This window comes from Eurosta solidaginis, chromosome 1 (assembly GCF_040869045.1).
Source record: "Eurosta solidaginis isolate ZX-2024a chromosome 1, ASM4086904v1, whole genome shotgun sequence".
In the NCBI taxonomy this organism is placed as follows: Eukaryota; Metazoa; Arthropoda; class Insecta; order Diptera; family Tephritidae; genus Eurosta; species Eurosta solidaginis.
Genome location: NC_090319.1, coordinates 225,370,629 through 225,442,717, shown reverse-complemented (window position 1 = coordinate 225,442,717; position 72,089 = coordinate 225,370,629). Strand labels below are relative to the sequence as shown.

Here is a 72,089-nt window from a genome sequence, read left to right as displayed (position 1 = left end):
ACGAATTGGTGGTACTTGTTGCGGTTTTGTTGATGGCAACTTTGAGACGGCACGATTCAATTCACCACAAGGACTTGATTTTCTTGATGACGATGTACTAATTGTGGGCGATACTGAAAATCATGCTATACGCCAAATAACATTGAGCACAAGACAAGTTGAAACATTAGCTGGCACAGGCCAACAGGGACATGAGCGTGTGGGTGGTAGACAGGGTCCTTTGCAAAGCATTTCATCGCCTTGGGATATCGCTGCTTCAGAACGCGCGATATGGATATGTCGTTTCATATCGATGAACGTATTGTGCCAGAAAAAGCTATAATTTTGGTAGCCATGGCTGGAACATATCAACTTTGGGGTTACTTTCCCGAGGGAATAATTTGGTAGAAATATCGTCAATTAGATCCACGTACTTGTGATGCCATTTGCGGAAATGGTATGGAGGAGAATTGTAATAATTCGTATCCACAAAATGCTGCGTTTGCACAGCCATATGGTTTGGTATTGATTGTACCAAAAAAAAAAAAATTTACTGTTTGGAGAAAGCTTTTAGGATCGGGTGCTAGAGTATTTGGTGTAGCGGGTCGTTCTGATGGTCTATCAGAACGAAATACATGTACATAATCTTAATTTTTAGAAAAAATTATAAAAATGTGCTGTTTGGAAAAATCTTTTAGGATCGGGTGCTAGAGTATTTGGTGTAGCGGATCGTTCTGATGGCCTATCAGAACGAAATACATGTACAATGTAACACCCGCCGAAATGCAGCGTACATATAATTGTGGTTTGAATATCATGAACGGAGGGTTTTTGTGTTCTGTGGCAGATTGGGGATCTGCGTTAGGATTGTGTTGGCCTCGTTGGGTTGATCGAGAGCTGGGTTATGGGGTTTGTTGGCCGCGTTCGGGGTGAACGAGAGCTGGGTTACGGGGTTTGTTATAACGGTTGGGACTTACAAGTTTCCCTCACCCTCACTGGAGGGTGGTAGTAGGACCAATTTCGTGATTGGTCTGGTGGTTTGTCCCCTTGCCGTATCCAGTTCGACGACTCGAACTCGGTTATCGGGGCCATAGTGAAGGTTGGCTATCCGACCTAGTCTCCATTCGTTGGGGGGCAGATTATCCTCCTTAATGACGACTAGGTCTCCCTGTTTAAGATTTGATTGTGGATGCTTCCACTTAACGCGCTTCTGCAATTCGGTGAGATACTCCGTTTTCCACCGTTTGCAGAAGGTTTAATGAAGCGCCTTAAGTTTTTCCCATCGATTGACGAGTGAAGCGCGATTCTCGCTGACGTTAATCTCGGGTGGCGCTAGTAGATGGCCCCCGACTAGGAAGTGCCCGGGGGTAAGTGGCTCCGGGTTGGACGGGTCATTTGAAGATGGGCTCAGGGGTCGGGAGTTGAGACAAGATTCAATTCGACAAAGTATGGTGCTGAATTCTTCAAGGGTAAATTTGTGATCCAACGCGATCTTCTTGAAGTGGTTCTTGAAGCTTTTGACCCCTGCCTCGCATAGTCCGCCGATGTGAGGAGCTCGTGGTGGTATGAAAAGCCATGTCAGGTTTTGGTGACAGTACTTGGATAGAGATTGGTTGCGAGCGTCCGCCAGGAAGGCTTTGAGTTCTGAGCGGAGAGCTCTGGAGGCTCCGACAAAGTTGGTTCCGTTGTCGGAGTAGATGTTCTTTGGACATCCTCGCCGAGCAACAAACCTATCGAACGCTGCCAGCAATGCGGCAGTACTGAGGTCACTAGTGGCTTCCAAGTGAATAGCCTTGGTTGCAAAGCAAACAAAGAGGCAGACGTAACCCTTTGACATGCGGCATCCTCTTCCGCTATAAGATTTGATGTCAAATGGTCCGGCAAAATCTACCCCCGCATTGGTGAAAGCCCGGGAAAAGGTGGCTCGTTCTGAGGGTAGATCTCCCATAAGTTGGGTTTGGGTCCGTTTGCGGAATATTGTGCACGTTTTGCAATTGTGTATGACCGATCGGATCATATTTTTGACCCTAGAGATCCAATATTGTGTGCGTAGGCGACGAAACATAAGTTGGTTCTCCCATGCAGGGTATCTTTATGGATGAACTGGACAAGAAGTCGTGTGAGCCGGCAGTCATACGGCAGAATGATCGGGTGCCGTTCACTGTAGGGAAGATCCTTGGCCCCTGAAAGACGACCGCTCACCCTCAATATGCCCTTTTCATCGACAAGGGGGGTAAGAGGCAGGATTTCACTCTTTGAACCGATGAGCTTGCCGGAATTTAAACTCGAAAGTTCCTCCGAATAATGCCTCCGTTGGTAAAAAGCTATTAAATGACTTGTCGTGGCCTGAAATTCATCGGGTGAAATGAAGTGCGATGCCGCTTTAAAGGAAGATTTTGTCTCAGGATTGGTTTTCGGATAAATCTTCGAGCGTAAGATATGACCCTCAAGGCCCTTGATAAATTGGAAAACCGTTCGAGGATGTCCTCTTTCTGTTTTATTTTTGAAGCTGTATGAACCTGCACCCGTTTCTCCTCTATGTTAGTCCGATAGTTCTTTTCTTGGATCTTATCTTATCTTCTTGTAACCAAGAAGGTCCCTGTCACCACAAAGAGTTGTTGACTAACTCCTTCGATGGTAGTCCTCGGCTGGCCAGGTCTGCAGGATTGGATGTGGATTCTACGTGATGCCAGGATTTGTTCCGTACCTTTTCTACTATTTTCGTTACTCGATGAGCGACAAAGGTTGACCAAGAGCAAGTGGGTTTTCTTATCCACGCCAAAACAATCGTGGAGTCTGTCCATAGGTGTAGATTGAAATTTTCTAATTTCACGCACTGGTTCGATGGTTTCGGCCAGCAACACTGCACCGCATAGCTCTAATCGGGGTAAGGAAATTGTTTTAACAGGTGCTGCTCTTGTTTTTGCTATTAATAAGTTAACGTAGACCTCATTCTTTATCTTTGCTCGTAAAAATACTGTCGCGGCGTACGCTTTTTCCGAGGCGTCGCAAAAGCCGTGTATTTCAACGTCGTTGGTTGGCGTAAAATACACCCAACGTGGGATACGAATTTCGTTAATGGAGGGGTATTCCTGCATGAAATTATGCCATCGGTCTAGGGTTCCTGCCGACACTGGCTCGTCCCAGTCAGTCCCTTCTAGCCAAATGTGTTGCATAATGATTTTTGGCAACAATGACGACTGGGGCGAGCCAACCTAGAGGATCGAAAAGTTTAGCGATTGCAGAAAGTATTGCCCTTTTCGTTAAAATATCCCGATTTTCAATTGGTTTTGCGGTGAAGTAAAAATAATCCGCATGCGCGTTCCATCTAATGCCTAGGGTCTTGACCGTACTCGTGTCCTCGAATTCCAAAAAGTCTTCATTGAGCAGATGAGGTTTGGGTATTCCTTTCAGTATTCTTGAGCAATTTGACGTCCATTTGCGGAGGGAAAACCCTGCGGACTGTAAAGTAGCCGTGATTTCATCGCGAGCTTCAAGTGTGGAATCGATGCTATGCCCCCCGGCAAGAACGTCATCGACGTACATACCTGTCCGTAAAATATCTGCGGCAATTGGTGATGAAGTTTCAACGTCGTCTGCTAGCTGGTGCAATGTCCTTATCGCCAGATAAGGCGCACAATTGACTCCAAAGGTGACTGTCTTTAATTCGTAGACGCTGATAAGGTCACTTGGATTGTTGCGAAAAACTATTCTTTGGAATTGTGTTTGGTTTGGCTTTACCCATATCTACCGGTACATCTTTTCGTTGTCGCTATTAAAAACATATTTAAAGAATCTCCATCGAAGGAGTAGAATCGTTAAGTCGGCCTGAAGTACTGGGCCTGTATAAAGAACGTCGTTTAGGCTTATGCCATTGGCTGTGGGACACGAAGCGTTGAATACCACACGAACTTTTGTCGTGGTGCTTTCTTCTTTTATAACCGCATGATGGGGTAAGAAGTAGCAATCGGTCACGTGGGATGGTATGATTTTTGGAACTTTTGACATATGTCCCAATGTCTCATATTCCGCTAGTACCCTATTGTACTATAGTATCCTATTGTCTGTAGGGCCGGTGTCTTGGCTAGGCGCGTCTCATTCCGGTAGAATTGGGAGCAGACGCCGTTTAGGGAAGGCCCTAGGGAGATGTTGTTAGGAAAATCCTGTTTAAATGGAAGGGCGACAATATATTTGCCATCGGAGTTTCTTTCTGTTGTAGTTCTGAAAATTGCCTCGCAATAGGCATTATCTTCGGTAAGTGCCCTTTTCTTAGGTACGTTTTCAAGTTCCCAGAAAGCGGTTAGTTGCCTGTCTAGGCTTATTTCATTGAAAAAGGATACCCGTGTATTGGTTGGGTGAGGTGCATCTGCACGAACGGTTAATATCCAACCGAAGACGGGTTCTTGGGCGAGAAGCGTATTTAGAACGTTCTTCCGTATACCGTTTAGTATGATCTGGGGATAAACGTCGCCTCCAAGTATGAGGTCGACTGGTTCATTAACGAAGAACCTCTTATCCGCCAGAATCAGATCAGGGAACGCTTGCCGAGTCGTTGCGCTAACTTGGCAAGTCGGAAGGTCCCCTGTTAGTTGAGGCAGGACTAGGACCACTGTATCAATGCTTACTAAGGGGTCTGTAAGCGAACTTAGCGTAATCGCACATGATTTCTTTACCTGTGCAGATGGTGTATTATTTATTCCTGACACCTGCACATGCAAACGTTTGGATGGAAGGTTTATTCGCTTTTTTAGTCTTTCTGTTATGAAAGAGCATTCGGACCCAGAGTCTATCAGCGCTCTGGCCGAAAATTTTACTCCATTATAGTGTATATTAACACGTGCTGTTCCTAATAACACCCCTTTAGTGGTGTTAGCATGACACGAAGAGACGTTATTAGCATTATCTTGTCTTTTTTCAGACTCCATCCTTGCCCTAGCCTGCTGTGAGGTTGAAGGTGTATTGTCGGTGGCGTTTTGAGTCCACCTTTGAGGAGTTGTCTTTGGTTGTGCTGTCGGAAGATGGAGCAAGGTGTTGTGCCTTGCGTGGCACGTGCTGCAATTAAATTGGCTAGTGCATCGTGTCACGGTGTGTCCACCCGACAGACAATTCAGACAGCAACTATTGGTTTTTGCAAATTCGATTTTTCCTGACGTGGACAACCTACGGAATTTTTGGAAATTTCGTAATTTGTGCTCCGTACTGTTGCACATCTTACATGCCGACTTTGGTACGCTGGCTTGGTAAACCCCAAGTTTAGTAGAATTTTCGAATTCTGACTTTTGGGTGTTTTTGTTGTTTTATTACCCCTAAGATCGGAAACCATCTCTAATGTCTGGTAGCGATTGGACAGGAATTTGTCCATATTCTCCCATTTCGGAATATCTGTTTTTCGTTCTACCGTCTGTTCCCAAAGAGCCAGTGTAGATTCAGGGAGTTTTGTGGAGCATAAGTAAGTTATAATTGCATCCCAATATGTGATGTCAATATTATGACATTGTAGCGCAGAAATGCAATTGTTTATCTCCCGTTGCAATTTTTTGATTGAGGTTCCACACTCCTGTTCGACTGCCGCCAGATTAAATAAAAGTTTTAGTTGTGTGTTGACGAGGATACGTTAATTTTCGTACCTGTCCTTAGATTTTTCCAGGCGGTTGCAAACCCCCTCGTTTGTTAACGAGCACCTGCCCACTATTTCTTTTGCCTCCCCTTGCGTTTTTTGTTTTAAAAAGTATAGTTTTTCAACACCTTTCAGATCGGTATTGTGGATGTAAATGTCCGTGAACATATCTCTAAAGGCTGGCCAGGAAAGGTAGTCGCCTTTAAATACATCGGTGTCACAAGGCGGCAGCCGCATTTTATGTCCACGGTGCGAAGATTCATCATCCTTTGCTTCATCTTTTGCTGGCTGTGGGGTGATATCTTCAACTTCAGCCGCCACAGCAGACATGCATTGCAGGTAGCATGCGAAGCAGCTTTTATTCTTCTTTCTTAGTGAGCTGAGCTCGTCTCTGGACAGCTCAGGATTGCTGAGAAGACTTTCATATGTGGACTTGGTCTTCTTCCATAGTGCCCTTACCTCCTATTGCAGTAGTGCAAGGGTGTGCTTGTCCGGGATTCGGCCGGGGTGGAGTTGAAACCTTGTTCAAACTCGTTTATGGAATCAGCAAATCTAATATAAGTCTCCATTGATTGTATTAATTTGAATATCTTGATTCTTTAAAGGGTTCGAGCTTGGAGGCAAAATACTTAGTGGCGTTGGTGTGTATCTAACCGTAGCAAAAATTATAAGTGTGTTTTGTTTTTTGAACGTAGCCCAGCTATCAATCCTGCTGTGATTGTGCTGTATAAGTAAAATCCTTAAAAACACACGGATTTAAATTCTGGTCTGATTGAATGTGTTAACACAGATAGCAATCTTATCTGAATTTAGTGATAAGCAAAAATTTTAATCAGATGTAAATCTTGACGTGAATGAATGTGTGGCCAGTGATATGAGCCGCTTATAGAGATCCTCACGAGGATTATGTAAGCCACAGATAGAAATCCTGACGAGGATTTAATGTGTATACAGTGATATGGAAATAAACACAGATAGAAATCCTGACGAGGATTTAGTGTGTATAAAGTGATATAAAATACAGATTGAAATCCTGAGAGGATTTATTATGTATGTAGTGATATGCAGCACAGATAGAAATCCTGAAAGGTTCTAGTGTGCACAAAGTGATATTATACACGGATAGAAGTCCTGAAAGGATTTAATGTGTCTACAGTGATGTGCAATGCAGAGAAGAGAATCGTCTGCAAATATTTAATTTGTCTTAACAGGTGTGTTGGACACAGATAGAAATATTTTCTAAAAAATTTGGCGTGTTAAAAAAAAAATTAAGAACGCAGATGGTAATCCCAATGTGGATATAGTGTGTTAAATTTGATCCACAGATAGAAATCCCAACGAGGATTTAATGTGTATACAAAAAGTGTGATGTGAACGCTGTTGAGTATCCTCGAGTAGCCAACCAGGATATCTTTCCCAACAAAAGAAATAAATTTTGTATATCCAACTTGACGTGGAAAACGTACAATTTAAAATATTTATTAAGAAAAAATGAGAAAAATACAAGCTATATAATATAGTGATATAGTTTATTTGTGTGATCAAGCCACTAGCCCCCAACGCAGTGCTAATTTTTTTGGCTTTTGGTATTATTTCAGCTCGCAAACTGATTACTAAAGTGAATTCCGTGATAGATAAGCAAAGGCTATCAACCAAGTGAAAATATGGTACCTGCAGCAAGTTTTGTCAACGTAGGGGTACAACACAGTGCAGTGATGAGTGCGAAAAAAAACTAAAAAAAAATCACTGACTGTCTGCCTTGAGCGGTGTCGAGTAACCCTTACCACTGGTGGGGGAATTACCCGATCGTCAAAAGGCGTTGTGTGCTTAGTAAACACGAAATCTAACAATTTCACTTGCTTTGCCTCTTTTTGTAACTATCAGGGAGTGCACTTTTTACGTAAAACACGTAAATTAAATTTAAAAAAAATTTGTGCAATACCAAGCAACCACGTACCTTGTGTTTTCGATGTGATGCGACTGGACTGTATGAGTGATAGTAATATTATGATGATGTGATAAATGGACTCTATGCGATAATAATGGCTGTGTGATGTTGATAGACTGTATGTGATGTTATGACCTGTAATGATTAATGGATGGTATGTGATGTAGATGAGTGGACTGTTTGATGTTGTGCGCTGACGTGATGTGATTTCGAGGTGACGGTGATCTTAGTGGACTGTATGATATGCTGATGATGTTATAATGCTAATGGACTGTATGTATGTGTATGATGACGAGTTGGTATACGCTGCTCGTTCGTTTTGATGGCCAACTTGTTTCACTGCTGGTTGATTTTAATGATTAAATATCCTAATTTTCTATGCAATCTCCAAATTCCTGGGTTTTCGTTTATTAAAAAAGGTATTGATTTTCGAAATTTTTCCTTTGTCGGCGCGTAAGGACCAATGTTTTGCGGGGCAGTGTGGACCCGGGGAAGTCGGGCGTGTGCGTTGCAAATAAAAGAGAATAAATACCGAATTAGTAAATCGTAACCACAAGTTTGTTTACAAAATATAATTTTATTGAAAATGTATAAAGGAATTAGCGACGAGCTACAATATGATTATGAAAGTGAAACACTCACAAACTTCCTGGTCGTCAGGAAAGTTAACTACTTCACAAGATAAATCGCTTTAGTATGCAGTCGTGCAATTGGAAGAAATTAATCGAACTACAAAATGCACTTAAAACATTCAAATTTATGCAAGGGATTAATTGCAAATAGCAAATTCAAAATTAAAATTTAAGTGACAATGGCAAGGAGTTAAATTATGCAAAATAAATTCACTTGGCAGTTAACAATTTCGAACACAATTTAAATTTTAAGATGTACACTCGAAAAAGTTAGGAAACTCACCTGGGGCTAGCTGCTGGCTCTTGAACGTTCCAAAATAGAAGAAAGAGTCAAGACCGCGAAAAGGTCCGCGGCACCTGCCGATAGCTAATGGTGATTTCTTTTCTACACCAAAATGTCGCCACTTTCAGCGGCAAACATTTCTAAGATTCTCACTTCGCCCTGTGAAATTATAGCCACTTAAAATATTCAGTGCCACCCTGCATGACTTGAAAAGAACAAAAATTGTAACCATTTTTACAAAACATACAGTTCGTGTGTTTGTTCGCTGTCAACTGTGATCGCAAATTGCTTTTGAGTGAGGCATGATGTGACACATATGTGCATATATAGCATTCGCTTCAGCTTCGTGTGATCCATAGCATTCGATTCAGCTTCGTGTGATTCATAAGCTAATTGACAGGGCTGTTTTCTGCACCATCAATGGCAGTGAGGGCAAGTAATGTTGCATTTTTCGCCATTTTTAGGGGTAGGTTGTTGAGAAAAGATAATGATGCCCTCTATTGAGGCTAAGCTGATTTTACAACAGAACACAACTTTTTGAAGGGTTGGCGTGAAGGCGACATTTTCGTGTAGAAAAGAAAACACCATAAGTTTCGTTAGTCGTTACCGGTATTAATAATAAAATAACTAATGCGCGCATTAGGGTGGTTCGAAATATTTAGGCAGGTGGCCTAAACAAACACCATTTATAAAGAAAAGCCTAAAGCCCCCATTACTGATACTTAGCATAAACTTGACTTGACTTGGCGTAAACTTGGAAACTTAGCCACGATTATACTCCACTTGGCGCATACAATCTGGCATCATAATCAGCGTTGAAATTTATTTTTAAATAAATGTCAATTTGTATGACAAAATGTCAAAATGAAAGGAAACAAACAAATGGCATCTCAAAATGTAAACGTCACTTAGAACTTACATAGAAAATCAAAATTCAACAGACTTCTAAGTCAAGTTAAGTCTTGAGTAATCAGAAACATGCAATGTTAATTTAACAGAACTGTAAGTGACAGTTAGCAATCCAAGTCAAGTCTATGCTAAGTATCAGTAATGGAGCCTTAAAAGAGCTTAAGTAGTTGAACTTCGGCAGAATTAAGTTTGTTCAACGTCTGCTTATAGAAAACCTTAGCGCGTCACCGTGTCATAAAGATATTCCGGTTTTTTATAGAGTAGCAAGTTAAACATAAAAATATAATTTCGTGCTTGCATAAAGTTAGACAGTCCATATTCAAGTATTGAATCTCTGAAAGTAGATATATGATCGAACTTCTTCAATCCATGAACATATCGGATAGCATCGTTAAATGCGACATCAAGTTGGTGCAGGAAACTCCAATCAAGTTTACTGTAGACGACTTCGAAGTAGGTTATAAGGAGAACGATCAGGCTGACGACAAGCTTCCTTTTCATGTCAGAAGGAATATAAAGGAAAGATAGCCTAAGGCAACGCAAGTTATAATAGATTTTTCCCACTACTACATTGACATGATCGTCACAAGTTAATTCAGAATTGAAAACAAAGCCAAGGTTTCTTACCTTGTCAACCAGCTGAAGCCTTGCAGATCCAATATAAAGGTGGGAAATATGGGAAAGATGGACTTTATCTTTATATGTAGGAAGTACAAAGGATGAAGGATTTCAAAGGGTTAAGGTACAGTTGGTTTGCAGTAGACCACTCAATAATCGAATGCAAGTCCTCATTGAGCTTTGCAGATAAGTCCTGTAACATATTTATATGGTTTGAGACGTGCAGTTGCACATCATCAGCGTAGGCGTGCAATTCAACATGAGCGCAAGTGTTGAATATGTCGTTAAGCAATATACTGAAGAGAAGCGGACCCAGAACAGGGCCCTGAGGTACTCCAGAGCTGGTGTGCTCCACTCTTGAATAACTGTTACCGACTTTTACTTTCTGCGCTCTGCAACTTAAATAACTATTAACAAGCATCACGGTACTATCACAGAATCCAAAATATTTTACTAGTTTATCACAAAGAAGACTATGGTTTACAGAGTCAAATGCTTTCGAGATATCCAAAAGACACAACAATGTCAGATGACCACGGTCAAATTCCTGGCGGACATCGTCTAGTACCTTAGTGATAACAGTTGTGCTAGAGCGACCAGCTCGAAAACCGGATTTAAACGGACTTAGAAGATTATAATTATTCAGCCGCAAAAGCAGTAATTTTTCGAGTCATAAGTAGATCAAACACCTTTGACAACCCTGACAGAAGGCTTATTGGTCTAAAGTCAGACGGCTCAGAGCCCGTGGTTTCTTCGCTAAGGGGGTGACAACTGCTACTTTCCACACGGAGGAGAAACACGAGGTAGTGAAACAGAGGTTCATCAGTTAGTGCGTTATACAACTAAGAACATTAAGAACCATTATTAAATTAATAAATTTCAATGGAATTCCATGGCCCCGATGGAATTGGATTTAATACTGTAAATACATTTTGCTACTTCCATTTTCCCCACCTAAATAAACTGAAAGTTCGCAACGGGCGAGGAACTGGAGGAATATAGATGACTGGCAAAGATTGATTGGAAGCAGTTGAACTAGATGCGACAAAAAACTCGTTGAGGAGGTTGTGATCTAGAGAACAGGGAGCTTCAGAACAAGGCCTTACACCCAACCTTTTCAAATTACACCATAACTGTTTGGAAGGCAGATCAGTATTAAGCTTACTACAGAAATATTTTTTTTTTTTAGCTATTAAAACAGACGACGAGGCTTTGTTGCGAGTCTGTTTATAGGCAATCCAATTAACATTAGTCGGTTACATCTTCCAAACTTTGTATGCGATATTGCGGCATTTTGTGGCTACTTTAACTACACTTGTGAACCACGGACAAGAACGTGGGCAAACCGTGAGCTTACGAAGCGGTACATGCTTATTCAAAAAAAATAAAGTATAGCTTCTGTTAAGAACTGTAATTTCAGAGGAGAATAAATGCCAGCAAGAGTCCCATGAAAAATTGTTCAAATCAGTAAATAATCTATCAAATTGAATGGCATTATTGTCACGGGGCATTATACTGTTGGGGTTTAAATGACGGCCTAGTTTGAGAAGTAGTGAATTTAATTTTATTTGGGCGCCATTGATCAACTCGTTCTACCACATCGTATCGGGTAGTCAGAAACTGGTTCATTTGGGACCATTTGGGGAGATCTTTCCTGGAGAATAGAGACTGTTCCCACAGGGTTACCGTGTTTACCGGGAGTTTAGAGGTGACCAGAGAGATGGGGATTGGATCCCAACTCTCTGTTGAAACTTGCTGGGTAGCGAGGATTTGGAGGCAATTATTTACGGATGATTGTAATTTCTGTATATCCTCGCTATTTTCAATGGGAATGGGTTTTAAATTCATAAGGGTTTTTATTTGCGATTTTCATATCGCGACCTTAGGGCTTCCCAAGCCAGCTCGAAATTGTCATCACTAAGCGAGAACTGTTTAACTATTTGTTCGGCTTTGCCTTGTGTTTTATACCGGAGGCATAGTTTCTGGGCTTTTGTGAGTTTTGGGTGGTTAATATAGACCGAAGTGAACATGTCACGAAATGGCGGCCATTGCTCATAACCCCCATAAAATACTGCTGTGTCACAAGGCGGGATTTTTAGGCCGAAACCTGTTCCGTCTCTGGGAAGTGATGCGGTTTAGGCGGCTATGGGAGTGTTTGCTTGTTGGAGCAATATAAGTTGGTCCCCTATCTGGGCTTTTGTCTCCTTATAGACAATCAAACATGACCGGTATTTATTAAACGCGACCGGTTTGAAGTCATCTGGGAGATTTTGATCTTCTGTCTCTAATACCGCGTAATGGGAGGTTTGGACCGGGTCGCAAAACCTATCAATATTAGTATCTTTAATTTTTAAGGACGATTCCGTGTTTTCGTTAATCGGGGTGGACCTGAATCGAGCACAGTAGTCTGTGAAAATATCCGTTTCCGAGATGAATTTACTTGCCGTGAACATTTGCTTATTTTTTTTTTTTTTTTGTTATTTGACGTGTTTGGCGCTGATCTTTGGAACTGCCGTGGGATTTTTCGTCGTCACTCATTGTAGGGCTTTTTGACTGACCTCTTTGAGAGACACCTAACATATAGTGAGCAAGTTAGGGAGGCGGCCTGAGAGTGAGGGGAGAGGCTGAGAGAGAGTGAGTTGACGACTTAAAGAAAACTTTGTGACCGCAATGCAAATTTCACAAGAGGGAGAGCAACAAAAATAAACTTTTATCACCGTAGCGCACTTTTGTTCGGTTGTATGTCCTTTGTAAGGATATGTAAGTATATATGTATATGTGAGAAAACAGAAAAAAAAAAACAAATTTTTCCTTCAATGGGATATATAATTCTTGTATATTTGAGGGTGGTTAAATATACGTGGAAAAATTATATCAGATATATATATACGTATTAAAAGTATCTAGAGGGAATTGTTATACTTTTGATATGGGAAATTAATAAATTTTTTTTTTGGTGTAACTTAGAGGAGTCTTATTTAAAACTTCGATTTTTTGGACTGTAAAGAGGCTTTGATGAGAGAAAGCTGAGTAGCTTATCGAAATTCTTATTGGAGATTGCGAATTTATAGCATTCAATTTAATGCGAGAAAAAAGTGCTATTACACGCACTAAACCACTCTTGCACCACTGTGCACGAGATTTTATTTCACCGTTTATGTCGTTTTCTTTCTTTTGTATACGCACGTATGGGGACTGAAAAATATTTTTTGCGTTTTTTCTTAATTTAAATGGGGATAATTAAGAAAACTGTAGAGGTTTTGCTGTGATAAACAGCAAGGGAAAGCACTGTATCGATTTAAGAGATATTAAATAATTTTAAAGCGGTATACAAATGTAATACCGAAAAAAACATTTGAGGGGTAAAATCGATATACGTGTCCACTGTATGTATCTAGCTCAGCTTTCTTATAATGCTTTGCACATAAACCGTACTGAGTTTTGCAATATGGGGTTATTGCTGTATATATATAAGTTACACGCATAGGTACCATAATACGGCACACCCTACGATCACGTTGCTAATCATGTGACTTATTTAGTTCAATAAGATAAAGTCGCTGACGCGGCACACGCGCTACCATCGATCAGGTCACCTTACATTAGTTATGCGAATCGCACGCTAAGCAATTCCTGTCTACACGCGCGAGCAGTTCTGGGTAAAGCATGGGAACTGCAATGTAAACATTTTAGTTAAGCTAAGAAGTTATTTAAGTAAGTTGCAACGTATGTTTAGTGCATTAGTTAATTAGCGTGCAAGTGGCACGAATAAAGAAGTTGTGGCGTTAATCTGAAATCGTTCCTTGTTTCATTTCACAAGTACCGGAGGACAGTGAGTTCCTCTGCACCTTTAATTTTTTTACATCTCCCACGAGACGGGAGATAACTGGCGCCCGAGCTTCGGAGTACGGGGTTCGCGTCGCGTGTGTTAAGTGAAAAGTGCACGAAAAAGAGAGAAAATTGAAAATTCTCCAATCTAACAGTGAAAAGTGCAAGAAATATAGAGAAAATTGAAAATTCCCCAATCTAACAGGGAAAAGAGAAAGAGAGAAAATTGAAAATTCTTCAATCTAACAGTGAAAAGTGCAAGAAAAATAGAGAAAATTGAAAATTCCCAATCTAACAGGGAAAAGTGAAAGAGAAAGAGAGAAAATTGAAAATTCTCCAATCTAAACGCGATAAGAATCCTCAAATGAGACATTGGATTGTGTAGATCACACGTATATTTTCTTAAAGTTCTTATCTTTTCAGCATACCTAATCATGAACGCCGACGAAATGAAGAAGTCGCTGACTGAAATGAATGGCGCCGTGAACGCCATCCTCGCTCAGTTGAGGAAATTCGAGGAACGCCTCAAAAGCGTAGAATCGACAAACGCTGACGAGTCCATACAAGGACTTACCCAAACCCTAGAAAGACTAGAAAGTAGGGTAGAAGAGGTTCGTCGGCAATCTGTCGATAGCGAGGCAACACCAGTAGAAGAGCCTCTTGTGACTCCTCAGACGGAGGAGAATCTCAAAGAAATAGCAAGGTTACCAGATTGCGTGAAAGAACTTCAAGTGTTTGATGGATCTCGGGAGCACTATACCTCCTGGATCCATAGTGTAGAACAAGTTTTAAGTGATTATAAGCCCGTTCGGCAAAAGCCAATATATATGGCAATTTTAAGGCACATAAGATGCAAGATTAGGGGAGCGGTAGATGCCGCCTTGGTGTCTCACAATATTCTAGATTCGGATTGGAAGAAAATCAAAGAGATTCTCTCCTTGCATTATGCGGACGTTAGGGATATCGAAACCCTTGATCAGCAACTTACCCTCAAGACCCAGGGGCGGCAAAAAATGTCCGAATTCTATGCCCACTCATGATAAATACGATAAGCACTGATAAATATGTGCACACAGAAACGGTGAAGGCATTGGACGAGGCACATAGACGAAGAGCCTTGGATGTCTTCATCAGGGGGCTAAACGGCGACTTGCCGACCTTGCTTCTTATGCAGAAGCCAAAATCCTTACCTGAGGCATATTCGTAATGCCTCACGTTCATGAACGTGGATCGGTGAAACGCTATTTACCGCCCCCCACAGGCATTAAACAGAAGTGGTCGAATGTTCGGCGATTCGCACCAGACTCCATCACAGCGATATTTTCCTCGCGGCAGCACAGACTACTCTGGCACACTGCAGAATCCAGTCCCGAAACATTCAAGGTACAATAATTCAACCCACTCCAATGGGAGATTTGTAGACCGACATCAAAATCAGAGGAGATTCAAATCCCCATACGCCAGGTCAGGGCAAACAAGGAATAGCCACCAATCTGCGCAAAGCTGGCGCAACAACAGTGACCCCCCCCCATGGCTTTAAGAGTGGATACCGGTGCATCCTCTCAAACCCGCCAGACAGGAAATTCCAGGTTCTCTAGGCACGACGGGCCAAGGAGAAGTCAGTTTCCAACAAAATTTTCAAACAAAGAAACAAACAAGAAACAAAAATTGTTTCATCTAGTGGCCGTAGACCAAGAGAGGGAAACAGTGGGAGCCTCGTGTCCGGCGTACCATATTTAGAGTAGGATGAGGATCCTTAAACCAGACATCCTTCTGCCTCTTAAGCGAAAGACTGCGCAACAGGTTAACTTCATTAATATAGACATCCCCCTTGACAACTATGTCACCGAACGTACGAAAAGCAAGCTATATGGGATACTAGAAAAGTACGAAACTTTATTCGGTCCAGTCGACCAAGTCGAATTTGTTTTGTATATATCGACGATATAATTATCTTCAGCAAGGACGAGGCCACCCATTTGGAGGACATCGAAACAACTCTTTTTAGAGCGGGACTCAAAGTTAACCTCAAAAAAACACAGTTTTTAAAAAGAAGCGTTGATTTTCTGGGTTATATTATAACCTCCGAAGGAATCCTGCCAGATCCTAAGAAAACAAATTCGATAAGAAATCTGTTGCCATCCTCAAATCTAAAATAGCTGAAAAGTTTTTTAGGTTTAACTTCTTACTATAGGAAATTTATTCGGGACTACGCCAAAATTGCGAACCCGCTCACTAACCTCACAAGGGGCGAACATGCACAAGTTAAGGCTACGCAGTCCAAAAAGGTGCCAATATCACTAAATAGGGACGCCATTAGGGCATTCGATGACCTTAAGGAAATGTTGACAACCTCGGAAGTCTTAACACTTCCCAACTTCGAAAAAACCTTTAACTTAACAACAGCCGTCTCAGACTACGCTATTGGCGCGGTATTGTCGCAGGACTATGATGGTAAAGACAAGCCAATTGCGTTTATATCAAGAAGCTTAACAACCACAGAGGAAGGGTACGCTACAAACGAAAAAGAGATGCTCGCCATCGTTTGGGCGTTAGACAATCTGCGAAATTACTTGTATGGTGCCAAGAAAATACGTATATTCACCGACCACCAACCACTAACTTTCTCCCTCAGCAATCGCAACTACAATGCTAAGCTGAAGCGATGGAAAGCCCGGATCGAAGAGTACAATTATGAACTCATCTACAAACCCGGAAAATCTAACGTCGTGGCTGATGCCCTTTCTCGTCTAAAAACCTAAGTAAACAACTGACGGATTCAATGCCGCCCACATCCGAGGAAGGTAGTCAGAATGCAACAATGGGATCAGATTCCGATACAGTCCATAGCGCAGAACAGGATAACACAGGCCTGATCCCCTTCGTGGAAGTACCACTAAATGTTTTCAGAAACCAAATTTTCTTGGGGGGCAGACTTCAAATCTACGAAGAACCGCACCCTGGACACTCACGCCACTACGTAGGGATAGAAAACATTAGTGAAAATGGATTAATCAGCATTTTGAAAGAAAAACTGAACCCAAATGTCATCAATGGTATCAAAATACCGGAAGATCAGTTAGGCCTACTACAGACCATTTTACCAACTATAAGGTACGAATAGCGCAAACCTTTGTGGAGGACTTAAGAAAGTCAGATAGTGTGTGTGAGGCAATAACAAAGGAGCACAGGAGCGCTCATCGTAATGCCACGGAGAATAGGAAACAACTTCTTGAGCGTTGCTATTTTCCCAAGATGAGCAGTCAAATTAGGAAATATGTACTGGCTTGTGAGACGTGTAAACTCAGTAAGTACGACAGGCACCCCCATAGGCCAGAATTACAGGCTACACCAATCTCATCGCGACCATGCGAGATCCTTCACTTAGATATATTCGAAATTCAGGGGGAAACATTTTTGAGTTGCATCGATAAATTTTCTAAATTCTCAAAGCTTTTCCACATCAGAAACAAAGGAACCCTGCACCATAGGCAAAAAATAGTGAAACTTCTGCACTATTTCACCACCCCTAGAATTTTAGTCACTGATAACGAACGCGGATTGATTAGCCCTGTTATACAAAGCTTGTTAGAATCTCTAGGAATTCAGCTTTACCGCACCCCAACTCAGAGGAGTGAGGTGAACGGCCAAATCGAGAGATTTCACTCTACGTTACTTGATATTTTTAGAAGCCTAAAGGTGGAAAATGAAGCCCTCAGGACCAAGGAACTTGGTATCATAGCTATAGATCGCTATAATAATTCAGTCCACTCGGTAACGAACAAAAGACCAACAGACATTTTTTTAATCGCTCAGAAGCCTCCAACTTTCAAGAACTCCTTGACCAGAGCAAAAAAATGAATATCCAAAGTAAAGCACTATTGAGGGAAAAGCAAATGGCTCAGATAAAAAGACACAATAAAAAAAGGATGCTACCGGAGCGTTATGACGAAAATGACGTCATATACGTGAAAGATAAGCAAATAAAGGGGAAGCAAAACCCTCTATACAAGAAAGAAATCGTTTCAAAAGACAATAAAGTTTCAGTCACCACACTTAGTGAGAAAAAAATTCATAAACTCCACATTAAAAATATAAAAATAAGGGGACAAACTACCCCCACACAATAAAACAAACAAACATACAAAAAACATGAAAAGAAACTATAAAAGATTTGGCACCAAGAGGGAGTTTATATAACAAGAGCGGGCTTGTAAGTGGGACAAATCGTGCCTTAGTAGGCTCGTAGTGCCATCGAATTTGACAAATGGCTACACTACTTCCAAACGGGATTCTGACGATCTCCCCATAGCTGGTTCGAAAAATGTTAACCTCTGGTCCAGGAGAAAAAAGGAAAATTTGAGCTTATGCGCCTAATCCGCTAAGCAAATATTTATTTAATTCTCTGCGCCTAATCCGTAGATGAAAAAGAAAAAAAGAAAAATTTGAGCTTATGCGCCTAATCCGCTAAGCAAATATTTATTTAATTCTCTGCGCCTAATCCGTAGATGAAAAAGAAAAAAAAGAAAAAGTTGAGCTTATGCGCCTAATTCGCTAAGCAAATATTTATTTAATTCTCTGCGCCTAATCCGTAGATGAAAAAGAAAAAAAAAGTAAAATTTGAGCTTATGCGCCTATACTTCTACGAATCCTGTTAAATAAGATGCTGCTGATACAACAACAATGCTAAAGCGTCAAAATCTACAAAGAAGCGCATACTTAAGGAAAAACCTGCTGCAATTGCTGTTAACCCTGATGAGTTAAATATTACTGCTAGTGGTGGGAATCCTAATTTGCTGCAATCAAGTACATCGTCGGGATTGGACATCCAACCTAGCTCGCCTAATGACAATAATAATAATAACAATAACAAGAATGCCAACAACAACAACAACAATGTCGGTAACAACAACAATAATGTTAATAACAATCATAGGCGTTCACGGAGGCGCGTGATTGGCTCTTGTGTTTCTACTGAACTTGGGGCAGCTGCTCGTTTCAGATGGTTTCATCTTTCTTCTTTTTTACCCTCGGTCAAACCTGAGGATATTATTAAGTATGTGTTTAAACATACTAATCTAAATAAGCATCAACTGCAGTGTTTCAAGCTTGCTAAGGAGTCGGAGTCGATTAGCCGTAAATATGTAAATTTTAAACTTGGTGTAGATGAATTGCACTTTGATAAAGTTATGAAGCCTGAGTTTTGGCCAGTCAATGTGACGATCAGCCACTTCCGTTTTTTTCAAAAGGACGCAAAACTACAACAGCGGACCTAGTTCATAGTGTCAATCACATGCCATGCAAATATATCAATATCTTTTTTCAAAATGTTTCTGGCCTTAGAAGCAAGACCGAAAATGTGCGCCTATTTAGTTCTTTATTGGAGTATGATGTATTTGTCATCATTGAGACTTGGCTGAATAGTAATTTTTGCTGAATTTTTTGATCCTAAGCTTTATCATGTTTTCCGTAAGGATAGAGATGCAACAAAGACTGGCCTAAATAGAGGAGGTGGCGTGCTGATTGCCGCCCGGGTCGGTCTCCAGGCCTCGCTTATTTCTTTAACTGTTAGTGACACGCTTCAACTTTGTGTGCGGATTCATGGCTCTCTGGGTCAACTGCTCATTTGTGCTTCATACATTCCGCCGTCCAGCCCAGAAAGTATTTATAAGGCTCATGTAAATAATATCTTAAATATTAAGCGAAGTTTAGGAGAAACGCAGCTATGTGTACTAGGGGATTTTAATTTAAGTAATGTTAGCTGGATCTCTCTTGAAAACAATCTCTATTTAACTCCTACTAATATTAACAGCTCTTATGAATCGTATCTTATTGATAATTTTGGAGGGGTTGGTTTATCTCAAATTAATAGTTTCCATAATTCTTTACATCGCACTCTTGATTTAGTTTTTGTAACTAATAATATTAGTTTTGTTATCTCGGAACCTGCGTCTTCAATTTCGCCACCAAACTTGCATCACCTGCCCTTAAAGCTTGAAATTCAGTTCTTTGAGTATTTCTGTATTCCTACATCAAATATGAAAACATCGCTCAATTTTCGAAGATGTGATTTTAATCGTTTAAATTCTGCTTTACGTGGAGTTGATTGGGATGCTATGCTTGGCGAAAGTGAAGTTGGAAAGTCTTTCAATGTATTTAAAAATTAAATTCATAAGATTTGCGAAAAAATCGCGCCGGTATATAAAAATAAAATTTATCAATCTCCCTGGCACAATAGTGAGCTCAAACATCTAAACAATTTGAGCAACAAGTTCTTTAAAAAATATAAGTTTACTAATCAGCGTCGATTTTATGATTTTCTTATTGTTTATAAGAAAAAATTTAACAATCTTAATAAGTCTTTATATGCTAAGTACGTCAGAAATTTTGAGGTAAAAATCAAGAGCAATCCGAAGAACTTTTGGAATTACATTAACTCCATGAAGAGCGTATCTAGCATACCGAAATCAGTAAGCTACAATAATATTACTGCCAACTCTGTTAATGAGGCTGCTAATCTCTTTGCTGACTTCTTCTCGGCGAACTTTATCACAGATAATGATTTAACTGTGGAAGATACAGATAACATACACAAGTTAATTAAGTCTCCCTCCGCTAATAATTTTGGGTCACTTACTCTCACTGAGGCAGACATAGTTGAGGGGATTAAAAAACTTAAAAATTCCTCCAGAACTGATGTTGACAATCTTTCAGTTATTCTATTGAAAAATTGTCCTTCGCTAGTACGACCGTTAATGATTATGTTCAATAAATCATTGGCATCGGGTATTTTTATTGATGACTGGAAACAAGCATCCGTCACTCCCATTTTTAAGTCTGGCAACAAAAGTAACTGTTCTAATTACAGGCCTATTTCCAAATTGTCTACAACTTCGAAGCTTTTCGAATGTGTTGTCAATGACAAGCTTTACTTTAGTATTAAACACCTGATTTGCGCCAATCAACATGGTTTTGTCCCGGCCAGATCCACATTAACGAACCTCGCTGTGTTTTCTGAGGATTGCTACGCGGCATTTAGGCGGGGTTTTCAGGTTGATACAATATACCTAGACTTCTCCAAGGCATTCGATAAAATTTCTCATAAAATTTTAATTGCGAAATTAGCTTGTTATGGGTTGTTCCACTCTACGTTCCTACAGTGGATTAAATCTTACCTGCACAACAGAAGTAATGTTGTAAATATTGACGGCGTTTATTCGAAACCATTTTGGGCCACCTCTGGAGTACCCCAGGGCAGTATTCTGGGCCCTTTACTATTTATCTTGTTCATTAATGACATTAGCTCTTGCTTCTCATCTACCAAAATTCTGCTTTATGCTGATGATCTCAAGATCTATTCTGAGATCAGTTGTTATAATGATGTCGTTGTTCTTCAATCTGAGATTAATAAGCTTTATATCTGGTGTGTTAAGAACCGTCTTTTCCTTAATATAAGTAAGTGCCACACTGTGACGTACGGTAAACTGCTGAGGCCACTTCATACCTCCTATCATATTGCAGAAACCTTTCTTCGTACGACTCTTGAAGTTAAAGACTTGGGGGTATACTTCGACTCAAAGTATAATTTTAACACTCACGCCAGCTTCACAATTTCTAAGGCGCTTTCAATGCTTGCTTTTGTCAGACGCCATTCCGCAAACTTCTCTGACCCCTACACACTCAAAGTTTTATATACGTCTTTTGTGCGGTCCAAACTTGAGTATGCGGCTTTCATTTGGCGGACCTACCACGCAGTTCACATCAACCGCCTGGAGCGGGTTCAAAAAATCTTTATGCGCTTCGCGCTTATTTCATTACGTTTCTCTGAACCGATCCCGTCTTATGAGTCTCGATGCCAACTAATATCCTTACTATCCCTAAACAGTCGCAGAATTCGTTTGGCCTCGTTGTTCATTTTCGATCTTTTCACGGGCAAAATAGACTGCGCGCTGCTTCTTGAAAGACTATGCTTAAATACTCCCTGTAGAAACCTCCGCCACTTTGAAATCTTTTTCATAGGGCTGAGTAGAACTGTTTATAACTCAAAAGCGCCTATTAATAGAGCCCTATCAGAAATTAATAAAAATGATTTCTCCGACTCAAAATACGCTTTTCAACTTAAACTAAAAAATTACTTAATATGTAATAATATAAATTCTTTTTGCTAGTGTTCTCCATAGCTTATTATAAGCTGGTCTCTGTAATTTAGTCATAAGTGTCTGTAATAAACATTTGTTACTAGACTAAATAAATAAATAAATAATCCGCTAAGCAAATGCATATTTAATTCTCTGCGCCTAATCCGATGAAAAAAAAAAAAAACAAACTTAAGCTTATGCACCTAATCCGCTAAGCAAAAATAAAACAAACATTTTTTTTAACAAAAACTAATAAGCAAATAAAATTAAAATATTAATACAAAGAAAAGAAGAAAAATGAAAAAATTGTTAACAATGTAAAAGAAAAAAAAAAGGAAATCAAAATTTTTCACCTTTTTAATTTTCCTAATTTTTGTTCTTTTTTTATTTTTGAAACCCTTTGTAATAACAGTATAAAGTAAAATTTTTAAATTTTATTTTAATCTTCCCCACTAATCATAATTTGTAAACCACTGACACATTAACAAATAAACATCGCTAGAAAGGCGAAAATCCTAAACTAAAACAGTAACGCTAGTTTAATGATAACCAATCTAATTTTAAGAATTCCGCTTACTAATAATACCTTCCTGCTATCAATAATATTTTTCCTCTTTATTAAATAGACAACCGTAACTTTAACTTACTTAGAACATAACAACTACTAACTACATAAAATTAGAACTAACATCTTGCGTTGAAGATTCCCACTGCTGGCATCAGCCATCAGCGCACTACACATATTTAACTACAAGGCCCCAATAATAACCATCCAGAGCGGAGATGGGTGGATCATAGGGGGCTCATTCAAACTCATACACGTCATCGACCTACAAAAAGATACCACGATGGTGACTCAAATGGATAAATTAGCAAGTCATCTAATCAAACGAACCGACGAGCAGCTCTTAGCCCAGCACTACATCAACCAAACACTCGAACGACTCGGAGAGTTGATGGGAAGCACAAGCAAGACTAGAGTCACATTAACTGGATTGGGTCGGCATGGAAATGGCTGGCAGGATCGCCTGACGCAACAGATTGGAATAACGTCCTCCACAGCCAAAACCAGATAATAGCGAACAACAACCATCAATATAAGGTCAATAGAAAGCTATTCACAACCACCGAAGAAGTATTGAAACGAATTGAAGAAGTGGTGAACCGTACCAACTACGTAGTAAAGGAAACAGAAGGAATCGAATTCGAGCAAAGTGCACTTCGCAACATCGTCCTCGTTCGCGAAGAGGTCAATGAATTTGTGCGAGCATGTCAATTGGCAAAGCGAGGAATTGTTAATACCAACTTGTTAGACATAGACGAGGTGAACCAAATCCTATCCGAAACAGAAACCCTCCCATACCAGAATGTAATTGAGGCAATCGAATATGGCCAACCATCGGTCCTCACAAACGGGACACTTCTACTCTACGTCCTATCGATGCCGAAAGTGACGACCAGTAACTACAATCTTCTGATTACCGGCGCTGGAATCTACGCTGGTAAACAAGTGGACCTACCGTTCGACAGAATGCTGGTCAATCAAGAGGAGACATACGGGTTGACGAAGGATTGCATGGTTACCGGCTCATCCACAGTATGCAGCTCCAGTCCTTGATTGCTCTGGAAGAAAACAGCTGCCTGCCACGACTCTTAAAAGGTGGGGCTGCTAGTTGTCAATTTATTAGACGAAACGGATCCCTTATAGAGATGGTAAACGAAAACACCATTTTCTTTTCAAACTACCAACAATGCCACAAATACTATTAATGGCACATACGTAATTCAATTCAACAACGAAACAATCAAGAGTGGCGATCAGCAATTTTCCAGCAATGAAGCTGTTACCGCACACGCCCTCCCAGCCGTACTTTCTAACATAAAAAATCATACCATGAAAGTCAACTTTGAGTACATCCACGACATCACAATGGAGAATGTTAAGTATCTAGGCTATGTCAGTGAAAAAATCAATTTTTCTATCGTTACAGAGGCTATTTCGATTTGCGCCATAGCCCTTATTCCCGGAACGCTGTGGAGATGTTCCACAAAGAAACTAGACCTTCCACCGGTTCAAATTCCTACGCATTGGACGGGAAACATTAGCATAATTAGGATCCCCAAAGGCAAATCTGCACCTGAATTTTATCGCTCAGATCCTAGCCTGCCAAACACAAGCGTCAGTACTAAATCATCACCAGAAGGTCGCAATCACTCCTTACAAAATTTCTCCCCCTCACGCTTTTCGATATTTGATCTACGAGACGCAGATCTTTAAAGGGGGAGGAGTTAAACGCATAGGTACCATAATACAGCACACCCTACGATCACGTTGCTAAGCATGTGACTTATTTAGTTCAATAAGATAAAGTCGCTGACGCGGCACACGCGCAACCATCGACCAGGTCACCTTACATTAGTTATGGGAATCGCACGCTAAGCAATTCCTGTCTACACGCGCGAGCAGTTCTGGGTAAATCATGGGAACTGCATTGTAAACATTTTAGTTAAGCTAAGAAGTTATTTAAGTAAGTTGCAACGTATGTTTCGTGCATTAGTTAATTAGCGTGCAAGTGGCATGAATAAAGAAGTTGTGACGTTAATCTGAAATCGTTCCTTGTTTCATTTCACAAGTATCGGAGGACAGTGAGTTCCTCCGCACCTTTAATTTTTTTACATCTCCCACGAGACGGGAGATAACTTATATACTTATATATATATATATATATATATTTAAAACAATGTGCTGGGGTGGATTCAGTAACTGACAGCTTTTAAATACAGTTTACATAAAAAATGCGTACAATTTACCCAAAATGGACATTTCAAAACTCCCACTTACAATATCTAGGCCCAGACGGAAACTTTATTTGCCTTTCCCATAAAGGGTAATTCTATACGACAGCATGATACACACAGCATTAATACACATCCAAAAATATCGGTAGGAGTGTCGAAAGACGCGTTTTGGACTCAGATTTGCGAATTAAAACACGAAAATAAAAAATTGTACGTCTGTGACGTGTAATAAGAGCGTCATGCTGTCGTGAAACAATCGCCATACTCAGTAAAACTCAGGCCGCACTCAAGGTAATCTCGGCGTCCGAAATAAATTCCTGGAATGTGACACAATCTCAAGACGCAGGGCTAAGTTTATGGTCTTACCGTGATCAATCCCTCAAGCCAAGAACACTGCTAGGGTTCATCGAGGAAGTCGGCTTGGATGAGGTGCTGTGAAGGAGATGAGGGGATAATAGAACAACGGCCGCAGTGCAATTCTCAATAAATTATCTACATACCGTTCATGATGTCGAGAGAATTACCCAATAAAGATGTATGTGAATAAACATTTATAGAATAGAATTGCATTAATTTATTTCGCATAACTTGAAAATCGTACACAAACTATTTAATAAATATGTATGTATGTATAATGTCTGCATATTTTTCACCACGATCTTCGCCCCATTAATTTTCTACGCGCAGTTTTTCACATCACCATTTTCATCAACCGATACAGCATTGGATAATATAGCGTGTATCATTGCTGATTCTCCAAATATAAGTCTATCCGCTTTCGATAAAGATGTTTGAATGTCAACATCGAATACTTACGTGAACATTCAAATCTTCAAAAGATCTGCTTTGATGCAAAGGGTTTGATAACTTCAAAACCACAACAAACTGCTTCACCAGCTTTTGAACTTGCTGGTACAAGCTGTAATAATTTCTCGACGCGTTCATTATTGTATAGTACTTGACGGCCACCCATAACTTTTGCCAAGAAAATCGACTGTATACGTTTGATCATAAAGACTAAATAGGCGTGGGTCATTAACTAGGCAAACCCTATCTACCAAATTGAATACTGGTTTAACTTCGTTTTCGTTAAATTCTAATGGTGTCATTGGCCCAAACGATTGATAAGCTTTTTTTTTATCATAATACTCACTGGTAGAACGGTCAGATAGAATACTCAAACAGATGCCAACTACCTTATAAATACTTCCCATCATTTCTTCAATCTTATGTGAAACCTCATCCTCGGTGGGCGATTTTTCTCGTAACACTTAAGAGTATTTACCAAGCTTGCTTCTTAATATGGCATTCATGATCATGCTCCCCTCAAAACTATAGTCCCTGGAAGGTATTTCTTTAGCCTTAAACCAAGTTTGGTTCTTAAATTAACTTACACATTCCATTGGCCGCCATCGCATAAATAAAATATAAATGAATCTAAGAGCCTCCTGCGATTTACAACCAGATTGACTGAATTTTGTGTGTGTAAGTGCAGTCCGGTGGCTTCGTGACACACGTATTTGTTGTCGGCTACACTTCTTCTCGGCGAACTTTATCACAGATAATGATTTAACTGTGGAAGATACAGATAACATACACAAGTTAATTAAGTCTCCCTCCGCTAATAATTTTGGGTCACTTACTCTCACTGAGGCAGACATAGTTGAGGGGATTAAAAAACTTAAAAATTCCTCCAGAACTGATGTTGACAATCTTTCAGTTATTCTATTGAAAAATTGTCCTTCGCTAGTACGACCGTTAATGATTATGTTCAATAAATCATTGGCATCGGGTATTTTTATTGATGACTGGAAACAAGCATCCGTCACTCCCATTTTTAAGTCTGGCAACAAAAGTAACTGTTCTAATTACAGGCCTATTTCCAAATTGTCTACAACTTCGAAGCTTTTCGAATGTGTTGTCAATGACAAGCTTTACTTTAGTATTAAACACCTGATTTGCGCCAATCAACATGGTTTTGTCCCGGCCAGATCCACATTAACGAACCTCGCTGTGTTTTCTGAGGATTGCTACGCGGCATTTAGGCGGGGTTTTCAGGTTGATACAATATACCTAGACTTCTCCAAGGCATTCGATAAAATTTCTCATAAAATTTTAATTGCGAAATTAGCTTGTTATGGGTTGTTCCACTCTACGTTCCTACAGTGGATTAAATCATACCTGCACAACAGAAGTAATGTTGTAAATATTGACGGCGTTTATTCGAAACCATTTTGGGCCACCTCTGGAGTACCCCAGGGCAGTATTCTGGGCCCTTTACTATTTATCTTGTTCATTAATGACATTAGCTCTTGCTTCTCATCTACCAAATTTCTGCTTTATGCTGATGATCTCAAGATCTATTCTGAGATCAGTTGTTATAATGATGTCGTTGTTCTTCAATCTGAGAGTAATAAGCTTTATATCTGGTGTGTTAAGAACCGTCTTTTCCTTAATATAAGTAAGTGCCACACTGTGACGTACGGTAAACTGCTGAGGCCACTTCATACCTCCTATCATATTGCAGAAACCTTTCTTCGTACGACTCTTGAAGTTAAAGACTTGGGGGTATACTTCGACTCAAAGTATAATTTTAACACTCACGTCAGCTTCACAATTTCTAAGGCGCTTTCAATGCTTGCTTTTGTCAGACGCCATTCCGCAAACTTCTCTGACCCCTACACACTCAAAGTTTTATATACGTCTTTTGTGCGGTCCAAACTTGAGTATGCGGCTTTCATTTGGCGGACCTACCACGCAGTTCACATCAACCGCCTGGAGCGGGTTCAAAAAATCTTTATGCGCTTCGCGCTTATTTCATTACGTTTCTCTGAACCGATCCCGTCTTATGAGTCTCGATGCCAACTAATATCCTTACTATCCCTAAACAGTCGCAGAATTCGTTTGGCCTCGTTGTTCATTTTCGATCTTTTCACGGGCAAAATAGACTGCGCGCTGCTTCTTGAAAGACTATGCTTAAATACTCCCTGTAGAAACTTCCGCCACTTTGAAATCTTTTTCATAGGGCTGAGTAGAACTGTTTATAACTCAAAACGCCTATTAACAGAGCCCTATCAGAAATTAATAAAAATGATTTCTCCGACTCAAAATACGCTTTTCAACTTAAACTAAAAAATTACTTAATATGTAATAATATAAATTCTTTTTGCTAGTGTTCTCCATAGCTTATTATAAGCTGGTCTCTGTAATTTAGTCATAAGTGTCTGTAATAAACATTTGTTACTAGACTAAATAAATAAATAAATAATCCGCTAAGCAAATGCATATTTAATTCTCTGGGCCTAATCCGATGAAAAAAAAAAAAAAACAAACTTAAGCTTATGCGCGTAATCCGCTAAGCAAAAATAAAACAAACATTTTTTTTAACAAAAACTAATAAGCAAATAAAATTAAAATATTAATGCAAAGAAAAGAAGAAAAATGAAAAAATTGTTAACAATGTAAAAGAAAAAAAAAAGGAAATCAAAATTTTTCACCTTTTAATTTTCCTAATTTTTGTTCTTTTTTTATTTTTGAAACCCTTTGTAATAACAGTATAAAGTAAAATTTTTAAATTTTATTTTAATCTTCCCCACTAATCATAATTTGTAAACCACTGACACATTAACAAATAAACATCGCTAGAAAGGCGAAAATCCTAAACTAAAACAGTAACGCTAGTTTAATGATAACCAATCTAATTTTAAGAATTCCGCTTACTAATAATACCTTCCTGCTATCAATAATATTTTTCCTCTTTATTAAATAGACAACCGTAACTTTAACTTACTTAGAACATAACAACTACTAACTACATAAAATTAGAACTAACATCTTGCGTTGAAGATTCCCACTGCTGGCATCAGCCATCAGCGCACTACACATATTTAACTACAAGGCCCCAATAATAACCATCCAGAGCGGAGATGGGTGGATCATAGGGGGCTCATTCAAACTCATACACGTCATCGACCTACAAAAAGATACCACGATGGTGACTCAAATGGATAAATTAGCAAGTCATCTAATCAAACGAACCGACGAGCAGCTCTTAGCCCAGCACTACATCAACCAAACACTCGAACGACTCGGAGAGTTGATGGGAAGCACAAGCAAGACTAGAGTCACATTAACTGGATTGGGTCGGCATGGAAATGGCTGGCAGGATCGCCTGACGCAACAGATTGGAATAACGTCCTCCACAGCCAAAACCAGATAATAGCGAACAACAACCATCAATATAAGGTCAATAGAAAGCTATTCACAACCACCGAAGAAGTATTGAAACGAATTGAAGAAGTGGTGAACCGTACCAACTACGTAGTAAAGGAAACAGAAGGAATCGAATTCGAGCAAAGTGCACTTCGCAACATCGTCCTCGTTCGCGAAGAGGTCAATGAATTTGTGCGAGCATGTCAATTGGCAAAGCGAGGAATTGTTAATACCAACTTGTTAGACATAGACGAGGTGAACCAAATCCTATCCGAAACAGAAACCCTCCCATACCAGAATGTAATTGAGGCAATCGAATATGGCCAACCATCGGTCCTCACAAACGGGACACTTCTACTCTACGTCCTATCGATGCCGAAAGTGACGACCAGTAAATACAATCTTCTGATTACCGGCGCTGGAATCTACGCTGGTAAACAAGTGGACCTACCGTTCGACAGAATGCTGGTCAATCAAGAGGAGACATACGGGTTGACGAAGGATTGCATGGTTACCGGCTCATCCACAGTATGCAGCTCCAGTCCTTGATTGCTCTGGAAGAAAACAGCTGCCTGCCACGACTCTTAAAAGGTGGGGCTGCTAGTTGTCAATTTATTAGACGAAACGGATCCCTTATAGAGATGGTAAACGAAAACACCATTTTCTTTTCACACTACCAGGGCATAATAAGGAGCAACAATGCCACAAATACTATTAATGGCACATACGTAATTCAATTCAACAACGAAACAATCAAGAGTGGCGATCAGCAATTTTCCAGCAATGAAGCTGTTACCGCACACGCCCTCCCAGCCGTACTTTCTAACATAAAAAATCATACCATGAAAGTCAACTTTGAGTACATCCACGACATCACAATGGAGAATGTTAAGTATCTAGGCTATGTCAGTGAAAAAATTAATTTTTCTATCGTTACAGAGGCTATTTCGATTTGCGCCATAGCCCTTATTCCCGGAACGCTGTGGAGATGTTCCACAAAGAAACTAGACCTTCCACCGGTTCAAATTCCTACGCATTGGACGGGAAACATTAGCATAAATAGGATCCCCAAAGGCAAATCTGCACCTGAATTTTATCGCTCAGATCCTAGCCTGCCAAACACAAGCGTCAGTACTAAATCATCACCAGAAGGTCGCAATCACTCCTTACAAAATTTCTCCCCCTCACGCTTTTCGATATTTGATCTACGAGACGCAGATCTTTAAAGGGGGAGGAGTTAAACGCATAGGTACCATAATACAGCACACCCTACGATCACGTTGCTAAGCATGTGACTTATTTAGTTCAATAAGATAAAGTCGCTGACGCGGCACACGCGCAACCATCGACCAGGTCACCTTACATTAGTTATGGGAATCGCACGCTAAGCAATTCCTGTCTACACGCGCGAGCAGTTCTGGGTAAAGCATGGGAACTGCATTGTAAACATTTTAGTTAAGCTAAGAAGTTATTTAAGTAAGTTGCAACGTATGTTTCGTGCATTAGTTAATTAGCGTGCAAGTGGCATGAATAAAGAAGTTGTGACGTTAATCTGAAATCGTTCCTTGTTTCATTTCACAAGTATCGGAGGACAGTGAGTTCCTCCGCACCTTTAATTTTTTTACATCTCCCACGAGACGGGAGATAACTTATATACTTATATATATATATATATATATATTTAAAACAATGTGCTGGGGTGGATTCAGTAACTGACAGCTTTTAAATACAGTTTACATAAAAAATGCGTACAATTTACCCAAAATGGACATTTCAAAACTCCCACTTACAATATCTAGGCCCAGACGGAAACTTTATTTGCCTTTCCCATAAAGGGTAATTCTATACGACAGCATGATACACACAGCATTAATACACATCCAAAAATATCGGTAGGAGTGTCGAAAGACGCGTTTTGGACTCAGATTTGCGAATTAAAACACGAAAATAAAAAATTGTACGTCTGTGACGTGTAATAAGAGCGTCATGCTGTCGTGAAACAATCGCCATACTCAGTAAAACTCAGGCCACACTCAAGGTAATCTCGGCGTTCGAAATAAATTCCTGGAATGTGACACAATCTCAAGACGCAGGGCTAAGTTTATGGTCTTACCGTGATCAATCCCTCAAGCCAAGAACACTGCTAGGGTTCATCGAGGAAGTCGGCTTGGATGAGGTGCTGTGAAGGAGATGAGGGGATAATAGAACAACGGCCGCAGTGCAATTCTCAATAAATTATCTACATACCGTTCATGATGTCAAGAGAATTACCCAATAAAGATGTATGTGAATAAACATTTATAGAATAGAATTGCATTAATTTATTTCGCATAACTTGAAAATCGTACACAAACTATTTAATAAATATGTATGTATGTATAATGTCTGCATATTTTTCACCACGATCTTCGCCCCATTAATTTTCTACGCGCAGTTTTTCACATCACCATTTTCATCAACCGATACAGCATTGGATAATATAGCGTGTATCATTGCTGATTCTCCAAATATAAGTCTATCCGCTTTCGATAAAGATGTTTGAATGTCAACATCGAATACTTACGTGAACATTCAAATCTTCAAAAGATCAGCTTTGATGCAAAGGGTTTGATAACTTCAAAACCACAACAAACTGCTTCACCAGCTTTTGAACTTGCTGGTACAAGCTGTAATAATTTCTCGACGCGTTCATTATTGTATAGTACTTGACGGCCACCCATAACTTTTGCCAAGAAAATCGACTGTATACGTTTGATCATAAAGACTAAATAGGCGTGGGTCATTAACTAGGCAAACCCTATCTACCAAATTGAATACTGGTTTAACTTCGTTTTCGTTAAATTCTAATGGTGTCATTGGCCCAAACGATTGATAAGCTTTTTTTTTTATCATAATACTCACTGGTAGAACGGTCAGATAGAATACTCAAACAGATGCCAACTATCTTATAAATACTTCCCATCATTTCTTCAATCTTATGTGAAACCTCATCCTCGGTGGGCGATTTTTCTCGTAACACTTAAGAGTATTTACCAAGCTTGCTTCTTAATATGGCATTCATGATCATGCTCCCCTCAAAACTATAGTCCCTGGAAGGTATTTCTTTAGCCTTAAACCAAGTTTGGTTCTTAAATTAACTTACACATTCCATTGGCCGCATAAATAAAATATAAATGAATCTAAGAGCCTCCTGCGATTTACAACCAGATTGACTGAATTTTGTGTGTGTAAGTGCAGTCCGGTGGCTTCGTGACACACGTATTTGTTGTCGGCTACACGTTGATGAAAATCAAAAATTTTTTATTTTTTCATTTGACGCAAGCTTATTTGATAGTCGCGGGGTGTGATTGACAAAACAGCAGTGTTGTATTTAGTTTGTGTTGACATTCAAAATGAACAAGTGCGCGGAAGAACAACAACAACAACAAAATTTATTGAAAATTATCAATGTTTAACAGCTTTATCGAATGTAAAGCTTTTATTATTATTTAATAAAATTTTTATTAATTTTTTTATTATTTAGTAAAACTGCTGTAGTTGCATGTAAAAAAAGTCATCATCCGATGACGACATATTCACGACCGAACGCTACGGTTTCGCAATGCAAATGTTGATTGATGGATTTTTATTTGATAGTCGCGGGGCAAGCGTCAAATACCCGACACGCACACATACAAAAATTCAGTCAATCTGATTGTAAATCGCAGGAGTCTCTAAATGCCCATCTACCGCCTTCCCACGTCTTTGGTGGTAATTTTGTATCCCAAACCGATTGTCGATGCACTCAGGGTTTTTGATTTAATGGCATGGTGATGGTTTTTCATTGACAAATAAGATGCATATCAATTTTAATGTTTCTAATATTAAATAAACTTTAGTATAAATTCATGTTTGTTGACTACAAAGTTGAAATGCTTGACACAACAATTGACGTTTCTATTACATTCGCCTAATACCAATACACAGATTTTGACAATTTGAACAGACATATTTTGTTGCTGTACAGATGAGCCAACCATATAGTTGAACCATGATTGGCAATAAAAAATATTGTAGGACAATATAAGAAGTGCGGTTCTATGATGAATCTGTAAACTTTCAACTTATATTTCTTAATAATAAGTTTACATAATCTCTTCCAAAATCCAATTTGTTTGCCTATTTTGGCAACAATATAATCAGTATGATCCGTAAACCTCAGTTTATTGTCAATCAGGATCCCTAAATACTTAAATATTTTAACTTCCTCAATGCTCGTATTCATTATTAGGTTATTCTTTATTGGTAGATAAAACCATGAACTTAATTTTGTTACCGTTAATATTGAGTTTATTAATGCAAAACCATCTATACAATGAGTCCAAATCTTCTTGCATTTTGCTCCTTGCTATTGAAGTGTCCGTTTCATTTACTTCAAGTTCGCGCATCATCTGCAAACAACCTGATTTTACTATAGGTCAGTGCTGATGACATATAGTTTATGTAAATGTTGAACAGGATTAGTGCTAATACCGACATTTGTGGTAAGAATATGTCCACTTGTGCCTCGGATGAGACTACTGACTCGATGGGTGTTCTTTGTTTCCAGTCTGATAAGAAGCTTCTAAATCAATGCAATTCATTTTCCTTAATACCAATTTTTTTTTGTTTATCGAGCATTATATACATATTGTAACGAATTTCGGTGCAATTCCTCTTATTTGCAACCTTCTGCTAACGTTCGAATCACTAAACTGTTGAATAATAAACTCCACTATTCATTAATGCAAGATGACCTTTATTAGACTACTTTCAAAATAACACTTATATTGCTCGCCAGATAGCGTCTTAAATCAAACTGATTTTCGTGCCTCTACCGTTGCTGCCTTTTATACTGTCTGGTTTCCTCGTTGCACGTTTCTAGGCTTTTCTATTCTAGAATCTAATAGTTAGTTATCAGCTATAAAATTACTATAACTACGTTAATAGCTTCTCATATGCGCCTGTATATGTGAGTGATACTTGCACAACTTATTGCCTTCTTTTGTGAGCATCTCAGATAAGATATATGCATGTGTTTGTGCATCTCTTCTCCGCTGTTCGTATGGATATATGGGTAGTTATAATGATTGATTTAATGATGTGCATACAAGTCACTGCTTAGCATTGGCTAAGAGATGATAGTATCCCTTAGTGTTGCTAATATTCGTCTCACTGCCTCCACCTAAGTCTGATCTACCCGATCAGACAAATCTCACGATCTAAACGCTGCCAGCATTTCCAAATGAACCACTTTCATTTTGGTTCGTGGTTTGCCAATGGTTTTTATGCGGTACACGACATCGTTGATCCGTTTTACAACTTTGTATGGGCCTTCCCAATTACACTGCAATTTCGGGGACAAACCTTTTTTTCGTTGTGGGTTGTATAATAGCACCAAATCTCCTTCCTAAAACCCTTCCGGATTAATAGCTTTATCGTATCTGGCTTTCATCTGGTCACTCATAATCTTTGCTCGTTGCCTTACCAGATTGTGTACCTCTCTCAGCTCTTCTTCCAAGACACCAGTGGATTTCTTGACATTTCTCTCCGCATCCGCATCTATCCCATACTTCAAATCAACTGGCAGTCGAAAGTAGAGTTGGCAAATATCCATGTACCTGTGATTTTGTCACAGCTACTGAAATATCACAGTACACTTCAGTGACAGCTTACAAGGAATATTCGTGACTGATTGCCTGTGACAGCATTAGTTTCCCATTACCAATCACAGACTGAAACATAGCTATCATAACAGGAACAAATCGCTTCTATGCTATGAACCAATCCAATGAGCAAGTTACTTAAGCTGCGACTAAATAACAGTAGATGTCCCAAAAACTTACGCAGATTTTATTATTAGCAAAACAATCCACAGGGAAAAATAAATAAAAATAAATAAATGCAAGGCGCGATAACCTCCGAAAAGATCTAAGGCCGAGTTTCTCTTCCAATTTGCGTCGTGCTCCTCTTGATTTTCCCTACAAATTGGTCGGACGGGACCCACATGTTTTATGTCGACTCCGAACGGCATCTGCAAGGCAGATGAGTTTTCACTGAGAGCTTTCATAGCAGAAATACACCCGGAGCACCTGTCAAACACTGCCGAGTAGAGACCCCCCTTATAATAATTTTCTTCTAATTGAAAAACCTTATTTCTAAAACGGTCGATATTTTTGGACGCGTATTAGCAGTGTCATGCTGTCGTACAGAATCACCAAAACTGGTTCCTGCTGGCGTGGTATGTGTTTTTTTTCAGTCACAGTCACGGTTAAAAGTCGCTTTGACTGAGAGGTTACAATAACAGATAATATTGTTCCTCAAAAATCACGGGATCGGCCAACATTAGTCGAAAGTCATTGCTTAAAATTATCTTTGCGGGAGTTTGGCCCGTTGTCTCATGTACTGCCGATCGGTAAGCCATCAAGAATACTAAGATGTGTGTATCCCATTCCTTATGGTACTTGTCTACTACTTTCCTTAAATGCTCTTCCTATGTTCTATTTAAACGTTCCACCATACCATCGGACTGAGGATGCAATGCAGTTGCCCGTGTTTTTCGAATGCCCAACTTATTACACATTTCTTGGACCACATCTGATTCAAAATTCCTGCCTTGGTCAGAATGTGACTCCATTGGTACACCATACCTTGCAACCCAATCGTTTGTAACCACTTCTGCTACAGTTTCCGCTTCTTGGTTTGGGATTGGGTATACCTCTGGTCATTTAATGAAATAATCCATAACCACCAGTACGTATTTGTTTCCGCGGTTGCTAGTAGGAAATGGACCTGCGACATCCATGGCGATCCTTTCAAATGGTGCACCTGAAATATACTGCTTCATCTGGCCATGACTTCGTGTTTTGGGCCCTTTCGCTCTGTTGCCAACCTCGCAATAGGCAATCCACTCGGTGACCGACTGACGGCAACCAACCCAATAGAATCTCTGCTTAATTTTCTCGAGCGTCTTCGTGATTCCAAGATGACCTCCACTTGGACCATTATGCAGCTCGCTGAGCACGTCAGGAATCCTCTTTCTGAGAACAACTATCAGTTTCTTCTTGCATTGACCATCCCCACTCTCCCATAATCGATGAAGGCAACCGGTCAATTCTAAACTGTTCCACTGTGCCCAATATGACTTCGCAATAGGACTTTCTGCTGACATCTCCTCTATGTTTGGTCTTTCGTTTCGTTGGAGACCTTGCATAACATGTGACAGATCTGTATCTTCTAGCTGACACTTTCTTATTTGTTCCTTGTCCCATTCATCTGTACACGTTATAGTCATTATCCGGACATCTATAATGTCTTTTTTAGCCTCGGCCTTTGAACAGTGCTTGCATTCGAAACTACATGGTCTTCGTAACATTGCACCAGCATTTCCATGGGTACTACCTTCTCGATGCTCAATGGAAAAGTCATAGCTTTGTAGTCGCTCGATCCACCGTGCCATTTGTCCTTCCGTATTACGGAACTGCAGAAGCCATTTCAACGTTGCGTGATCTGTCCTGACGCGGAATCGCTGTCCGTAGAGGTATTTTTGAAAATTTTTAATGCACTCTACCAATGCCAACAGCTCCTCCGTGTAACGCAATAGTTCCTCTCTGGTTTTCCAATCGAACGGCTGTAATATGGAACTACCTTCTCCTGCCCATCAACCAACTGTGATAAAACGCCTCCTATAGCATATCCACTCGCATCTGTATCTAGAATAAATGTTGCTCCTGGAATCGGATATGCTAACATTGGGGCACAAACGCTCCTTCAATGTTTCGAAAGCCACTTCTTGCCCCTTCTTTCATTCAAAAGCTTTATTTTTTCTTGTAAGCTCATGGAGGCTATGGGCTACGCTGGAAAAGTTTGGTACAAACCGGCAGTAATATGTGCACAGCCCAAGGGAACTTCCTAATTCATGCAAGTTCTGTGGTCATGGCCAATCCTTTACTGCCTCTATCTTTTCATTCGCTGTACAGATACCTTCTATCGTTACCTTGTGACCAAAATAATTTACTTCCTTTTTAAATAGAGAACACTTTTGGACTTAGTTTCAGACCAGCGCCAGCTATTCTCTGGGAAACTTCCTCCAAGTTCTTAAGATGTTCATTAAAGTTCTTGCCCAATACGACGATGTCGTCCAGGTACACCAAGCATGATTTCCAATGTAGTCCTTTCAGTACCTGGTCCATGAGTCTCTTAAAAGTAGTTGGTGCTTTACAAAGTCCAAAAGGCATCACTGTAAATTGCCTTCACCTCAACTTGCCAGTAGCCGCTTTTCAATTCGAGTGTGGAAAACCATTTCGTACCAGATAGCGAGTCCAGAGTATCGTCAATTCTTGGCAATGGGTAGCTATCCTTTTTCGTGACGTCGTTCAACTTGGTGTAGTCCACGCAAAACCTCATTTTCCCATCCTTCTTCTTCACAAGTACCACCGGTGAGCTCCATGGACTAGCTGATGGTTCGATGACACCGCTGTCTCTCATTTCTTGTACGATTTGACTCACAACTTCCCGCTTCGCCAATGGAACACTACGAGGAGCTTGACGTATCGGCCTCACTTCTCCAGTGTCAATTTGATGTTTCACAACATTGGTGCGGCCTGGTTTGGAACCATCATGGTCAAATATGTTTGCGTACTTTAGGAGCAGTTGCTTTGCCTTACTCTGATAATCTTGATCTAGCCCCTCCGTCCATGCCGTGATGTCATTTGAAAGAGCAGTCTTGCTAGTTGAAACGTGTTCCTGGAGCTGTTTACAGTTAATAACTACTTCAGCCTCCTGGCATTTCCCCAAAATAGCTCCTTTGGTCAGTTTGAGTGGTGACTTGAACTCATTGAGTACTCTTACCGGAATACGTCCATCTTGTTTTGTTATAGGCAGGGTTTTTCCTACAAGTATGTTCATTGCTAATTTGTTTGCTGCTTCGACAACCCACAATGTGTTTGTCCCACAATCTCGATAAACCTTTGCCCAGATGACTGCTTCGGATTTTGGTGGTATTTGCTGACTCTCTTCCACCAGCACTCATTTATTGCTGTAGCCTCTGTAGCCGAAATTAAGTGGCACATCCATGTTCTTATATCGCATCATCTTGCTTTGCATATCGATCTTGATGCCTTGGTCGATTAAGAAGTCCACTCCAATTATGATTTCATCAACAATCTCTGCCACTATAAAATTGTATACTACCGTGACCTTCCCAATTGCGACTTCACATAATACTTCTCCTATAACCGTGGTGTCTTCTCCAGTGGCTGTACGCAATCTCGCTCCATGCAATGTTCTTATCTTCTTGTTGACTAAATCCACTCGAATGATGGAACGATATGCACCCGTATTTACAGTCAGTAAACGTTCCTTTCCATCCACATGTCCTCCGACAGTAAGATTGTTTGACCTTCTTCCAATTTGTGGGATAGAGATTATGGGGCATTCAATTGCGGGAGCCAGCTGTTGCCCCTTTCGGCTGACTCGCTTTAGTTGAACGATTGAGTAGTTTTGGAGATTTGATCATCTCCTTCAGCTCTGCGCTTACGGTCACCCACATTGTTGGAGCTATTAGAACCGGTGCTACAATGACGTGCAATGTGACCTGGGTTGCCGCACTTGAAACATTTCATAACTCCAGCATTTTTCTGTTGTGACCCCTTCAGTGCTTCCAAAATTGTGTCTACCCAGTCTGGCCTTTCCACTTTCACGCGATGAGCTTTGTACGCTGGCTTTCTCAAAGGTGAGGCTGTTTCCTGAGTCAGTGCATGCGATACCATTTCAGCAAATGTTAGTTTTGGATTCGCATATGTAGCTCGTTTCGTTTCCCCATCTCGTATGCCATTTATGAAGCTCTGGATTTTTACCTTCTCGGTGTATGCCACGGGTGCGTCCGCATTTGCTAGATGGGCCAGTCTTTCGACATCCGACGAAAACTCCTGCAAAGTTTCATTCGCTTTTTGGTAGCGATTTTGCAACTCAACTTGATATATCTGTTTCATATGCTCGCTTCCGTAACGTCTCGCGACAGCGGCCATCAATGCTTCATAACTGTTCCTTTCTTACTCTGGAATAGTCTCTAAGATTTCAGCTGCAGGCCCTTTCAATGCCACTAGGAGTGCAGCAACTTTATCTTCAGCGTTCGAGTCGTTCACTGCTGATGTCTTCTCAAATTGAAGCTTAAACACCTGGAAAGGGACAGATCCGTCAAAAGATGGAGTTTTTACCCTCGGATTGCTTGCTGAAACAGCTGGGCGATTTAGTTGCAACTCCTGTATACGACCTCTCAAAGCATCCACCTCGGCCTCGATTTTTTCTTCAAACTGCGTTTTTTTCTCTTCCATAAGCGTTTCGAGTTTTGATGATATACGCGCCTCTTGCGCTTCGAGTTTTACTGTTATGCGTGTCTCTTGTTCTTTCAGTTGTGCTTCCATCTTCGATGTAATCTGTGTCGACATTTCTGAAATACGCGTTCCTTGTGCTTCAATCTTCGATGTTATTTCTGACGACATTTCTGCAATACGTGTCTCCTGTGATTCCATCTTGGATGTCATATATGTCTTCTGTTCTTCCATCTTGGATGTTATACGGTTCTCCTGGGATGCTAGTTGAGATGCTATATATGTCTTCTGTTCTTCCAGTTGATATGACATTTGCGACGACATTGATGTTACTGTCAATGTTTGTGCAGATATTGCAGCCAATATCATGTTCAAGTCTGTGCTCGTAACTGTCCGCGATGTTCATTTTTCTCTTCAATTGTCTCCTCGCCATCAAGAGGCATACTCTTCCACGATAATTCCCTCAAATTCCATTGCTTTTCGTAGTCGCGCCTGTTGCTGCCTTTTATACTGTCTGGTTTCCACGTTGAACATTTCTAGGCTTTTCTATTCTAGAATTTACTAGTTAGTTATCAGCTATAAAATTACCAGCTATAACTACGTTTATAGCTTCTCATATGCGCGCGTATATGTGAGTGATACTTGCACAAATTATTGCCTTCTTTTGTGAGCATCTCAGATAAGATATATGCATGTGTTTGTGCGTCTCTTCTCCGCTGCTCGTATGGACATAGAGGTAGACATAATGATTGATTTAATGATGTGCGTAAAAGTCAGTGCTTAGCATCGGCTTAGAGATGATAGTATCCCTTATTGTTGCTAATATTCGTCACAATATCAATTGCTTCGAACGCTCTTTTCAGGTCAATGAAAACTGCTACTATATGTTTGTTTAAACTCAGTTCTTCTTTCCAGCTAAATATGACGTAATTTAACGCCGTCTCGCAAGAGTGCCTTTCTCGGGAACCGAATTTCTCAGGATGACCTCAAAATATTTATGCTCTATTTCTATAACTGCATTAACCTGTTGCCCTCTATTTTCTTTCTTAGAGCGTTTAATTTTAATACATTTCATTTAGCTTACCCCAGTGTCTCATTTTGCGCAAGGATCCGGCTAACTATTTCACTATTGTTATGCTCTGCACTAATATTAGCTACCCTCAACTCTAGGAAAATACACTTTTGGCTCAGCTATATTATGTACATTTTTATCCAATTTTTCTGTTAGTGTATCTCTAACTTTGTCCTTGTCGCCTGCTGTATTAGCGCTTATAATTATCGTGCCATTATTTTTGTTTTGTACCCTTTCTATAATTAAATGGGATGGATATATTTTATTTAGAAACATTTGCACCGACAAAACCTTTATTCTGATTAGCAGCCTTCTTAACCTCTTTTACAATTACCTCTTTTTGTTTATTAAACGCCTCATTACAGATATTAGCAACCTTTTTAACCTCATTAATAATTTCATCCTTTTGCTTGGTGAGCGCCTCATTCGGTATACTAACTTTACATAGTTTATCCTTACTTTCCAAGCACAAACTTTCTATATTTTTCATTAGCTCTAGTTTTTCTGAGTTCACCTTATAGATATTTTACTATTTTTTCTCTTTCGTTATGAGTTATGGAAGCGCTTATTTCCCTTTTATGCTCACTCAACATTTTTCAATTTCGCTTTTTTGCTCTTTCAAATTTATTCTATTTACCTCTGAAATAGCCAAGATTTCTCTTAGAGCCTCATCAACATTGGAAACCTAAGTAATGCAATCATCACAAATAAATCTTAAACATTTACAACCTGACAGAAAATTAAGGCCATTATCATCCATAGATGCACATGCAATGCTTTTATGGTAAACCTTGCCACACACACCCTCACATCTTACATCTGTTTCCCCTCTTATTTTTTTGCGACGTCAGCACTGGGCGACACTTCCCTATGCGTCTTTTTTGGCAAGCTGATCAAATTTGAAGTGCTGTGCCGGATTGCGCAGTGCTGGTCACGCTAGATGAGAATTGCCCCATAAGCGTACATCCAAAGAATGTTTTGCAGTGAAGTGCAGTGTTGCGTAGTGCAGCCTAATCTGGCCTTACCTTAAATAATAAACAATCCTCGTGTTCCAATGAAACGTGTACCAGATATGAATAGAAATTTAACATGCAAATGCAACAACAATGTGATCCATATTGTTCACATTCAGCTCAATTCTGAATATTCCCATGGGAGTTCATCTCCCACAAATTTGTTTTGGGAAGAAGAATTCGAATTTCGAATCAGCTGTTTCGGGTAAATTTGACATTTCGTTTACAAGTTTTTATTTACCGCGACAAAGAGTTAATTTAACAAAAATTATAAAATCGTAAATTTACCTACAAATAAATTATTACAATTCGCGTCTGGTCGACTGCGCGTACCCGCAATAACGTAATGCACTTTTAATATATATTTTCTACGGCTTCTATCTTTTCTAGACCCAAAACTCGTAAAACTTTAAACATTTTTTTGTGCGTGGCATTTTCCAAATAAAACTGTGTTACGGAATATATTCCTTTTTTGCTAAATGCAGTGCTATTTCGCGGGGTGATCAGTTGTGGAAGTGGTTTTTGTTGTTGTTTTAGCAGTGCTTCGCCCCATCAAAGTCCAAGGGGCAAGAGAATAGTATTTTGGCAGGCTTGGTGACTATATCGGGAAAGCGTAGCATGTAATCGGCCGGCCAATTGCTTTGCAAGTTGTAATGGGCGTTTACTCCAAGTGCTTCCGGAAAGAGATTTGAGGATTTTATTACGGCTCTGGATTTTAGGAACAATTTCAGTTGCATGCTTCATATGTCATAGATCATGGTGGGCATTGAAATCGCCGGAAGTTCTATACGACAGCATGACACTGCTAATACGCGTCCAAAAATATCGAAAGAGGTGTCAAAAGACGCGTATTAATCTCGACAACAATAATTCGAAGCCGGAAAATAAAAATTTTACCTCTGTCCGAAGTTGTTTGCGGTTGAAGTTGGCGATTTTCTTGTGGTTGTTGTAATGTTGTGTACCCACAAAAAAAGGTAAAAGTCTAGTTGGGGGGTCGACTGCTAATACGCGTCACAAAATATCGGGAGAAGTGCCAAAGGACGCGTATTAATCTCGAGAACAATAATCCGAAGGCGGAAAAGAAAAATTGTATCTCTGTCCGGAGATATTTGCAGTTGAATTTGGCGATTTTCATGAGGTTGTTGTTGTGTTAGTACCCACAAAAAAAATTTGCATCACCGTGGCGGTAGCCACGGTTATACCACACACCCGGACTTGGCATGGCGTAACCCAGGTTTATTTATTATAAGCGCGGCCGAAGACCACCAACGGAGAAAGGTGTTCTGCGCAAAAATACTATGGTACCTCCCTCCGGTTTCGGAGGTATCCGCGGGCCTTTTTTCGGTTTTTCGTTAATATCTTTTGAACGATTTAAAATTTTTATTTTCCGCCGTCGGATTATTAATACTGATGTCAAGACGCGTTTGACACCTTTCTCGTTATTTTTGGTAGCGTATTAGCAGTCGACCCCTCAACTAGACTATTACCAAAAAAAATTGTGAACATAAGTGTTTTGCGCGGATATAGTTTTGGGCTCCAAACCGGTGTTGGAGCCACCCAGGGTAATTTTTTATAAGCGTGGCTGAAGGCCACCAACCCAGAAAGGTGTTCGGCGCAAAAATACGGTAATTCTTTACTTTAGCTCACAACTGCTAAACCTCGTTCTAAAATATCAGGAGAGGTGTCAAAAGACGTGCTTTGGACCCAGGATCACGAATCCGAAAGCGGAAATTCAAAATTTTATTTCTTTTCGGAGATATTTTCAAACAAAATTTAAAATTTTCATGTGGCTGTTGTTGTTTTGATGATTTTGTCGTACCCACAAGAAAAACTGTGGGTAAAAGTGTTTTTCGCGGATATAGTTTTGGTCTCCACACTGGTGTTGGACCCACCCAAGTTAATTTTTTATAAGCGCGGCCGAAGGCCGCCAATGCAGAAAGGTGTTCTGCGAAAAAATACTACGGATCCCACCACCGGCTTCGGAGCGCTCCGGGCCATTTTTCGGTTTTTTGGAAATAACTTTTGACAGAAATAAAATCCAAAACGCGTCTTTTGACACCTCTCCCGATATTTTTGGTAGGGTTTTAGTAGTTGTGAGCTAAAGTAAAGAATTACCAAAAGTACTATGGATACCACCCCCGGTTTCGGAGGGACCCGCGAGCCATTTTTCGGTTTCTCGTTAATATCTTTTGAAGGAGTTGAAATTTTTATTTTCTGGCTTCGGTTTTATTCATACTGATGTCCAGACGCTTCGTTTGACACCTCTCTCGATATTTTTGGACGCGTATTAGCTGATCCGTACTGAGCTGATCCGGATTTAAACAGAATCCACGAAGAATGAGCCGTAAACAAAACAGTAGAAACACTGGAAGAGAATAGCTTAAACTGCAGACATGTCAACTTTTATATTGACAGCCAAGCAGCAATTAAGGCAATAATCTCGCATAGCATAGCATCTAAATGCGCGTTAGAGTTTAAGCAGTCCCTGGAGGGAATCGGGACAGGGAGAAGCATACATCTATATTGGGGCTGTAAAGTGTCGAAGATTGTAGGTCCTACAACCTGGTCAATAGTATTCATTCTCTAATACCACAAAAATATTTATTTTCATTTTTTAATTAGGAGACGCTGGATACCCATTTAAACCGTGGTTGATGACACCTCATAAGTCGCCAGCGGAAGGCTTAAATCAAATGAAATTCAATGAAGCGCATTCAAAATGTCGAAACATTATTTAACGTACGAATGGTGTGCTGAAAAACCGCTGGAGGTGTATCCTAGGTGCACGAGAGCTTCACTATTCGCCGAAGAAATATGAGCAAATAGTGAACGTTTGCTGTGCTTTACATAATGTATGCATACATTATAAGTCGAATCATGATGTGTCTGAGTGTGAGGTTTTAAATCCTTCGGACGCGGATCCAATTTCAACAATTTCATCGCAATACACGACTGTGGCGCAAGCAACAAGAGCAAACATAGGAAATAATCTATAACTATTTAATTCAACAATGATGTGGTAGAGTGTTTTAACTTAACAATAACATACTCACTGATAAATAACGATTCTTTTTTTATATTATAGAGTTTCGGCACCTGGATCGATAGTAGTGGAGATCAAACATTTATCAAAATTGATGAATCGCCCATTACAACGCGCATGTTGCCGAAAGTCAATATAGTGGCGAAAAAGAATACCATATGTTTGTTTAATGGTGTGTTCAGTTTATACTTATATTTAAGAATTCATGAGCTTAACACCGGCTTATAATAATTGAATTTCAATTATTATGTTTTCTAAAAGAAACTGAAAAGAATGAAACATTTACTGGCATATTGCTATGGAAATATAAGAAAACCATATGTTAGTATTAAAATCGGCAGAAAAATAAAATGATATTAATATTTCACTTTCCTTCAAATAGTACTCATTCCCACAATACCACTAACATTTCACATCATCATCAATTTGGCGATCAACAACACCAACAGCAATGGCGACGGCGACGGCAACGTGGACGTGAACAGGCTAACAGTCCAGGCGAACCGCATTGCTGGACCATCTTCAGACTGCGGCTCATGCGGCCAGGCTTCAGTCACCACTGAGGATCAAGTTGTCTCCACTTTTAAACCATCGAAAAAGGCTAATAATGGCACTAATTAAAATTCAGCTCAAATAACATCTATAGTATGTCGCCTGATTACACAAGAATCAAAACACCAAGTGTAGCGGTCGACGTGGATTCGGTACGAGATGTACTACTACCACAATCGCAAAATTAAAACCATTATATAAAATTAGATACTGAATTGTCAATCTTTTATTTTTTTTTTTTAATTTATGGATATATAGAGCACAAAACAAATTCGATCATATATATATATTTCAGTAATTTTTACTAAATAATATTAAAATATAATAAGCAAATAATTCACAGCGACAAAATTTTTTAAAAATAGGGGTGTATAAAATATTTCAAAATTCTTTTCAAAAAATCCCCATTTCAAAATTTGGGAATTTGATCGAAGAACATCCTAATTTAGAATTTGTTTCAAAAAGCCTGTCAATATAAATTCAATATATTTTGACATAAGATTAGGCGTTTTTGAAATGAATTCGTCCTGTCTGAGAATGTCAAAATATATTGAATTTATACTCGGGCGATTTTCGAAACAAATTCTAAATTAGGGTGTTCTTTGATAAAATTCTGAGACAGGGTTTGAACCAAATTTTGAGGTGGGCCGTTTTTGAAAAGAATTTTGAAATAGGGTGAGATATACGTACATATACATTCTATTATATTAGCAAAAATAAAAAGAACACAACAAATAATTCACAGCATAATTAAATTGCTCAGTCATGGAAAAGTGTGATGTAGAAAATCAAAGCAATACTTCAGTTCTGATTTCTAAATCACTTTCCATTTTTTCATTCTTAAGACTAGATAAGACAAAAAGAGCTTCTGGAAAATATTTTAGCTAAGTATAGTGATGTTTAAAACGACGTTTTAAGGTGATAGAGAGCCCATGAATGAAAAAAATCAAAAGAATTCCGTCGACACAAGTCACATTTTCAGTGGTAACAGCTCTTCCAAAACTGCATTGTGCCGCCACATTTCTTCAATTTCCTGCATATTAAGGCTCTCCATCGCCTGAAAATATCGTTTTTCAACTTCGTTGTACTGTTTACAGCTAGCGAAATATTTTCCAGAAGCTTTTTTGAACTCCAGCTCCGCTTCGAGAGCATCTGCAGCAGATCTAGTAGGCTTCCTCTTCCTTTATGCCGCATTTGAGGGCTCCGGTAGGTCACGAGTTGCCCGTGGAGGGGTGGTTGGTGGGCTGGATGGCAACTCTATGTTGTCGTCAGTCAGGACTTCCAAATACTCAATTGGAAATTCGGACTCGTCTTCAGCAATTTTTTTTGTCGAGGGGAGCCCTATTTTTTTCGCCTCGACTCCTTCCACATCGTCCTTCAGGGATATGAGGCTATATATAGCTTCCTCTATATCCGAGAAGGCTTGCTGAGTGTTTGAAACACCACCTGTTGCTTTGCTCGCTTTAGCATTTGCCGCTGCTTTCTGTCGCACATATTTTTTTTTGTCAATCCAAACCTAAAAAGAAGATAAAGCATTTTATTTATAAAGAAATTGTTAAATACATTTTTTATACTCTAATATTAACCTTTTTCCAATCGCTTGTTGTTTTCATTGGTGGCCCTGCGGCATTCAATTCAATTTCTTCCTGTTTCCAGAAGCGTGCTACTTCTTCCTCCCCGCCTTTGTTGCAATTTCGGGCTATGTCCGGCCTACCCTCCATTAAAGTAACGAGTTCTTTTAGTTGTTGTTTATTTGTGGATTTCTTCGACCTTGAACACACAAAAAGGCTTTTTATTTAAGTAAATTGAAAAATTAAACGACAACGCTTTACAAGACGGTGCACCAACTGATTTTTATGAAAAATCGTCGAAGGTGGTATCAAAACAAGCGTATCGACCTCTGTTTTAAGAATCCGAAAGCGGAAATCAAAAATTTTATTTCTGTCGAAAGTTATTTACAAAAAAAACGTAAAATGACCACGAGAGGGTCCAAAATATGGGGCCCGATGCATAGTTTGTTTTGCACAGAACACCTTTCTGCGTTGGCGGCCTTCGGCCGCGATTTAAAAAAACACAGGCAAAAAACAACAACCACATGAACCATTTCAACCGATTTTTTGCTTATATCTTTTGACAGAAATAAAAATTTATATTTTCGCATTCGGATTCTACAAACGGAGGTCGAGGCGCGTCTTTTGATACCACCTTTGATAATTTTTGATAAAAATTAGGTGGTGCACCGTCTTGAAAAACGTTACCAATTAAACAAAAAACTTACATTTTTTATTTTCGTTAATTTGCTGCTTATTCGATGCTCTTCCGAGTGATGTTTCAAATCCTCTTATTTAAAATTACTACTAGAGAGGTAAATGATTTTTAATTTGTTAATAAAATAATGTTCTTCTCCCTTCAAAATCTTTAGGGAATTAACTCCCAAAACGAACAAATCAATTCAAATTTTTTATTGCGTTCGTGATGCCTACTTTTCTCCCAAAACACTTTTCCCCTTTTTCGAAGTTCGTTTGTGATAGGGGGAATGGGAAATGGGAAAAAATTCCAAAGAAATTTGTGTTCGTGATTGCGGGGGTGGGAAAAGGGAAAAATCTCACAAAAAATAAATGTTCAGAATTGGGCTGATTAGCTGTGTTTTTTGTACACCTATATATGTTTACGCTTAAACTTTATATGGACTGCTAAGCGACAAACTTTATTTGTACCTCTAAATTTCAATACGCATTATACACAGATGTATCTGGAATATGTTTCTATGTTTCACCCTCTACATTAATTCTATGTATTCTGTGCGTGTCCACGATTCATCGCAACTGATTCAGCTATATGTTATACACAGACATTCAACAGAGGGGTTTGTCTCCGCTTTTCGGCACACCCTGAGCTGTAGCTAGTTATTTAACCACTGCCGCTAGATGGGTCTCCTAAGAATTATATAAGCGAGGATAGGCGTTTTTTTACGCGCAAACAAAACGTATACGCGTGTAAAAAGAACATGGCTATTGTTGTTGCATTTGCATGTTAAATCTCTATACGTATCTGGTTCAAGTTTCATTGGAACACGAGGAATGTGCATTGCGGATCAATCTGTTTACTAATCTGTGGCCCTGTATTAGTAATATATATATAATAAGAGGATAAATACAATAAGAGCCGTAACTCGTTATTTTTTTGGCATTTACTCGATATAAACTGTGAGGTAGTCGCTACTTTTTTTTTGGGCGAGATGTTTATGAATGTCTTCTATATATTTTCATGGGGTATTTGTGTTTATTTTTCCGACTGTATTTAATTAATTATTTAATTCCCTTTCCAAAAACACGTTTGCATAAAGTGACAACACCGCATGGATATATGGAAGGCAATTCAAAAATGTCCCTCATAAAACAAAAGTAGCGACTACCTCACAGTTTACATCGAATAAATGCCTAAAAAATAATGAGTGACGGCTCTTATTATATTTGTCCTCTTTGGTAATATCCACAAATTTGTGAGTAATATCAAAGAGGATAAATGCAACAAGAGCCGTCACTCGTTATTTTTTAGGCATTTACTCGATGTATACTGAGAGGTAGTCGCTACTTTTTTTTTGGGCGAGATGTTTATAAATGTCTTCTATACATTTTCGTGGGGTATTTGTATTTATTTTTCCTACTGTATTTAATTAACCTATTTAATTCTCTTTCCAAAAATCACAGTTGCACAAGGTGCCTACATGGCATGCATAAATGCGAGACAATTAAAAATGTTCCTCTCAGAAAACATTCGGCATCAATTTTTTTAATTTCCAGCGAAATACTCGCTACAAAATAACGAGTGACGGCTCTTATTGTATTTATCCTCTTTGGTAATATTAGCGTTTCTCGTTTGTGCCCTCTCGGTCACAGCGGTTTTTACTCGTGACTGTGACTGAAAAAAAAACAAAAACAAAAACAACAAAGGAAAATGAATTTATATTTTTCCCTACGGATGGTGTTGCGAATAAGTAGAAGTTGTCCCAGAAAAAATCTAAGGAATAGCCTCTACTAACTCACTCACTAGTAGCATATATATACATACATAACATTACTATTACTGCGACCATCGATTTAACAAGGGATATATTCTCTTAGCGAGGGTGTTTCTACAGCCTCCTCTTTATCATTTTCTGGGACACGTATTGCTATTCAGTCACAGCTTAAATAATACGCTCATTGTATTGGTTCATAGCATAGCAGCGATTTGTTCCTGTGATCATAGCTTTATTTTAGGGGTTGGATTTTATATAACGTGCCACGATTTTCAAACTTTTGTTGCTTTGTAGGGGAAGAGGGGGTCCTAAAATTCACCAAAATGGAATCCGCAGCTCTAGGAAACTCTTAGGTTATGAAATATAAGCGTTTAAATTTCCAAATTTAGTAACATTGCAACTTAAGTCATGCGCCTAAAATTCGGGTCCAATATGTCGATAGTGGTATCAAAAGACGCGTATTTTCATCAAGATTCAGAATCCTAAAGCAGAAAATATATTTTTTCTCTCGTTTAAAAGTAATTCGCGGAAAACCCTTCGGTACTATTGTCGCTTTTTTCGTTGCAATTAAACAAACGAAAACATATGAAGGTGGTGAATAATGTTGCCAGCTCCTAAACAATATCTTGGTTATCTTGGTGGAACATTATAAGGTGGTGGCACGTCGACATTAATTCAAATAAACATAACTACCAATGTATCTTGTTTTTGTAATTCTCTGAATAATTTTAGTCTAATATTATTTGGGGTGTTGACATTGCTCGGGTTTATAATCAGATTCAGTTGTATGCTTAAAATTGCTTGCAAATAATTGATTCATTCACTGTTTTGACCATTGGAATGTCATTGAAAATTAACTTTTCTTTTCTTCTCTGCTCTTCTCTTCTCTTCTCTTGTCTTGTCTTGTCCTGTATTATCCCTACTTGTCTGGTCTTGCTTGACTTGTCTTGTCTTATTTTGACTTGTCTTGTCTTCACTTTCGCCTGCTGTGCTTTTGTTCAACAACTACGTATACATTTTGTTTTTAAATTCGTATGATAAAAAAACATGAAAAAAATCGCGCAATTTTTTATTAAAAATTTTCGACTGCGGCGCTTTTGTTCAACAAATACAAAAACGTTTTGTTCTTCATTTCGTATGATAAAACATGAAAATTTTTTATAAAAAATCACGTGATTTTTTTTTTAATTTTCGCCTACGGCGCTTTTCTTCAACAAATACAAAAATATTTTTTTGTGTGTATTTTTAAGCTCGTTCTATCTAAATGGGTTGAGTGCAAATAAAACGAGTTATTTCACCTTACGGTCCGACGTTTCGCCAACTTTCCTTGGCATCTTCAGGGTCGGATCTATATTTTTAACAATAAAATATGCCAAACAACAACAATTAATGATTTAAAATAATCCCTATAAAAACATAATTTCATACACCAATAAATTGAAAACTATTCACTTACATTGATATTTAAACATTGAAGCTAAAATTGGAATTTAGACATTGATTTTTGTCATTAAACTAAAAAACTGATTTTTACAATTAAAAACGATACCATCTAATGTGGTACACTTGTCATGCTAAAATAACTAAGTAAAATTAAAACTCATAAGCATAATAGGTAGCTAGCAGCGATACCGTCTGTGTCCTCTTTTTTGTTCATCGTTTTATCTCTGTTTTGCAAAATCCGTAAGCTCTCTAATGTGTATCGTGTTTTTTCTTTGGCTCCATTGTCTATAATTTTCGTGTTTGCAAAATCAATCATATGCTTGTGTGTTGTTGCGTGCTGTGAGAGAGCTGTGTTTTGTTTTTGCTTCCTAACATCAGCTTCATGTTCGGTTATTCGCGTGCCCCATGCGCGCTTAGTTGTGCCTATGTAAATTTTATTGCAATTTTCATCGTTGTTTCCTTTGCATTCTATTTTATGAACCACGTTGTTTTGTTGTTCTATGTTGAGTGGGGTTTTCCTTTTTGTGAAACATCTCGATAACGTGTGGTTAGATCAGTAGGCTATTGTGATATTTTGCTGTTTAATTATGTCTTGTGCTAGATTTTCTGTTAGCCTGGGAATGTGAGTGACACTATGGTATTGCTTTGTTTCTTTATTGGTTGTTGTTGGTGATTGATTTGGGGTCTGTTGCATTTCATGTAATTTGTATTGTATTAGGTGGATATGAGGTGGTTTGGGTAATTATTTCGTTTCAGCTTCATTTTTATTTGCTGTATATTTGCGTCATGAAATTGGATATGGCTTATTGTCAAAACTTTGTTTATAAAATTTTTGGCAGTATTAATTTTGTGTTTTCGTGGTTGCGCTGATAGGAAATTGACTAGGCGCCCAGAAGCTGATGGTTTGGATTACCAATCAAATATGGGGCCTTTATTAACTTTATGTATGCGTGCATCTAGGAAAGGAATGCTATTATTTTCTTCCATTTCCATAGTGAATTGAAGTCTGCCGTGGTATTGGTTTAGTGTCTTTAGTATTGAAGTTGCGTCGTTTCTTTTGATAATGGCAAGTATATCGTCCACATATTTCACCAAGAATTTAATGCTCTTGTGGTGTTTGCTGAGCTCCGAGTATGTATTATTTAGAAGATCGTCCATTATAATGTCTGCGATCGTGGGGGAAAGGGGGTGGTTACCCATAGGCATTCCGAAGGATGGTGAATATACTTTGTTATTGCATATAATATAATTATTATCTTTTAAGCTAAGCAAACTTCTAAAATATTTTGAAATTTGCTCCTAGGTATGCTTGTGTGATGCTGGATGCTGAAGATGCCAAGGAAAGCGGGCGAAACGTCGGGCCGTAAGGTGAAATAACTCGTTTTATTTGCACTCAACCCATTTAGATCGAACGAGCTTAAAATACACAAAAATTCTACAAATCGATGGGAATCCAATATAAAATTATTACTGCCGGAAAGCATCCAAATACATACATATCAATAAACTTTACATCAACTACAAAAAAACAACAACACCAAACAAAATGAGGAACTATTACAAACACATGAAATACAAATACGGGGAACACATCTGCATGATACTTAAACATTTAAGCAAAGAGAAAATAAAACTCGCGAAGCTCATGGAGCAACAAAAATTTCTACTAGAATGTAAGAGGTACGAATTAACCCCAAGCCATTTATTAAACAAAAACGTAACTATAAATACAACATCTGATAAAATAAGGAAGCAAATCGATAAAACCAAACACATTTTCCTATTAAAAATACTCAGCATAGAAATAACACAAACAAACATAAATATTAAAACGTCCAAAGATGCAATTTTTCACGCACAACAAAAACTAAAACGTACAGTAAGCGAAGAAGAGCTCAATGCATTCGTCGGTAAACAAAACTTATTAAGCCAAAGGGAGAGCGAAAGAGACAACGATTAACTCAAAAATAGAGAACCTAAAACACGAACAAATACGTAAACTTGGTATCGACATCAATAGAGATTGGTTCGTCAACAAAACGAATATAAAGTTTCCCGAAGAAGTAATGTGGCTTCTCTCACTCGGCAAAAAATTTACGCTATCCGCTACGAGGAAAAACTTCTTACATTTGATAGCCGAAGTAGAACAAATAATTCAAGGTCTGGACAACGAGAATGACAAAGAAATAGCCCGAACCAAATTAGGCAACAAAATACTTCAATTTAAGAGACACATAAAACACAATTCGGCCGAGAAATTTATAACAGAAATGTACAACGAAACTAAAGCATTTTTAAAACTACACGAAGAACACGTGATTGTGACAGACGCGGACAAAGGAAACAGAACCGTCGTCTTATACAAAAGAGACTATGATGAAAAGATTGAAAAGTTACTAGGCGACAAGAACACGTATAAAGTGATTAGAGCCGACCCAACAAACACACTACAAAGAAGAAACAACAATATCGTGGACGAGCTTTTCAAAGGAAAATACATAACTCTAAAAGAGAAGTACCAACTTACTAGCTCAGCGGTAACCGCCCTAGACAGTATGGGCTACCAAAAACTCATAAGCCAGACTTCCCCTAACGTCCCATTGCGTGCTCAGTTAGCTTCCCGTGCTACCAATTATCCAAGCACATAGGAAAAATTCTAAAAACATTAATTTCAGAAGATTACAACATAAAAAACGTATTTTAGTTAAAAGATAGAACAAAAGATATGAATATAAGCGAAGAAGATGTTTTAGTATCTTTTGATGTTGTCTCACTTTTCACAAACAATGGGATAAATCCAGCATCACACAAGCATACCTAGGAGCAAATTTCAAAATATTTTAGAATTTTGCTTGACTCAAAAGATAATAATTATTTTATATGCAATAACAAAGTATATTCACAATCCTTCGGAATGCATATGGGTAACCCCCTTTCCACCACGATCGCAGACATTATAATGGGCGATCTTCTAAATAATACATACTCGGAGCTCAGCAAACACCACAAGAGCATTAAATTCTTGGTGAAGTATGTGGACGATATACATCAATCACAAGACATAATTAAACAGCAAAATATCACAATAGCACACCGATCTAACCACACGTTATCGAGATGTTTCGCACAAACAAAAACCCCACTCAACATAGAACAACAAAACAACGTGGTTTATAAAATAGAATGCAAATGAAAGAACGATGAAAATTGCAATAAAATTTACATAGGCACAACTAAGCGCGCACTGGGCATGCGAATAGCCGAACATGAAGCTGATATTAGGAAGCAAAAACAAAACACAGCATATGATTGATTTTGCAAACACGAAAATTATAGACAAGGAAGCCAAAGAAAAAACACGATACCCATTAGAGAGCTTACGGATTTTGCAAAACAGAGATAAAACGATGAACAAGATAGAGGACTCAGACGGTATCGCTGCTAGCTACCTATTATGCTTATGAGTTTTAATATTACTTAGTTAGGTTTAGTATGATGGTATCGTTTTTAATTGTAAAAATCAGTTTTTAGTTTAATGACAAAAATCAATGTCTAAATTCCAATTTTAGCTTCAATGTTTAAATATCAATGTAAGTGAATAGGCTTCAATTTATTGGTGTATGAAACTATGTTTTTATAGGGATTATTTTAAATCATTAACTGTTGTTGTTTGGTATGTTTTATTGTTAAAAATATAGATCCGCCCCTGAAGATGCCAAGGAAAGTTGGCGAAACGTCGGGCCGTAAGGTGAAATAACTTGTTTTATTTGCACTCAACCCATTTAGATCGAACGAGCTTAAAAATACACAAAAAAGTCTACAAATCGATCGCAATCCAATATAACAAAAACATTTTATTTTTAAATTCTTTTGATAACAAAAACAAGCAAATTTTCAATAAACAATCGCGCAATTTTTTATTAAAAAATTTTCGCATGCGGCGTAAACGTACAACATATAAAAATATCCCTTTTTCTAAATTCTTATCATAAAAAATTTAAATTTTTTAATTTCTTATGATAAAAAATTTAAATGTTTACTTAAAAATCTTGCGTTTCGTTAAATTAAATACATTAATTACATATTATTTAGATAATTACAAAAACAAGATACATTGGTTGTTACGTTTGTTTGCATTGATGTCGACGAGCCACCACCTTGTAATGTTCTACTAAGATAAAAAGATATTGTTGCGGAGCTGGCTACCTAACACTATTCACCATGGTATAAATATTACAAGGTAAGACCGTTGAGAGCCGAAATGACGTTTAAAAAAATTTTAAAATTCTCACTGCTCTCACATTTTAATTTTTTTTTTTGGTTTTGTTTTCATAACAGAAATATAACAAACCGTAATATATTTAGTAATTTAATACGACAGCATGGCACGAATCGCGGATCGCGAATCCGAAAGCGGAGGTAAACAATTTTGGGTCTGCCAAGAGATATTTGCAAAAGAAATTTTGAAAATTTCCTTGTGGTTGTTGTAATTTTGATGATTTTGTTGTACCCACAAAAAAAATTGTGAACATAAGTGTTGTGCGCGGATATAGTTTTGGTCTCCAAACCGGTGTTGGACCCACCCACAAATCACACACAGAAGATTGCGCATTGCGCATGTAAACAAAAGATCAGCTGTTTTTTATGGACAATTCATACGTCATTTCCGAGCTTCCTTTTTTTCTTTCTTTCTTTCATTCGCTCAAGCAGTCAATTGTGACGTAAAACGAAGCAATTTTGAACTCGTGAATGCGCAATCTGGGTAGGTGATTTGTGGGACCCACCCAAGGTAATTTTTTATAAGCGCGGTCAAAGGTCGCCAATGCAGGAAGGTGTTACGCGCAAAAATACTATGGATTCCACCTTCGGCTTCGGAGCACTCCGGGGTCATTTTTCGGTAATATCTTTTGAACGATCTTAAATTTTTATTTTCCGCCTTCGGATTATTGTTGTCGAGGTCAATACGAGTATTTTTACACCTCTCTCGGTATTTTTGAACGTGTATTACCAGTGTCATGCTGTCTTATAAAATTACCATATATTTATGCGTTCTAACATTAATAATATTGTTACGAATATTAGCAAAACTAAGGGGTGCTGCTATCTCTAAGCCGATGCTAAACAGTGATATCATGCACATCCATAGATCAATCATTATGTATCTACGTAAATGAAACAATAATTGCGTCTACACATATGTACCATGTACGTATACGAGCAGCGGAGAATCAATGCACAAACACATGCATATATCTGAGATACTCCTGAAAGTATGCAAGGAGAGAAGCTATGGAATCGTGCAATTGCAGTTACAGCTGAGAAGTTTTAAAGCTGATGGCAACTAGTAGATTCTGGAAATGGAAGCGCCTAGAAGATGCGAACGTTGAAATCAGAGAGTATAAAAGGCAGCAAATGTAGAGGCGCTGGAATTCAGTTTGATTTGAGCTATCAAGCAGTTCCGATTAAGACGCTATCTAGGTTATTAAGCCAGCTAGTTGCAAAGTATAAGTGTTATTGTGAAGTACTTTAATAAAGGCCATTTTTCCATTATTCAATATTGGAGTTATTTATTCAACAGTTTAGTGATACGAACTTAGCAAAAGGGCAAATAAGAGGATTTGCAAGTAAAATCGTTACAATTGGTGTCAGAAGAGGAATTGTTGAATAAATTCCAGAGGACAACAAGGACATGGCAAAATTAAGTGAAGTGAAGATCCAGCAACTGAAGGAGGAGTTGGGGAGCCGTGGATTAAATACAACCGGCATTAAACTCGAACTTCAGGTACGACTACGAGAGGCAATGGAATTAGAAGGTATTAACGTGGAAGTGTATGACTTTCATCTTGATAGCGATGAGACAACAAAATTGGAGGAGAAAAATGAAACACCGCAGACAATGGCGAACACAGACCTGAACATGATATTGGCTGCAATATCGGCACAAATGTGCGAAATGTCATCACAAATATCTGCCAACATGTCATCACAATTCGAATCCCAGGAGAACCGTATAACATCCAAGATGGAAGAACAGAAGACATATATAGCATCCCAACTGGAATCACAGGAGGCACGTATTTCAGAAATGACGTCGCAAGTGTCATCTCAACTGGAAGACCAAAAGAAATATATGGCATCTCAATTGGAAGCAGAAGAGGAGCGCTTATCATTGCAGGTGGCACAAATGTCTTCGCAGTTAGAAGCACAGAACACAAAAATTGTACAGCTCGAGGACAAAATGGATGCTGAGATAGAAGCTTTGAGAGGTCGTATACAGGAGTTGCAAATAAATCGCCCAACAGTTTCAGCGAGTAATCCAAACGTAAAGACACCATCCTTTGACGGTTATGTTCCTTTTCAGGTCTTTAAGCTACAGTTTGAGAAGACTGCAGCAGTGAACAACTGGAGTGCTGAAAGGATCTGCTGCTGAAATCCTACAGACTATTCCCAAGGGAGAGCGGAACAACTACGAAACATTGATGAGCGCTCTAGAGAGGCGATACGGAAGCGAACACAAGAAGCAGATACACCAAATAGAGTTGCAAAACTGCTACCAAAAAGCTAATGAGACTTTGCAGGAGTTTGCGTCAGATGTCGAAAGGCTTGCACATTTGGCAAATGCCGACGCACCCGTGGAATACACCGAAAGAGTAAAAATTCAAAGCTTTATAAATGGCATACGGGACGTCGAAACGAATCACATGCATTGACTCAAGAAACAGCATTGCTTCTGTGTAAGCCAGTTTTCAAAGCATGCCGTGTGGAGGTAGAAAGGCCAGAGTGGGTAGACGCAATATTGGAGGCGCTGAAAGAATCGCAAAAGCGGAGTGAAAAAGTTATCAAATGCTTCAAATGCGGGAAGCCCGGCCACATTGCACGTCATTGCGATTTTGCTCCTGTCCAACTTGGGTGGCCGTAAACGCAAACCTGGAGGAGATGAGCAAGAACGTGCCAGATGGAAAAATCGAGAGCTAGATCCAACTACTGAATGCAATTTGGTAGAAAATCGAGCAGTCTTACCATCAGAGGGAATGTGAATGGTAAAGAACGTGTACTGGCTGTAGATACGGGCGCATCTCATCCCTTGATTCGATCTGATTTGGTCTACGGGAGAGTAAAGTCATTACCTGGAGCAGGGTTGGGCACGGTCACTGGCGAGTATAACCAAGTCTGGGGAGAAGTGATCTGTGAAGTCTTAATTGGGAAAGTCATGGTTTTACAAAAATTCGTTGTGGCGGAGGTTGTTGATGAATTTATATTGGGAGTAGATTTCTTGGTTGACCCTGACATCAAGATCGATATGCAGAGAAAGGTGATGCGTTATGAGAACCAAGATGTGCCACTTAACTTCAGTTAGGAGAAAGGGTTCAGCAGTAAGCGAGTACTGGTGGAGGAGATTCGACAGAGACCACGAAAGTCAAGGAAAGTAGATCGAGCAAAGGTTGATGAATCGAAAGCGAAATCAAAGGTACCTGCAAGAAAAACACTGGCATTGACAAACACTTACGGACGCACTAAAAAGACTGAAAGAATTTTTCAGAAAGAATGCTAGGGTAGTTTCAAGCCAGCGCGCACTACTGTTGTGAAACGTCAAGACGATACTGATGATGCAAAGTCAATCCGTCAATATCAAGCTCTGCGAAGTAGTTCTTCATTGGCCAAGCAACAGAGTGTGAGGGAACGGCCCAGGGTAATGAGAAGTAATATGAAACACAGGTATGACAAGAACTCTATTTCGGAAGGTTTCTTGGAGGGAGATTTGGTATTGCTATACAACCCTCACCGGCGGAAGGGTGTTCCATTCAAATATCGGTGCAGTTGGGAAGGCCCGTACAGAGTTGTGAAGAGGATCAGTGATGTCATCTACCGCATACAAACAATTGGGAAACCACGAAGTAGAAGGGTGGTTCATTTGGAGATGCTTGCAGCGTTTAGATCGGGAGATTTGTCAAATCGGGACGATCAGACTTAGGTGGAGGGCAGTGTTACGAATATTAGCAAAACTAAGGGGTGCTGCTATCTCTAAGCCGATGCTAAACAGTGATACCATGCACATCCATAGATCAATCATTATGTATCTACATAAACGAAACAATAATTGCGTCTACACATATGTACCATGTACGTATACGAGCAGCGGAGAATCAATGCACAAACACATGCATATATCTGAGATACTCCTGAAAGTGTGCAATGAGAGAAGCTATGTAATCGTGCAATTGTAGTTACAGCTGAGAAGTTTGAGAGCTGATGGCAACTAGTAGATTCTGGAAATGGAAGCGCCTAGAAGATTCGAACGTTGAAATCAGAGAGTATAAAAGGCAGCAAATGTAGAGGCGCTGGAATTCAGTTTGATTTGAGCTATCAAGCAGTTTCGATTAAGACGCTATCTAGCGAGCCATAGCAGTATTATTTTGAAAGTCAGTTTCATTAAAGCTATCTGTTTGGTTATTAAGCCAGCTAGTTGCAAAGTATAAGTGTTATTGTGAAGTACTTTAATAAAGGCCATTTTTCCATTATTCAATATTGGAGTTATTTATTCAACAGTTTAGTGATACGTACTTAGCAAAAGGGCAAATAAGAGGATTTGCAAGTAAAATCGTTACAATTGGTGTCAGAAGAGGAATTGTTGAATAAATTCCAGAGGACAACAAGGACATGGCAAAATGAAGTGAAGTGAAGATCCAGCAACTGAAGGAGGAGTTGGGGAGCCGTGGATTAAATACAACCGGCATTAAACTCGAACTTCAGGTACGACTACGAGAGGCAATGGAATTAGAAGGTATTAACGTGGAAGTGTATGACTTTCATCTTGATAGCGATGAGACAACAAAATTGGAGGAGACAAATGAAACACCGCAGACAATGGCGAACACAGACCTGAACATGATATTGGCTGCAATATCGGCACAAATGTGCGAAATGTCATCACAAATATCTGCCAACATGTCATCACAATTCGAATCCCAGGAGAACCGTATAACATCCAAGATGGAAGAACAGAAGACATATATAGCATCCCAACTGGAATCACAGGAGGCACGTATTTCAGAAATGACGTCGCAAGTGTCATCTCAACTGGAAGACCAAAAGAAATATATGGCATCTCAATTGGAAGCAGAAGAGGAGCGCTTATCATTGCAGGTGGCACAAATGTCTTCGCAGTTAGAAGCACAGAACACAAAAATTGTACAGCTCGAGGACAAAATGGATGCTGAGATAGAAGCTTTGAGAGGTCGTATACAGGAGTTGCAAATAAATCGCCCAACAGTTTCAGCGAGTAATCCAAACGTAAAGACACCATCCTTTGACGGTTATGTTCCTTTTCAGGTCTTTAAGCTACAGTTTGAGAAGACTGCAGCAGTGAACAACTGGAGTGCTGAAAGGATCTGCTGCTGAAATCCTACAGACTATTCCCAAGGGAGAGCGGAACAACTACGAAACATTGATGAGCGCTCTAGAGAGGCGATACGGAAGCGAACACAAGAAGCAGATACACCAAATAGAGTTGCAAAACTGCTACCAAAAAGCTAATGAGACTTTGCAGGAGTTTGCGTCAGATGTCGAAAGGCTTGCACATTTGGCAAATGCCGACGCACCCGTGGAATACACCGAAAGAGTAAAAATTCAAAGCTTTATAAATGGCATACGGGACGTCGAAACGAATCACATGCATTGACTCAAGAAACAGCGTTGCTTCTGTGTAAGCCAGTTTTCAAAGCATGCCGTGTGGAGGTAGAAAGGCCAGAATGGGTAGACGCAATATTGGAGGCGCTGAAAGAATCGCAAAAGCGGAGTGAAAAAGTTATCAAATGCTTCAAATGCGGGAAGCCCGGCCACATTGCACGTCATTGCGATTTTGCTCCTGTCCAACTTGGGTGGCCGTAAACGCAAACCTGGAGGAGATGAGCAAGAACGTGCCAGATGGAAAAATCGAGAGCTAGATCCAGCTACTGAATGCAATTTGGTAGAAAATCGAGCAGTCTTACCATCAGAGGGAATGTGAATGGTAAAGAACGTGTACTGACTGTAGATACGGGCGCATCTCATCCCTTGATTCGATCTGATTTGGTCTACGGGAGAGTAAAGTCATTACCTGGAGCAGGGTTGGGCACGGTCACTGGCGAGTATAACCAAGTCTGGGGAGAAGTGATCTGTGAAGTCTTAATTGGGAAAGTCATGGTTTTACAAAAATTCGTTGTGGCGGAGGTTGTTGATGAATTTATATTGGGAGTAGATTTCTTGGTTGACCCTGACATCAAGATCGATATGCAGAGAAAGGTGATGCGTTATGAGAACCAAGATGTGCCACTTAACTTCAGTTAGGAGAAAGGGTTCAGCAGTAAGCGAGTACTGGTGGAGGAGATTCGACAGAGACCACGAAAGTCAAGGAAAGTAGATCGAGCAAAGGTTGATGAATCGAAAGCGAAATCAAAGGTACCTGCAAGAAAAACACTGGCATTGACAAACACTTACGGACGCACTAAAAAGACTGAAAGAATTTTTCAGAAAGAATGCTAGGGTAGTTTCAAGCCAGCGCGCACTACTGTTGTGAAACGTTAAGACGATACTGATGATGCAAAGTCAATCCGTCAATATCAAGCTCTGCGAAGTAGTTCTTCATTGGCCAAGCAACAGAGTGTGAGGGAACGGCCCAGGGTAATGAGAAGTAAGATGAAACACAGGTATGACAAGAACTTTATTTCGGAAGGTTTCTTGGAGGGAGATTTGGTATTGCTATACAACCCTCACCGGCGGAAGGGTGTTCCATTCAAATATCGGTGCAGTTGGGAAGGCCCGTACAGAGTTGTGAAGAGGATCAGTAATGTCATCTACCGCATACAAACAATTGGGAAACCACGAAGTAGAAGGGTGGTTCATTTGGAGATGCTTGCAGCGTTTAGATCGGGAGATTTGTCAAATCGGGACGATCAGACTTAGGTGGAGGGCAGTGTTACGAATATTAGCAAAACTAAGGGGTGCTGCTATCTCTAAGCCGATGCTAAACAGTGATACCATGCACATCCATAGATCAATCATTATGTATCTACATAAACGAAACAATAATTGCGTCTACACATATGTACCATGTACGTATACGAGCAGCGGAGAATCAATGCACAAACACATGCATATATCTGAGATACTCCTGAAAGTGTGCAATGAGAGAAGCTATGTAATCGTGCAATTGTAGTTACAGCTGAGAAGTTTGAGAGCTGATGGCAACTAGTAGATTCTGGAAATGGAAGCGCCTAGAAGATTCGAACGTTGAAATCAGAGAGTATAAAAGGCAGCAAATGTAGAGGCGCTGGAATTCAGTTTGATTTGAGCTATCAAGCAGTTTCGATTAAGACGCTATCTAGCGAGCCATAGCAGTATTATTTTGAAAGTCAGTTTCATTAAAGCTATCTGTTTGGTTATTAAGCCAGCTAGTTGCAAAGTATAAGTGTTATTGTGAAGTACTTTAATAAAGGCCATTTTTCCATTGTTCAATATTGGAGTTGTTTGTTCAACAGTTTAGTGATACGAACTTTGCAAAAGGGCAAATAAGAAGATTTGCAAGTAAAATCGTTACAATATGATATTTTATCCAAAACCAAATTTTTTATTGGTGGAAATAACTTTTTTTGGTGGGAAAGAAACCTCAACGGCCAACCGCATTCCAGAATTGTATTGTGGTTTCCCGCAAAAAGAAGCATCAAGCCACCATCCTTTTCTGAGGAATTTTCTTCAACAAATTGTTGTGCCAAGGTGTACGTCAGAGATACATACCTACTAATAATAACAATTTAGTATGACATATATCCGAGGAGATTAAGGTCTAGCTTTCCATCCAATTTGAAGGCTACGTATCGTGTATTCATTTTTCTACGAACTGGCTCACCTAAATACATGTTTTATGCCGAGCCAAAACTTTATCTGCTAAGGCGGACCAACTTTTGGTGCCAAGTTAGTGCCGAGGGACAATGTTGTTGTTTTTGTAGCAGTGCTTCGCCCCACCTAATAGTTGCACCGATCACAAATTGTCATCAATATCCTCTAACGGGAGTCCAAGGAAACTTGCTGTTTCAAACGGGGTGGACCATAATGAGAGGGGTGTTAGCGACGTTGGTTCAACATTACAATTAAAGAGATGGTTGGTGTCATGTGCGGACACATTGCATGTGCGGATTACAGTATCCAGAACGAAGTTGAGCTAGAGTGACTGGCGTTTCCCTGGTGAGTATGCGTTCCTCTTCCGCAAGTTTTGGGTACTGTTCTTTGAGTACTGGATTCACCGGGCAATTCCTAGCATAAAGGTCCGCACCTGTTTGTGGAGTTCACCAAGGACCTGCTGGTTTTTTTTTTTGCTTCATACGGCTGAGTTCTCACGTGCCGTATTTCCTCAAAATGCCTGCTGAGATGACTCCTTAAGCCCCTAGGTGGTGTTGGCTGATCAATCAGATGTCTGTTGGGATGCCCAGTTTTCTGGGTATTCGACAGGAACACTTTGGTTAGCATCTCATTTCTCTCCCTGATGGGGAGTATTCTCGCCTCACTCTGAGTGTGGATTTCGTTGCGAACGGTCGTGTTTTGAAGTCGCGGACAGTGGTGTAAAGAAATTCGTTAAGTGCGTTGAGTGAGTTTTAGTAGCATACACAAAGGAGCGGAAAAACCTTTGTGTAATTTAGTGCAAAGTGTTAGACATTTGGAGCCCCAATTTAGCTGTCAGTCGAAGGTGAATCTCCGGCGGAGCCTTAATTTTGTGCGCGTGATTTTGGTTGCTACCAATTTTCACCCTAACCTCAAAGTGCTTGCACGTGGAGGTAAACTTGTGTGTGCGCGCATTCAATCGGCTGTGAGTGAGTACCCAGGTGAAAACTTGTGTGTGCATACACACTGTTCCGCTTGGGAACAGTGTTGGACTACTTGCTCAGTGAGCAATTGTGGACTGCCTGCGTGAGGGGGATTAAACCCATACTTGAATTAGTGGCAGTATCAGATGTAGTGTTTATAGTCTGCCCGTTCAGCTCGGCGTAGCTTTCGTGCCGGTCGACTCGTCCCCGATACGAGGAACAGTTTTCCGTCCGTCGGGGCGGTGGTAGTGACCACGTCAGCACTTTGCTGACAAACAGCGTACGAGCTACGTCACCTCGCTATTGCTATAGCTGACGGGTTGGGCTGCTACTGCTGCTGACCACTGGTTCTGAGTGGCTATAGCCCTCTAACTTAGGGCAGCCTGCATTCGCCCAGTGGGTATCGTTTTTCTCCTGGTGTATACTTCCACAGCCGTGTCGTATAAGTGTAACCGGCTTTGCCTCTGAGGACAGGCGCGTTGATGAAATGGTGGGCGGTGCAAAAAGGGCGGGCCGAGTAAGTCCGCGAAGTCGGAGGATGAGGAGAGTATTCTCCCGAAATCCGACGACGACGCGGATATACGCAGTCTGTCGGAATCCGGGCTATCCGGGGTAGGTCCCTATAGTTGGGACAAATTTGATGTTGAAGGGGTACCGGTTTCGCTGCTGAGTCGGTGGTGCCCACTGTCGCCGCTAGCTCCTCTACCGACGGTAAAGCAGCCGATGGCGTGCCAGAGATTGCTGCTGACGGTGAGGATGCAATCGACGGTAGTGTAACTGCGGGCAAGGACGCAAACGAGCCGAGTAAGGTAGCGGAATGGGAAATAGTTTCTGGGGGAGTAAATTTTTAGGCATCCGGGGAAAATGGCGCTTGCAGTGGTGCCATGTGTAGCCCCCCTGCCAGTACCGAGCCTTCCGGTGGTCAGTCCGCTGGGGGCAAAGCTACTGGTGGAGGATCCGCTGCATCTGGCACTGGTGCCGGCGCTCCTAGGGCTACCTCTAGAGTGGATAACTCCTGGGTTGTCGCCCTAAAGAAGGTCACCGCTAGTTTTAGTAGAGTGGTCTTTGGCGACAGTGGCGCAGATGTCAAGTCTGCATAGAGGCTGATGGAGGTTTCCTCGGAGTATGAGGGCCTCCTAATGACGGTTATTGCCGACAATGCCCGACTTCGCGGACAAATTGAGGCGATGACACTTCGGGGCGTCATATTGGGGGGTGCATCCCCACGCGGCGGTGGACCTACCACCGCGGATCGTTCGGCGATGCCGCCCCGGGCACGACGGTTCCGGGTGCCATTGTACCTGCGCCTGCTGTCCCAAAGCCGCTTCATACCTGGTCGGCGGTCGTCAAGGGCGGCAAACCCGGGGTATCCGCAAAAGAGGTAGTTGAGAAGATTAATAAGGAGGTTGGGCGACACTTGGTGTAGGAGTGCACCAAGTGAAACCTGTGCGGTTTGGTGGGGTAGTTATCCGCCTACCCTTCAAGGAGGAGCGGGACAAAGTCCTCGCGAATAAGAAGTTTTCTGAGGTGGGGTTGGAAGTATGCGAGAACCAGAAGCAAGGCACCAGGGTGGTCATACGGGGGGCTTACGCGCAAATCTCCCCTGACGAGTTTATGGAGGAGGTCTTTCGCCTAAACCTCACGAAGGTCGACCCTGAGTGTCAGAAGTCCGAGGTTAGGCTGATCAGCCGACCTTGGAAGGCGGACGTCGAGGGAGCAACGGTGACCGTCACCCTGGAGGGACCGGACAAGTTAATGTCCGCCCTCTTGGATGCGGGCCGCTGTTACGTCAAGTGGTTCTCCTTCCCGGTTCAGCCGGAGAACGTAACCTATAGCTGCTTCCGTTGCCTGAGCTTTGATCACCAGGTGAGGGACTGTGGGTTGAACGCTGCCGTCTGTCGGAGGTGCGGGCAGGAAGGGCATATTGAGGCAAAGTGCCCTAATGGGGTGCATTGCCGAAAATGCGCATTTAGGGGCAGACCCGCCGCACATCTTATGATGTCGGCGGAATGCCCGACATATGCTGCCGTTGTTGCCCGTGCACTCGCCAGACATTAATGGGTTTAGTTCTTCAACTCAACTGTCAGGGAGCGTACTCCGTTGTGTGTGAATTGGGGCGCATATCGCTGATGAGAGTTGAAGTATTGCCCTGCTCCAGGAACCCTACACTACGAATGGTGTGGTGAGAGGGCTTCCTGGAGAGTCCTTTTGTGACCTTCGGGGCAATGCTGCAGTTGTGGTGAATGAGCCTAGTTATGAATGCTTGTTGCTGAATGCGTCTGATTTGGGAGTATGTGTGAGCATTGAGGGCTCTTTTGGCAGAGCCGTCTTTGCAAGCAGATATTGTAAGTTTGGTGAACCCATGGAACCATATATCCAATACCTCGATACGGTGCTACTACTTGTGAGTAGCACGTCAGTTATCATTGGTATGGATGCCAATGCCGTATCTCCTATATCCAGGACTTCTCCTGGATATGCTAGTCATGGACGGGGAGAGGCGTTGGGCGAGTGGGTACTCACTTCTCACGTTCACGTTGTGAACGAACCGAGTGAGTGGTACACATTCGATGGGCCCATGGGTAAGAGTGACATAGATGTCACACTTATGAATGAGCCAGCAGCGAGAGTATTCAGTTGCGGATGGAGAGTAAGGGGGGGTGAGGGGATAAGCGACCATAATCTCATTGAGATTGTGGTTGCTCCCCGTACCACCCCGGATATGCTTGGTACGCCTTCCGTAATGGGGTGGCGTACTGCCGGGGCAAATTGGACTCTGTACGGGTTATACGTCGAGCATTAGGTGACTACTACACCCCTCGATGTATTTGCAGAGTTTCCAGTAGATCAGCAGATTGCCCTCTTAAATGCTCGTATCTGGCGCGTCAATGACAGCATGTTTGAAAGGTGGAAGAAGCAGCGATTTCATTGTGTCAGGTGGTGGACGCGTGAGCTAACCCAGAAGAGGAGATCTGTCAGGCGCCTGAGACGTCAGTTTCAACGCGCCCGGCATATTGATTCCGATGGTGTGTCCCGGCTCAGAAATCAATTAAGTGTGGAAACGCGTGAATATAAGAGAATCATTGTAGAGGTGAAAGAAGAAGAATGGCGCAACTTCGTGTCTGAAAATTCGAACGACCCCTGGGAACAGGTCTACAATATCTGTAGGGGTCGCCGCCAGACAGAAGTTAATTCCCTCCGTGTAGGCGAAAGAACAACATCAACATGGAGGGAATGTTCGGAGCTGCTTATTGAAGGGTTCTTTCCTAGGCCGGAGGTCCAGGTACCTCCCTTTGCACAGGATGTGCCTGTACCTCCACTAGAAGTTGAAGAGCTGGAATATGCATTTGGCCTGGTTAGGTCTAAACGGTCTCCGGGTTTTGATGGGATAAACGGAGAAATGTGCAAGTGTTTTTGGAAGTTTATTCCGGAATACTTGGAAGCCGTTTATGATAAATGCATATGGGAGGGTGGAAAGCTGCTAGGGTTGTCGTTCTCTTGAAGTCGCCTGACAAAACAAGATCTGATCCTCGGTCATACCGAGGTATCAGCCTTCTTCCAGTGCTTGGCAAAGTGCTGGAGAGGGTTATGGTCGAGCGTCTTCAAGAGCTAGTTGGGGGTAACCAGTCGGATAGACAGTTTGGGTTCAGGAAAGGACGCAGCATTGAAGACGCCTGGATGCATGTCCAAGACTGTGTTGAGAGAAGCTCCAATAAATATGTCTTAGGCATATTTATTTATTTCAAGGGGGCGTTTGACTTCCTGCGCTGGGACAGGGTTATCGAGCGATTAGTGGAGTTCGGCTGCCCAGAAATTGCTTTGTGGCAGAGCTATTTCTCGGACAGACGAGCTACTATCGTTGGTGCCTGTGAAAGTGTGGAAACGGAGGTGGCTCGAGGTTGTCCGCAGGGATCCATCTGTGGTCCATATATATGGAACATGATGATGGACTCCTTGTTAAGGCAACGCGAGCATCTTTGCAAACTCTGCGCCTGTGCGGATGACCTTCTCTTATTAGTGGAGGGGGATTCTCGCGCCAGCATTGAACGTACCAGCGAGTCCCTATGCCAAATAGTGGCTGGCTGGAGCGCCCATGTTGGCGTAGAGATTTCGGTGGACAAAATTGTGATGATGCTGCTTAAGGGCAGATTGTCACAGAATCGCCCACCGGTTGTCCGCATCGGCGGGGTCAGCATCAGATATGCGACGAAAGTCAAAAACCTGGGGCTGACAACGGGTGAGCGAATGAATTTCCTGCCACACTTGGATGCTGTCAGGGACAAGGTGCAGAATGTTTCGGGGCAGTTACGACGTATCATTCGGAGTGACTGGGGCCTGAGTCGCCGTGCCGTTCGTACAATATATCGTGGTCTATTCGTAGCTTGCGCTACTTTTGGTGCCGCCATATGGTACCAAACGGTCATGACTGCTTATGGTCAGAGGCGCGTGCTGAGCATACAGAGGTACATGATGCTCCCATGCTTGCCCTTGTGTTGTACCGTATCTACGGATGCGATGCAGGTGCTTCTTGGTGCACCCCCTCTCGACCTGGTGGTTATACAGCTCGCTGTTTCCTTCAGGCTGAGAAGGAGGGCAAGTTTGCCGCTGTTGGAGGATGAATGGGCCGCCGACGATAATGTGGAGAGTGGATGGTTAGAAAATAGGCGTCGATTAGAAGGGGTGGTTAGAGGGAAGTGGCAGGAGCGCTGGGACAATAGTCCCACCGGCAGGGTAACGTACGGATACATCCGGGACGTTTCATTTGTGGCGGAAAATCCAGACTTCAGATTTAATCTGAGCCTGGGTTTTCTGCTTACGGGTCATGGTCCTCTTAATGCATTCTTGCATAAGAGGAGCTTGAGCGAAACGGAGGGTTGTGTATGTGGGGCTGTAAGTGAGGATTGGGTGCATGTGTTGTGCGAGTGCCTGGCGTACTCGGACATAAGGGATTTGGGTAGCTGTGGAGTTAATGTTGAAGAAGGAAGGGTTGATGTGAGTGGAGCGCTCTCCGCTAGTCGGACTACTGATTTGCTCAATAGGTATGCTTTGGAGGTATTTAGACGGAGGAGACCTGGTGGTGATCGCGGTGATTAATTCGTGTGTGTGTCCGTGGATGTGGGGGGTTCTAACCCCACCTCACCCCTAGACGGCCGGCCCGGAGTAGGTGGATACTCAACCGGAAGTGGCTTCGGCTGCGAAAGTCACACCAAGACTTTAAAGTGTTACCACGGGGAACAAATAGCCCGCGGAGCTTGCTCCGTTTCTGTTCGGTAGTGGTTGACCCCCTTTGGGAGCATCGTGGTGGCTGTGGTTGATATCCGAATGCGGTAAGAGTTGGTCAGCTCGAATGTGGAGTTGCATTGCAACCGGGTGCCATGACCCATATAATGGAAGAGGTGTTAGATAGGCCTCCAACCCCACCAAGGTGATGATGTGTCCACTCACATTATCGATTGGTACTAAGGTAAGCGAGCCTTGGGGGCTGGTCAGACCTGCTTTGACCTGAGTACTTGGTACATACGTGAGGTTAGGTCTTTGAAGACAGGTACTCACGTAAAAACTACACTCGCTGTCTTTGGTGGATGGACGCAGCATTGAAGAGGCCTAGATTCATGTCCAAGACTGTGTTGAAAAAAGCTCCAATAAATATGTCTTTGGCATATTTATTGACTTCAGGGGGCGTTTGACTTCCTGCGCTGGGACAGGGTTATCGAGCGGTTAGTGGAGCTCGGCTACCCAGAAATCGCTTTGTAGCAGAGCTATTTCTCGGGCAGACGAGCTGCTGTCGTTGGTACCTGTGAAAGTGTGGAAAGGGAGGTGGCTCGAGGTTGTCCGCAGGGATCCATCTGTGGTCCACATATATGGAACATGATGATGGATTCCCTGTTAAGGCAACTCGAGCATCTTTGCAAATTCTGCGCATATGCGGATGACCTCCTCTTATTAGTAGAGGAGGATTCTCGCGCCAGCGTTGAGCGCACCAGCGAGTCCCTATGTGAAATAGTGGCTGGCTGGGGCGCCCACGTTAGAGTAGAGATTTCGGTGGACAAAACCGCGACAATGCTGCTGAAAGGCAGATTGTCACGGAATCGCCCACCGGTTGTCCGCATCGGCGGGGTCAGCATCAGGTATGCGACTCAAGTCAAATACCTGAGGCTGACAATGGGTGAGCGAATGAACTTCCTACCACACTTGGATGCTATCAGGGACAAGATGCAGAAAGTTTCGGGGCAGTTACGACGTATCATTCGGAGTGACTGGGGCCTGAGTCCCCGTGCCGTTCGTACAATATATCGTGATCTATTCGTAGCGTACGCTACTTTTGGTACCGCCATATGGTACCGAATGATCATGACTGCTCATGGTCTGAGGCACGTGCTGAGCATGCAGAGGTGCCTCATGCTCCCATGCTTGACCTTGTGTCGTACTGTCTCCACGGACGCGATGCAGGTGCTTCTTGGTTCACCCCCTCTCGACCTGATAGTTATACAGCTTGCTGTTTTTTTCAGGCTGAGAAGGAAGGCAAGTTTGCCGCTGTTGGGGAATGAATGCGCCGCCGACGATAATGTGGAGAGTGGATCGTTGGCAAATAGGCGTCGGTTAGAGGGGGTGGTAAGAGGGAAGTGGCAGGAGCGTTGGGACAATAGTCCCAACGGCAGGGTAACGTACGAGTACATCCGGGACGTTTCATTTGTGGCGGAAAGTCCAGACTTCAGATTTAATCTGAATCTAACCCCACCTCACACTAGGCGGCCGGTCCGGAGCAGGTGGATACTCAACCGGAAGTGGCTTTGGCTGCTTAAGTCATACCAAGACTTTAAAGTGGTACCACGGGGAACAGATGGCCCTCGGAGCTCGCTCCGTTTCTGTTCATTGAGGTAGGCCCTTTGGGAGCATCTTGGTGGCTGTGGTTGATATCCGAATGTGGTAAGAGTTGGTCAGCTTGAATGTGGAGTTGCATTCCAACCGGGTGCCATGACCTATAGAAGTTAGATAGGCCTCCAACCCCATCAAGGTGATGATGTGTCCACTCACATTATCGATTACTTACTTACTTACTTAATTGGCGCTTAACCGTCTAAACGGTTATGGCCGTCCAACAAGGCGCGCCAGTCGCTCCTTCGCTCCGCCGACCGGCGCCAATTGGTCACACCAAGGGATTTTAAATCGTTTTCCACCTGGTCCTTCCAACGGAGTGGGGGCCGCCCTCTACCTCTGCTTCCATAGGCGGGTTCCGATAGAAACACTTTCTTGGCCGGAGCATCATCTTTCATTCGCATAACATGGCCTAGCCAGCGCAGCCGCTGCGTTTTAATTCGCTGGACTATGTTGATGTCTGCGTATAGCTCGTACAGCTCATCATTAAATCTTCTTCGGTACTCGCCATCGCCAACGCGTAGAGGTCCATAAATCTTTCGAAGAACTTTTCTCTCGAACACTCCCAAAGCCGCTTCATCTGCTGTTGTCATGGTCCATGCTTCTGCCCCATATAGCAGGACGGGTACGATAAGTGACTTTTAGAGTATGATATTCGTTCGCCGAGAGAGGACTTTACTTTTCAATTGCCTACCTAGTCCAAAGTAGCATTTATTGGCAAGATTGATTCTTCGCTGGATTTCAGTGCTAATGCTGTTGCTAATGTTGATGCTGGTTCCCAAATAAACGAAGTCTTTTACTATTTCGAAATTATGGCTGCCAACAGTAGCGTGGTTGCCAAGGCGCATATGCGCTGACTCTTTGCTCGATGACAGCAGGTACTTCGTTTTGTCCTCATTCACCATCAAACCCATCCTTACCGCTTCTTTTTCCAGCTTGGAGTAAGCAGAACTAACAGCGCGGGTGTTTAGGCCGATGATATCAATGTCATCAGCATATGCCAGTAATTGCACGCTTTTATAGTATATTGTTCCAGTGCGGTTAAGTTCTGCAGCTAGTATAATTTTCTCCAGCATCAAATTAAAGAAATCGCACGATAGGGGGTCACCCTGTCTGAAACCTCGTTTAGTTTCGAACGGCTCGGAGAGGTCCTTCCCAATTCTGACTGAGCTGATGGTGTTGCTCAACGTCATTTTGCACAGCCGTATAAGTTTTGCGGGGAAACCAAATTCAGACATAGCGGCATATAGGCAGCTCCTTTTCGTGCTGTCGAAGGCGGCTTTAAAGTCGACGAAGAGGTGATGTGTGTCGATTCTCTTTTCACGGGTTTTTTCCAAGATTTGGCGCATTGTGAAAATCTGGTCGATGGTAGATTTACCAGGTCTGAAGCCGCACTGATAAGGTCCAATCAGCCGGTTCACGGTGGGCTTCAATCTTTCGCACAATACACTTGAAAGGACCTTATATGCGATATTAAGAAGGCTGATTCCACGATAGTTGGTGCATTTTGCAGTATCCCCCTTCTTGTGGACTGGGCAAAGAACACTTAGATTCCAACCGTCGGGCATGCTTTCGTCCGCCCATATTTTGCTAAGAAGCTGCTGCATGCGCCTTACCAACTCCTCGCCGCCGAACTTGAATAGCTCCGCAGGCAATCCATCAGCGCCCACGGCCTTGTTGTTTTTCAATCTGGTTATTGCTATTCTAACTTCGTCATAATCGGGCGGGGGGACATATATTCCATCATCATCGATTGCGGGATCGGGTTCTTCATCTCTGCGCGGTGAATTGCTGCCTCCATTTAGGAGAGCAGAGAAGTGTTCCCTCCATAATCTAAGCACTCTCTGGACATCAGTTACAAGGTAGCCGTTTTCATTCCTACAGGAGAAACTTATAGTAGCCTAAAAAAATTGTTCCAGAA

The 72,089-nt window shown here is 40.9% G+C and overlaps 2 pseudogenes; both read right to left on the bottom strand.

The window, feature by feature from the left end:
- Positions 1–25,357: 25,357 nt before the first annotated feature.
- On the bottom strand, positions 25,358–28,636 carry LOC137239990 (bleomycin hydrolase pseudogene; annotated as a pseudogene).
- Positions 28,637–31,316: 2,680 nt separating this feature from the next.
- On the bottom strand, positions 31,317–40,874 carry LOC137239985 (bleomycin hydrolase-like; annotated as a pseudogene).
- Between the last annotated feature and the right edge of the window lie 31,215 nt (positions 40,875–72,089).